Raw genomic sequence first — 72,089 nt, 5'->3', positions numbered from 1 at the left:
TTGTTCCAGTCATTATAGTCAAGCACAATGAATACTGGTTTTTGTTAACCTTCCAATATCTAAAAAAAAAAATTTTTTAACCAAAAAGGAAAAACACACGTCTACTTCTGTATCATCGTCATCCTAATCCAGTCTACTTTTTCAGAGGTAAAGCCAGACTGATCCACTAAACGTTAACACAAAATCTGTGATCATTTGGGCCTAGTCTTACAAAACCTAAACTAGGTGATAAATATAAATTTATCTCACTTCGTGAAAGTTTTATTTCCAAAAGTTAAATGAAATTTAAATTTCATTTAAATTCGTGAAAGATTTATTTCCAAAAGTCCTGTGTCGAACAGATTCTATTTTAAATGCTCTACCTGAGGTATACTATCTAGGGTAAACAGTCACACCTAAAAACTGTATTTTCATATATAGGTTTCTTTTTCTTTCATTACATGTATTTTTCTTTTTTCAGATCTCAATTATTGCAACCACTAAAAAGAAATGATAATTATATGACATAATAGAGGTGCTAATTATCACTATAATGGCAATCATAATATAATGTATAAATGTATCAAATCATGTTGTACCCCTTAAATCTACACAATGTCATATGTCAAATATATTTCAATTTTTTAAAAATATAGGTTTCTTGAAAGCAAACTAGAGGTATGTCCATAGAAGGTGGAAACTGACCTTCCGGCCTCCTCACTCTGAAGCTTGTGTTAGAGACACCTGCCCAGACAGCGACTGATGTAGAGCAGCCAATGTGCCAAAATGCTCACCCCTTTCTACTTCCTGTCCTCCATCCAGTGTCTATCCTTTCGGCCTAAGAACCACTTCCCATGAAACTGCTTTGTTGCCCAAGCTCTAGCACTAAACCACCACAGGGTCCCCTGGCTGGGTAAGTCTCACAAGACTTTCCCCTTTTATGTTTAAAGCTTGTGATCAAATGAAGGTGGACCCTAAACCATCAGACCTTCACTTCCAGAGTATTTGAGTGTTAACTGAGCTTCCCTTTCAAAGATAGAGTCATTGTAATAACCCCACTACACTACAGAGATCTACTTGGCACTCAGGCACTCAGAAATTTAATAAATACTGCTTTTGTCCTGTGATTTTATTTCAACAACACTCCCCAAACCAAGGCTCGTTCTCTCATTCTCAGCTGACGAAAGCCCTGTGTCTCCACCATTTACAAAACTCAGATTTTAAGATTCCATATGAGTAACTCAGGCTGTGATCCCTGCTCTCATCTCTAAGAACACTTGCTGTTTACAGAGGGTGAGCTGCTTTTGTGTGATTCAAAGCATTACTAATTAAAACCTGTTACCTTCCTAAGGGCAGATATATTCTCCTCTAGAGCAGCATTTGTCTGTCCCATTAGCATTAATGGGAGTAACACAAGTGCATTGAGAGGAGAATGGTCCCCTTGGGTCTTTGAACTTAAGTCTACTTCAAAACTGAAACTGATATATACAATGGTATCATTGATGCCATTAAAAATCATTATACTTTACTGCAACTTTTATAAAAGTAATTGTAAGCTTCATGAAATATATTTGGCTCCTGGGAGTTGTGCATTATTAGGCCGAGACTGGACATGATAAAGTGAATTACACTATAATACTTGAAAAATATTTTGGCCAGGGGAATTTATGAGATCCAGTCAAGCTTGTGCAGAGCTCTGTGTTCATAAAGACAATTAACTTGGGTAGATTTTTAAAGCATATGCAATTCCATGCTAAAATTTAGGAACGGATCTGGCGAAAGGATGCAACTCAATGTAACCCACTATCTTTATAATGATATGTCTTAATGGGCTGCTATAAAATACCATCACCTTGTGTCTCTGTAATAACCTTCATTTGCATAGTCCTAAGTATTTTACAGGCATTATATAGCTGATGTTCCAATTATTTTTGAGGGAGAAGGAGGAGGGCAATTTTTTTCCAGACTGTGAAACTGAGGCCTAGGGAAGCAATGTAATGATCAGGGTGAAGGATGGCTAAAAAGGAAAGATTTCTGAGTGCCTACTTAAAACGCCAATCTAAAGAATTCAACTGTTGGAGAGTCAGGGCAATGATGCCCTGAATTTCCAACCTGAAGGTCCTTCTCTGCAAAATTAGCCTTTCAGGGAGGCAGCTGAGTGTGACCTCATCAGCCATACGACCATGAGCAAGTGTAAAGGTTTCCTCATATGTTAAGCAGAGATTACAAAGTACCTACCTCATGTGGTTGTTTTGAAGATATATATATATATCCCTTTGAATAGTACCTGGCACACAGTAAGCACTCAATAAATGTTAGTTACTACTACTAACCTTGAAGCCCGGCAGGGCTGTGTCAACCATGAGGAGATAGTGCACGGTGAAAGCTGACTGGCAAAAAGAGAGAACTACTTCCCTTACTTCTAATCTCCCCAAAAGCCAGTTCCATATACTCTCCTGCATCATCAAAGGCCTATGGGGACTTTGGGCTCTCTAAAAACACAGGTTTCCTGGGAAGGAAATATACCATTCTGAGTGTCTGGCATGCATGCCACGATCTGCATAACTTCATCAGGTCCTTTCCTGAGACAGGAGGGAGAAGCTGTTCCCTGCACGCTCCAACAGTGGACCAAAAGCCAAGGTTGCTGCTGAGGTCCTAGCCTACAGCCAGCCCTGACCTTAGGGCTGTACCCACTGCCTTATGTCTAATTAACTGATTCTTTTATTAGTAAGCTGTGTCTGCAATTTCTGAATCTGCCTTGTGTCGCCTGAACCAGAACTCCAGGAGGCTGAAGTCTTCTCAGTAAAGGAACATTTGGCCACAGCTCTGAATGCGACGCAGGCGAGGATACCAGTGCTGCTGGAAACACCGCCTTCCATCTCATCTCTCTGTGTGCTTGGCTGCGTGGCTGGTCATGGGACAGGAAGGAAGGTACCCAGGGAGGTGGCTCCCTCTCTATTAAATCCCCTTTAAGCCCAACAAGTGGGTTTCTCTCCTCCGTGTTCCCTCAGCATCCTACAGAGCTCCCTCTAAACACTTCTCACATTTTACTGAAATTATCTATGGTTTTCTCCACTGGACCATAAACTTCTAAAGCAGAGAAACCATATTTTATTTACCTTTGTACTAGCACAGCATCAATATTAGTGGACACTCACATATTTAGTAAATACAAAACTTCTGGGCAAAGGAGTTTGCCAAATCACTTCTTAGAACCGTGAGCGTTAAAAGCATTCTCGAAGTTCTTAATGCAGGGTCAAACACTCTTAAGTCTATTCCTCAGTGTTCTTGGAGCTGATGTGATTTGTTTCAAAGTTGCCTTCAGATTTCTTGGCTTTCGAGCAATTACATAAATGCTAAATTGGACATTTTTTCTTATTTTTAAATGTCAGCAGTAAGCAAAACTCACATTTGCTTTTTAAATGCAATGAAAGTAAAATTAGACCACCAGATCAATTTTGCAGATTATTTTTATATCTTTGGGACTGAAGCAAACTAACAAAAGCTGAGGTCCCCAGAAAGCTTGAGAAGTGTTCAAAACCACTGTCTTAGTAAGTTTTTCCTTTGATATCTATTTAGCATCTCAATAAACCTTATCAACCCTCTTTCATTCCACTGGCAATTTTCTGACCTCCAAGTTGAAGACTTGAGCCCTGAATTCTGCTCATGGGTGAGTAATCACAGCAAGCCCCTAGCAGAACCTATCCCCGAACTACAAATATATCATCTTCAGCATTGTAAATCAAAGCCTCAAAGAGCATCATTTAGCCTGCAGCTAAAATTGCTTGTTTATCAGATGGTGCCTGGTTTAGCGGGGAGCAGTCCCTTGTAAATCTCTGGGACCTTTTACAGCATATACTTAAGCAAGCACATCGGCTCCTGGGAGGCTTTCTGGGAGCTTTAATGACTGTGCGCTGCTAAAAGATCCAGGTCTTGCTTTAGTTAAAGTGGCTACGGGTACAGTTTGGCTCCAGTTTGTAAACTCACAAAGATAAGGCGTCTGCTTTCTCCAAAGTGAGGGCAAGCATTTGTTTCTTAAGGAATCTTTATATCCAAAGTGTTAATGTTCTTGTGGCTTTGGGTATTTTGACCTTCTGTCTGCTAACTTTTGATTTACTGAAGGAGAGACTTCTTTCTCTAGGCTTTATAGCCATTCTGGAAAGACAATGAAATGTATCTGACTCTCCAAAATTACACCAGGAAAAAAAAAAGGACTTTGGATTAATACTATACACATCACGCATGATGGTATTTCACTCTCCCCCTCATACCCCACCCCTGCCAAATCCAACACTACAACCTCTCTTTAGTTACATTTAAGAATAAATTTGTGCCCACGCTTCTTCAACAGGGCAATTAGCGTGTCTGCTGCAGACCCTGCTGGCCACTTACTCACCTCAGCACTTTGTTTCTCTGAAAGAGAACTGTTTATAGATTCTACCCATGCAGCTAAAGGGAGCAAAGGGAAATTGTCCACCAAATTCCCATTGGTTTAAAAACCTAGCTACTTGCTAGAGTCATGAATAGCTTATTGACTGAATATACCACCAAGGACCCAGGCAGCCCACCAACTACTTTCCTGATGGAGGTTGGGAAAGACCTGATAAAATACACTAATTAAAGAAATCTTTACACAGTTCTTTCTTATATTCCGTCTCTTTGATACAAGTTAATTAAAGTACTCTTCAGAACCTTCACCCGGTATGGGAAAAGTTCCCTAGAGAACTGGAGGTGAGGCAAAGCATATTTAAGGGGTCTGTGTCTTGTTTTCAGGTGAGGATCAATTGTTTCCATGCTAATTTCACAGATACCATGGCCTGGGTTTTGAAAACCAGCTTTTGTTTCCTTAAAAAAAAAAAAAGTCCTGTCTTCATAAGCCAAAACTTAATGTTTTTGCCTTTGCTTCAATGAAACGTAGAGAGTTTTTTGTTCCTTGTTTTTCAGATTTTGGTTTGGAGGGGTTTTGCTGGTAGTTTTACTGTTCTCCACACAAGCACACTGCTGTGGGTAAGCTCTTCCCCTCCTGGCATCATTTCGATGAAGGGCATTCAGGCTGGGGACTCTTGAGGATAAGGATAGAATACTTGTCATAAAAGCTAAAAATATGTGCACCTGTTGCATCCTGCTGAAATCACAAGAAGCTGGCATAGCACTTGGGAAATAAAAGCTTAACTGACTCATATGCTTCCTGAAAATAGACTTTATACACTTATTCCTCCAAAACCAGGTCTAAGAGACAGTTTGTAATATTCAAGCAAGTTAGAAGACAGATGATGCTCGTGAGTCCTGAACGGTTTAAAAAAAAAAAAAAGCTCTGGGGAGGGGTACCTTTTCTCTTCCCATGTGTGCCTGGTGACCACATTTTTAGCTCCCTTCACTATGATGCTCAAATGGCAAGGCATATGATGGAAGAGCCTTCTTGGAATATGGGTAAAATTATAGAGTACTTATTTTATTCATTAATTCATGCAAAAATATTTATTGAGCACCTACTATGCATGGTGCTAGGCTCTGGGACACAATTCTCCTGTTCTCAGCGGAGCACACAGTCTAGTGAGGGAGGGCAGCCAGTAATAAAATAATAACAAAAAATTGTAAAATTGCAACATGGACAAGAGCTATGAAGGAGAGGTACAGAATACTATGCAAGTCTGAAAATCAGAGGACTTCTTCCTGGTTTGGAATGCAGGGACGCCCATGAGGAAGAACCACTGGGATCAGAAACGTAAGTCAGAGTTATCTAGACAAAGAAGGGAGGAAAGAACATTTTTAGCAGGGAGAGCAGCATGTGCAAAGGCCCTGTGGCTGGAGGGAACATAGAGCAGGCCAGGCTGACTGAAGAGGAGAGCCCAAAGACAATCCTGGTGCAGCCTGAGGTTCAACCTTGCCCCTCTTCTTGGTCCTTATTCATTTCGTAATAAGCGCAATAGGAATCATTGGAGGGTTCTAAGCAGGGGCTAACATAATCAAAGCTGCATTTTGAAAACAGCATAATGGCTGCAGGGTAGAAAAGAGATTGGGGGCAGCCAGGACCCATCTTTGTGGGGAGATGACTTAAGTAAGAGGGAGTTGCAGTAGTTCAGGTGAGAGATGATCAGAGCAAGGACAAAGGTGATGATGGTGGAAATTCAAGGGGAGGGAAATATTTGAGAAATATTTGAACAGTGAAATCAATGGGACTTGGTGACCGGACACTCAAGATGTAGCAGAGAGCTGTCAAGACTGAGTCCTAAGCTTCTGATGTGCCCAACTGAATGGATGGTGGTGTCTGTCATTCAGTGTCCTAGGGGAGATTGGAAAAGGAGCAGGCTTGGGGACAGGGAAGAGTTTGGGACATGATAGATTTCAAGTGGCTCTGAAACATTCAGAGATGTCAGGTAGGCAGTTGGATAAACAGGCCTGGGGCTCTCAGGGCCAGAGAGAGAGTCTGTAAGAGATCTATGTGGGGTTGGCCACTGAGCTATGTGTACTAGTTTCCTAGGGCTACCGTAACAAATTACCGTAAACTTGGTGCATAAAACAACAGAAATTTGTTCTCTCACAGTTTTTTGTTTTTTTTTTTTAATTTATTTATTTTATTTATTTATTTTTGGCTGCATTGGGTGTTCGTTGCTGCGCGTGGGCTTTCTCTAGTTGTGGTGAGCGGGGTCTACTGTTAGTTGTGGTGTGCGGGCTTCTCACTGCGGTGGCTTCTCTTGTTGCAGAGCACGGGCTCTAGGCGTGTGGGCTTCGGTAGTTGTGGATCGTGGGCTCTAGAGCGCAGGCTCAGCAGTTGTGGCGCACGGGCCCAGTTGCTCCGCGGCATGTGGGATCCTCCCGGGCCAGGGCTCAAACCCGCGTCCCCTGCATTGGCAGGTGGACTCCTAACCACTGCGCCACCAGGGAAGCCCCTCTCACAGTTTTTGAGGCTAGAAGTCCAAAATCAAGATGTCTGCGGGGCCATGCTCCCTTTGAAGGCTCTATTTAGCATCCTTCCTCGCCTTTTCCAGCCTCTGACAGCTTCCAGCAATCCTTGGCGTTCCTTGGCTTGTGGCCACAGTGCTCCAATCTCTGCCTCTGTCTTCACATTGCCTTCTCCTCTTCCGTGTGTCTTCTCATGTGTATGTGTGTATCTCTCTGTCTCTTATAGAACACTTGTCATTTTATTTAGGGACACTCTAGATAATCCAGGATGGTCTCGTCTCAAAATCCGTAATGTAATTACATACATGAAGGCCCTTTTTCCATATAAGGCCACATTCATGAGTTCCAGGGGATGAGGATATGAACGTATGTTTGGGAGCCACCATTCACCCACTCTGGCATGTACATGTTATACAGATAAGAACACCTGAGCAGACAATGGAGAGTGGGAAGAGAAAAGGGCCTAAGACTGTGCCTAGGGGAAATGCAATGTTTATTCAGTGTGCCATGTAGAATCCCATCACACAGCAACTAAACCCGCTGATTAAAAAGTTCCTTGGGAGTCTGAGATTATCATCAAATAGAAACCCCCAAAGTTTCCCAATTCATTCATCATTCTTACCCGTTACCCACCTTGCTTATATACACTCTTCTACAATCTCTTTTTTCAAATTCTTTTTCCCAGTATATTTAGCATTTAATTAGCACTCTCATTAATTGTTCTCTAAATGTTCTCCATGCACTAGTGTAAGTGTGTCCCTTGAGGGCAGGCCCGTGCATTCTATCTCCCTGGGATTTCCCCACAGCATTAAGTATAGTACTGGACACGTGACAAATATCCAATAGATAACTGTTGACTGATGAGGGCTGTTTTAGTTTTCCATTATTTGTTTTCCATTATTATTAGTTTTCTCTTATGAATTTTCTAGTATTTCTATTAAACCATACACTTAGTGGCTCAAAACAACACAAATTTATTACCTTACAGTTAATAGGTTAGATGTCCAACATGGGTCTCACTAAGCTAAATCAATGTGTTGGCACAGCTGCATCCCTTTCTGGAGGCTCCAGGGGACGATCCCTTCCCTTACCTTTTCCAGCTTCTAGAGACCTCCTACATTCCTTGGCTCGAGGCCCCCTTCCTCTATCTTCAAAGCCAGCCATGGCAAGACAATTCCTCAGACCACATCACTCTGATCTCCTCTTCTGCCGTCCACTTCCACTTTTGTGGAACCTTGTGATTACCTTAGATCTACCCAGATAATCCAGGATAAATTCTCTATTTTAAGACTAGCTGATCAGCAACCTTAACTCCATCTGCAACCTAAATTCCTTTTGCCACGTAAGGTAACATATTCACAAATTCTAGGGATCAGGATGTGGACATACTGATGGGGGTGGGGGTGTCATTATCTTGCCTGCCCTAAATTTATTCACACTTATTCATTAATGACACGGCTAAGATGTCTGTCCTCTGAAGAGAGACTCTCAGAAAACAGATTCTCCTTCCCCATTTCCATGAGCAAGAAGACTTCTAAACAAAAGAATGAAGAACTATGGTGTGATAATGACTAATTATTAAACAGCAGAGAAAAGATGAGTGCAAAACGCTGGCTCCTGGTCCAGAATAGTGGTGTCTACTGGGCCTCAGAGTCTTGAAAATCCTGCGACATTCAAGCTTCCTATTTACTCTATAAGTACCTGGTCAAATGCCTCGTAAATAGGGTGACTATGTAACTTATCATCTGAACTGGGACACCGTTAAGAGTAAAAGGGATACAGCAGGTGTAAACTGGGTGTGCGGTCACCCAAAAAGAGGTAGAGAGTGCAGCCAGATGAAGGAAACCCTTTTTACCTGGTGATTTGGGACCAGAAATGGTAAAGGCGATCCCACTGCCACATGAGACACTTGCTGTTTCTCCCTGGTCACTAGTTTGGGACCAACTCAAATACCTATGGAGCACTAGAGTCGCAGACAGCTCTGTTCTTAGAATGATCACCTTTGGCTCTCTTTGCCTTGCCCGCCAAAAACTTCACCACACTCCAAAATGCTACTTTGCATTCACTTAGACAGTGCTCTGTCTTGTCAGAGCACTTCCAGGCATTCCTTTGGGTCTTCACAATAGCTCCATGAGACAGGCCAGGAAGATGCAGCCTTGACCTGTTTGTTTTGCCAGAGAGGAAGCTAGCCTTCCCAAGGTCACGGAACTGCTTAAACCAGGAACACAAACCATCCCAAACCTGGGCCCAGCGCAGGGCTCTTTTTCCCACACTGCCAGACACTGGGTGGTTGTCGCCAGCCCATACTTGTAACCATATTAGTCAGAAGCCTGGAAGAACCAGCTAGCTTGTCACTGCCTTCTCAAGGGCCAACCTGAGACTTTCACCTGAGGTTTAAAGGAAAATGGTACAAATGCTGCAATTTAACTTTAACTTCAATTTAACTTCCAAATGGGCTAAAGAAACATTCAAATCATGTTATGTGCCCTCCAGCCATTCTGGAGACAGAGCTGTTCCGAGCTCGACTCTCTAGCAGGTGGCTGCTACAGCATCTCTGAATAAGGACAATGACACTTTTGATATATAAAATGTAATTTGCCCTCCATTCATTAACAAACACTTTTCCAGAGGGCAAGTCCCATAGCTCAGGCACATGGGAAAGGATCGGCTACCTGCCCGTGGATTATATAAATCTACACTGTCTCCTCTACCAGGAAGTGATAAGAATTGATAATTGTGAAGTGATACAAAATTAGTAGCACATTACAAATAAAGATAATACTTTTGCATCATATAGGTTAAAACTTAGGAGAAAAGACACAGGAAGAATTTTTGTTCTGCCCTTGGAGCAATCAAGCATAGGTTTTAAAAAGCAGGGAGCGGGCTTCCCTGGTGGCGCAGTGGTTGAGAGTCTGCCTGCTGATGCAGGGGACACGGGTTCGTGCCCCGGTCTGGGAAGATCCCACATGCCGTGGAGCGGCTGGGCCCGTGAGCCATGGCCGCTGAGCCTGCGCGTCCGGAGCCTGTGCTCCGCAACAGGAGAGGCCACAACGGTGAGAGGCCCCCGTACCGCAAAAAAAAAAAAAAAAAAAAAAAGCAGGGAGCATTTGTCCCCAGTAGTCAATTATTTCTAAAAAGCAATAAGGAAGGGTGGTTGAGGTGGGGAGCAGGCAGAACATTTAGGTTTCAGAATCAATAACTGAATTTTCAAGGGTTGTTTTACTAAAGTTTGGAGTTCACACTGGGAGGAACAGCTTATGGGAAGTAAGGATAACTGTGTGTTAGGAAGAACACAAAATTAGACCAAATTTCTTAGTGTCTGTTCACTGTCAATGTTTTCTTTCATTCATTCATTCGTTCGAGACATATTCATTGAATGCCTCTATGTTCCAGGCACCGGTCTACAACCTGGGCAACAAAACAGATAAAACACCTGGAGTGTTTGAAATGGGAGGAGTCCTGAAAATTTGCCCAGTTGTGGAAAATATGAAAACTTAATCCAAAATAAGAGAGTGAAGAAACTCCAGATTCTGGGAAGTTTGATAAGACCTTTTATTGAAGAAAGTATGTCCATAGGAGAGAGCAGAAGAATGACCAGAGCCCTGCATTCAAGGTCAGCTCTGTCACAATTCCCCGCGGCTTTTTCTATTAAAGACTCACAAGTCCCTATGGCTAGTTCTGTTCGTGGAAAACATTATTAAGAGAAGTGTTAACTTATATGATATGGGGGAGGGGAGGCTTTACTTAAAGATCCAAGTAAAACAGTAAGTTTGTGGCTAAAATGTGTGAGCATTAACACGTTTTGATGGTTTATATTTAGGGGTGCAGGATGCTGATAGAACTGTTACCTTAAGCTGGTTCATACTCAGTTCAAGCCCTCCACTAAAAGCTGGAGTTGACATCCTGCCCCACGACCCCGCATCCACACTCACCCCCTTCCGGTTTGGCCCCTGCTCCTCCACACCAGAGGACTGCTCATGTGCCATCTGACAAGCGCCTTTGAGCTCTGGTCTTACAGGTCTTCTCCCCTTTCCTGGCACACCCTACATTCCCACTGGATTCTAGTACTTTCCATGTGCTGTTTCACCTGAAACCCTCCTCCCCTCACCACCCTCCCATCAGAGCCCTTCCCCAACTCCCAGCATGCTTCAAGTCCTTCCTGTCCTTCCAAACCGGGACGAATCCCTTTGCCATAGGCTCCCTCCCTTGCCTGTGACAGTCTCCACTTGCTTCACTTGCTTTACTGGCTTTCCGTCCATCTTCCCACAAGACGAGAAGGTCTGTGAAGGTAAATGGCTCCCATAAGCCAGTGCCTGGTCCACAGCAGCCACACAAATATTCACGGAATGGATTTGAGCCTGTGATAGGTGCCCCTCCTCTGCACTCTCAGGAAACCCCGTACTTAGCCCTATTACCCCCCCCCCACACACACACACACCACTCGATTGTGCAGTTGGCTTTCTAGTCTTTCGCCTCCACTGAGCAGGGGGTGGGGGTAGGAGGGTGGGGGAGGGGTGTCTCTCATTTTTGTGTCTCCACTGCCAGCCTCAGTGGCAGACGTGGAATAGATTCTGAGAGTCCAACATCAATTCTTACAAATTAGAATTCATGCTGTGTCTCTCTCAAGCAATTATCAGTTGGTTTAACTACTGAGTTTTCTGTCAGATGAAGCAGGCCAAACATAAGGCACCTCTAAACTTTAGCCTTTCCATTCCAAAAGTTGGCGTCGTTTTCCTTAATGGCAAAGGACTCAAAGGACTGTGGTTAACAGAACCCTAATGACAAGGCAGCACAAGATTCATGTCACGTCATGTTTATTATGTTAACTGGGAGGCCCGCCACTGCTACTGTGTTTGATTCTTTACTCATCTGGGACTCTTATGAAAAGTAAATAAGCAACAAGAGGGACTTGCTGGACATCTACTCTGTATCCAGCATTATCTATATCCAGAAGAATAAACAGATGGTCTCTCCCAGCCAAGTATTAAGTTTGGAGACAGGGCTAACCCACAGTAATCTCTGAAGCATGTGAAACATCTGGACACCATATAAAGTCCTGGATATGAGGGAACAACCATCATTTAAGTCATTAGTATGGCTCTGTAATGTCTCTAGAGGGACAAGAAATCACCTCCCCTCTCCCTCTCAAAGAATCTCCTGACAGTGATTTTAAGCCAAGGGACTCCAGTTAATGCCGCCAATAGCTCAGTTCCAGAGAAACAGATGCAAAGCACTTTCCTCCCCCGACTAACTGCCAGAGAGTGAATTTGCTGACCTTTCCAATATGGACAGAACTTGTCTTTTAAAGTTAGCTTTCTCAAGAGGCTGTATTTTACTTGCTATTAAAAGTTAAAAATATACATTTTTAAAAGACAGTGATTTTGACAATATTAAGTGTTGGCAAGGATAGAGAGCAACCAGAACTCACACACATTGCTGGTGGGAATGTAAAATGGTATAACCACTTAGGAAAACATATAAAGTTAAATGTAACATAAAGCTAAACAAAAACAACCCAGCAATCCCACTGCTAAGCATTTAACTAAGAGAAAAGAAAATACAAAGACTTGTTCTTACCAGCTTTATTCATAATAGCTAAACTAGATGTATGGATAAATAAATTGTGGTTATGTACCACAGGTGAATGGATAAATAAATTGTGGTATGTATGTCCACACAACAGGATACTACTCAGCAATAAAAAGGGACAAATGACTGAAACATACAACAACATGGGTGAATTTTGAAAACATTATGATGCGAGAAAGAAGCACAAATTAATAATGATTAAATGGTTCTATTTATATAAAATTCTAGAAAAGGCAAAATTAATCCATAGTGGCAAAAAGCAAATCAGTGATTGCCTGGGGATGGGGCCGGGTGGTGACTGGGAAGTAGATAATGGAAATGGTTTTCTCTTAATTACAGTGGTGGTTACATGACTGTATACGTTTGTTAAAACTCATTTAACTGTACACTTAAGCTGGGTGCATTTTATTTTATATAAATTATGTCTCAATAAAGTTGATTGATTTTAAAGAGAAATTTTTAGCCACATTTTTAAAAGGTCTTTTAGTTTACAATTTACCTTGAGACCAGAGACAGTTTTTTTAACTGAACAACAAAGGCTGAAAACTCCCATTTACTACGGAAACTTTGTCTTAAATGCTTAACAATTCATTCTGCACTCATCAGCTTCAAAATAAAGCTTCCTTGGAAATCTAATGTTGAATAATTATCATGAATATGACCCAAATGTTTCATAAAGACTTCTCTAAACGGTTGTTATAAAGGGCGTTTCCATGTAGGACCACGAGTGAAGTGGGGTAATAGTGAAAGCAGTCTTACTGCATTCCTGCATATCTGAGGAGTGTTTGCATCTCCATGAGTGATTCCATTCAGGAATCCTTTTCTCTGGGAAATCTCCATGAAGAAGTCTATAAACTGTCTCATGGATATTTAATCAGCATGGATTCTGTATCTAGTTGATCAAGTCCACTTTAGGGAAATTCTGTCTTTAAATCACAAAACACCATGTTCCCAGAATGGTAGATGAAATTCTACCTAGTCATTTTTGTCAAGAAAGGCAGTATGCAGAAGACTGAAGAGCACAGGCTCTGAAACTGATTATCTAATCATTTCATCCCAGTCAAATCTGGGATCTTCCTCTTACTAACGATGTAACTATAGGCCACTCATTCAAGCTCTGTCTCAGTTTCCTCCTCTGTAAAATGGGCACATTAGTATACACCTGCCTTACAGGATTATTTGGGCGATCTCAGCAAGACACTACATGCCAGGCACTTAGCACAATGCTGGGCACAGGTTACATCCTCAGTAAGTGTTAGCTGCAATTATCAAGGGGCTGAGAGTACTTCCCAGCCCATTTAAGCTGCAGCAAAGAACAGGTGTGACATCATGGCTATTTAGCTGCAAAAGAAAATGGAGAGATAAAGATGCTACATGATTCATTATGAGTCATATTTATGAATGAACTAGACATTAAATCTCTGCACTTTTCCCTGTCATTCAAATATTCTAATTCGTATTTTAAAAATCTCTTAGAAATGAATAATAAATTAGCTTCATGCTCACACACACAATTTGAATGAAAAAAAACTCTGGGGCAATACCTGAACTTTAGACAATGAAATTAACTCCAGCAGTGACCTACTGCTTGACACCATGGTCTCCTCTCCTGAAACATTCCAACCTCTTCCCATTGAGAAAAAATGGGCCTTAAAAGTAAATATATTAATTTTGCATCAAGAATGTTAAATCTACTTAGAAATATGATTAACAATGACGAACCCTCTGAAATGTTAACAGGAGTTGCATTTTGATCATTTAAATGTGAAGGTTGACCAAGCTGGCTTCCTACCCATTTTATTAAGAGCCAAGTGGTAGTGAAATTGCCTCCTGAGGGTTCAGTTCATTTCGGTGCCTGATATCCACCAGGACTTCAGTCTTTAGAACCATTTTTAAGGTGGAAGCAAGTAAGGGAAACCAAAGAAATACTGTTTGATTCAAGGATTTCCCTAGAGAAAATGTTTGCCTGATCATTTAAGGAGAGGAAAAAAAATACCATTTTGCTACTTTTAAACAAATAATGAATGAGAAAGCGTGAAAATATCCTCTTTGGCTTCTTAGAACTTTTGCCTCTGGTTCTAGGAGCTCTTAGATACAAAAAGGAATTTATCTTAACATGCTTATTAAAGGTTTAAAATTACATAATTACAACAATGGAAGAACTTCCAGATCCAATGCAAAGTTCACATTAGGGAAAATCCAATTGGTGGCAGAAAGTAAATAGGTTTCTTTTCTGAAAACTAGTTTTAATATTAGTTATGAAACACTCTTTCTGGTTAAGCTATTTCCATTATTGCGGGAATTCAGTAAATATTTTTACATGAAAGTCTAAATTTTGGTTCACTTGAGGAAACTAAATTCTAGAAAAGGCTAAATGCCAAATGCCTATCTCTATAGAAAAGGCTAAATGCCAAATGCTTATCTCTCCACTCTTTCTGTATTCTAGCTCCGGGGAAAATGAGGGTCTCTCAGGTGATCTCTCACAGCCACATTTTGGCTCTGCAGTTTCCTCTTCTTGGAACTTGCTTCTGCCTCTCTTCATCTGGCTAATTCATATTCTTCCGGAAAGCCTTCCCAACCTACCGTGGCTCCTGCTTCTGAGGGACTGGCCCTCTTCCAGGGGGTCCCCATAGCACCCTGTCTCTCCCCAACCTAGAATTTTCTCCCCTCTTGTGTTAGACTATAAGCTCTCCAGAGGCTGAAGTCTGTGACCATCTTCTTTGCCATTATTTCCCTGCCACCTGCACAGTTTTCAACAAACACTTGATTAATTAGTTAATGAACGCCTCTTCCACTAACTTCAAACACGTTGGTCCTTTTGACAGACCCCTTCAGCTCTGATCTATATACTGACCTTAGACTTCAAGGCTTCCACTTGTACCCAACACCTCACCTGCTAGAGTTCCGTCAACTCCTCCAACCAGGTCAGACCGATTGTGAGTGTCCTTGTATCTCTGTAACCCCACTGTTCTCCCCATCACCTCTAGCCCTACTCAGTATTAAACCTGTTAACTGGTTTATCTCATAGATGTCTCCAAATTTGAACAGTGTTCTGTTCATGGCTTTTTTCTGGAAAGAGGTATAAAGAATCTAGAGCAGATTTTGTAGCTTCGAGTAGGCTGGTTGAGAGATTAATTCATTGTCTCACTCCTTGAGTTCCGGTCAACTAATTTATCTCACTGGTTCATCCAAATGGCTGGCTTATAAAGACAGCAGGTATTTGGGCACCCGGGGATGCAGGAGAAGGGATGTTGGCTTTCCCCAGAGCCACGGCTTTCTCTTCTAGTTACATAGTGGGGCCACTTCCCCAGGGCCTCTGTCAAAAGCACAGGAGTTGAACTATGTTTTTATGACATTAAATTCTATGAGAAAATATTATCCATGTTTTAAATAACTGACTTATAGATTTACTTCTGGAACACAGTCTCCTCATTTAGGCTGCTTGTATAGAAATAGAAATCGAATGGAGTGGAATGGAAAGGGACGGGACAGGACAGGACAGGATGGAGTAGGAAGTGACTCCAGTCTTTGCATCAGAAGTGTCCTGTTCATTTTCCTCAATGAGCAGCAGTACAAGAAGTAGATTTATAAACTGTGACCATTTTTAGAGAGAGCTAATATTTGAAGCACATTGCTAAATTCTCAGTGCCTGAGCACAACAGGCTCTTAATGAAAACTTTCTGATACCTAGAAGATTAATAGATACTATAAAAGGCAGCTTGAAGTCCCTTGGATAAAGGAGTAATTCCTATCTATAGTTCCTTCAGTTGGGAGCACTGCTGAAAGGAAGAGAGGAAACAAGTAATGTTTAAGTAAACAGAGCAAAGTTTTCAAGAAAGACGGCCCCAAAGTGTTCCGTCTGGAAGGGTCTCTTGAATGCTAGCCCATCTTGGCCTCTGCCATTGCCTCTTTCCTTCTCCTTCTGGACCCTCTCTGGATGGTCTTTTCTAGTCACCTGGCCTCCTCTGTACAAAAAAAACACGATAGCTTCATCATGGAGCTGTTCCTGCTCCCACAGGTATGGCTCTAGATGCCAACTGGACCTCTCCACTTGGATATTTTATAAGCACTTCATATTCCACTCCCATTCCACTCCCCCTTTCAGAAAGAATTCCTACCACCACTTCCCTGAACTCCCTAGTTTAGTTAGTAGCAGAGCCAGCAGCCCTTTGCCATCTTTCATCCCTACCTTTTCTGTTCATCCCATGGTCAATTTGCCACCATGTTCTGAGGACTCTACCTCCTACAAATCTCTTAAATCCCAAAGGGCTGTCTTCTGAGGCACCTAGCCATGTAGCAGCAGGACCTGGCTTCTCCAATCCCTGCAGAGGTCACTTCCCTCTGGTGTATTTAAGGGAAGGTGGTTAATTTCACATCTGCCTTTGAGTCAGTCACCGTGCTGCTTGTGTCAGCTACTGCTTGGCTCCTAACTTGGCTCCTGTGCCTACCTGGGACCTCAGCTCACTTTCTGCTGGTCACTGCCTGAATTTCCAGAACCTGTGCCTTTCGGGGACATGATACCTCCATGCTGACCCAGAGAGGCCTGACCACCCCCTCATTTTCCCATCCTAGGCACACACACCGTCCACCAGTTCATTCCCCAGAGCACGTCTCACACAGGCCAGTGTGTGTGACATAATTTTACTGCAGATTTTGGAATCACAGAAGGAGCCAACAGAGTTCAACACTGATCAGCAAACAACTTAAAAGTGTACCAGTCACCACTTGTCTGAGGTGCTCATTCCTGCTTCAGGGAATTTTTAACTCCTCGAAAGCCAACCAGCCCCATTCCTTTGGGCCCCTCTCCCCTTCCTTACACAGACCACGGCTGTTTTCTCCTTGTAACATGTCTTTCTTCTCTATTCCTTCAGCCTCTACCTGGGTTCAGGCTGTCATTTGTGTCACTACCTGGCTGGCCTCCCTGTCTCCCATCTCATCCAGCCTCCTCCCTTCGCCACCTCCCACTCCATCACCAAATTATCTTTCAGAGTCCAACTGTGTCACTCCCTTATCTAAGCCTTTAACAATTCCCTACCACTTGCAGAAACATCTTAGTGTGCATGGCAGCCAAGACCGTGATTTGGTTCTAGAAGCCCCTGACTCTGCTTTTAACTAAAGTACTGGCCATTCCCTGAACAAGTCACAGCCATACCTCCTTGAATTTGCACCCATCCTCTAGAACTCCAGCTCTACCTCCAAAACTCAGCTTAAACATCATCTTCCCTATAAAATCCTCCCCACGGGATGGAGCCTCATCAGGGTCATAAGTTCTGTATTCCTGCAAGACTGTTACTCACCTCTATTAGCCCCAAGCAAATGGCATAGACCAATTTATTTCTATTCCTTCCTGCCTTATTGATAATACACTTTACTCACAAGAAAGAGACTCTGTCTTTCCCCCTTTGGTCCTCAGTGTCTTGCACTGTGATTGTCACAAAATTAATAAATGTCTGTTGAACAAAAGATTAATTTGTGAATGAATGCCCAATATGGGGGAGTCTGAAGTCAGCAAGGAGAGTTATGACTGACCAATGTGAGTCCCTTCATCAGACTCTGTGCGGCTGGAGGATGGGAACAAGGAAGGCTTGTCTTGCTACATCTTGCACCCATTCCCAAATGGAAGACATCGAAGATGAACTGGACTCAGAATCCAAAGCCTAAAGGAGAGGTCTGCTGGGAGTACTTTGAATAAGGCTCACTAAAATTAACAGAATATGGAGGAGGAATTCCTAAACAGCCTTGTGCACAGCAGCGTCTTGATTCTTAAAAGCAGTGACTAAACGTGTTTGATTAGCGCTAAAAGAGAGATGCAGAATCTGTTTTTCCCCAAAATATTCACTCACAGTGGCTCTGAATGACCACCACGCCTCTCCTATCGCCACCATCGAGGGCAGCCTTCAGTGCTTTCAGGTGCAACCGCAGCTCGCCTGCGCACACGCACAGATTACCAACAAGCAGACAAAGACAGCATTTATTTTTAACTCTGGTTTGGGAAGGGTGGTGTGGACACTGGGGCTGTCGGAAGGCAGGAAGCAAGTTCCAGGGAACAAGCAAGTCAGAGCTGGCAGAGAAGGTGGAGGGATGATGGTGAAGAGCAGTAGATACTACTTTACTAGTTTGAAGCTATCCCAAATCACCAAATTCTCCTTTCTCTAGCATTTTCTGGCTTTGTCAAATCTCCCACAGTGAGAACACTACACTGTGAAGCGTAAGAGATCTATGAAGCACCCGGCACAAGGATGACAGGAATTTACAGCTCGAACGGCTGTCTCACAACAAAATGAACATTTATTTGTTTTCTTGTTATTTTGTTTTTTTGCCATATGTGGGCCTCTCACTGTTGTGGCCTCTCCCGTTGTGGAGCACAGGCTCTGGATGCGCAGGCTCAGCAGCCATGGCTCACGGGCCCAGCCGCTCCACGGCATGTGGGATCTTCCCGAACCGGGGCACGAACCCGTGTCCCCTGCATCGGCAGGTGGACTCTCAACCACTGCGCCACCAGGGAAGCCCCAAAATGAACATTTAAATGGAGCACCTGAGTCATAACAAAAGAACCACCATCTGTGCACATTTAGCAAAAAGAAGTTCGCCACAGAACGCTGATGTGGACTGATGCCTCGTCATGAGGCTTTCACAAGTGGACCTGAAGCCTGGTGTCATCAACTCTAACTGGAATTTCCAGAAATGCGGTTATTCCACAATGTTCCAAAGCCAGGCAGAGGCAGATGGGTGGTGCCAGGCTATGAATCCAGTGTAGAGGCTGTGCAGCCAGGGTTTGCCCGCCAACAGTACCACACTGGACGATAATCCTGTTGGCCAAGCCTCTTAATCTACCTCCAAATCAGGTGTTAAAATGCTCCAGTGATGATGGCACACTCCATCTAGGCCCATTACAGGAATTATAACAATGTTTGTTACTCATGTATAAACTATAGCAATATTTAAGTCAGCCGCCAAACGTTTATTGAGCACTTGCTTTATGCCAGAAAATGCACTAAATTCTTTTCTACGGTCAAACTCAATTCTCAGAGCAATGCTAGGTAATGGCTCCTATTTATTATGATCCCCATTTTACAGAATGAAAAACTAAGGTTTCAGCATGGCTACTTAACCAAGACCACAAGTGGAGGAGGAGGGATTTGTACTCCAGAGCTCACACACTTAGCCTCCACGACACTGGAGACAGAATCTAGAATTTGAACATGTATCCAGCTTTAGCCCCCAACCAATGTGCTGAGTATGTGTATGCACAGGGTGAGGCCTCAAGTACACAGCTCCTGCCCACAGGAACCGGGCACTACTGGGTACACTACGCAGTAGCAAGTTGGCTTGGAGGTCAGCAATGTTCTGTCACCATGTGAGCTTAACCCAAACGAAACTGTCTCTGGCTTACTGCGTTCCGGCCCCACGTTAAAAGCACAGTTGCTCACAAGAGAAACGTCATCCACAGGTTTCTGATTCATTTATACTTAACTCATCCCTGTCTTGGTCTGAATGCAATGTCATCCAAAATGACTTATAAAAGCTTTCCAAGAGCCTTTTAACTTGGTCTTTCTTCAAGTTGTGCCAAAGGTAAATGGAACTAAATCATTTTAAAATTTTAAACTTAGGAAGCAAGATATCCAAGGAAGCTAGAAATACAGCCAAAAAGACATTCTCGGCTCTGTAAGGGACGCTTCCAAAACTGCAAGTGTAAGAGTTCTCAGAAATTTAACCAACAAATGAGTCTTTACTATAATTTAAAATAAGAAAAAAAGAACATGTCTGAAATTCTTGATTTATAGCTCAGGTTAGAGCTTTTTTCTCTAAGCAAATATCCTGAATACTTCACCACCTAGAGGAGCAATGAATGATTAATGTTTGTATCAGGATTTTCACCTTCAAATCCAAAGTATTTTGAATATATGCACCATATATTGAAAGAGACAATGGAGAGGGGTATGACTACCATGGGAGGATAGAACTAGAAAATGAAGAGCGTGTGAAGGAAAAACTACCTCACTTTCTCACGACAGTCAGCTTCAGAAAACCCTCAATCACGGTAGGAACACAATTCACTATTTGATGCTTTATTTGCTGTATTCGTGTTTATCTGAAACTTTCTACTCAGGATATCAGCCCATCCAGGTTAACAGAAGATGCTGAGTAGCCTGAGAAAGCCACCATGATCCCAGAAGACTAAAGCAACTTAAAGCCTGTGGGCTTCATGGCTGCAGAAATCTTGTTAAGTTTCTCTCTGTGGATAACTGAAGCTAAAACATCCTTAACATGTCCTTCTGTGCAGAAAAATACAATTCTATGTGTTTGCAACATTAGAACAAGGGGCTCTCCAGAGATGAAGGCCTCCTGAGAGGGTTGGATTTTCTTTACCTAGGTGGTGATTACGGCAGGGGGAGAGGCCTCTCAGGGGTCATGACAGTCTTCCAAGCACATAATGTGCCATTAAATCATTGTTATCCACAGACAGGGAAAGAGCATAGATGCCATTAAGGATGCTAACACATTGTTGATTTCCACGTTTATTTGATTTTTTCCCAGAAATTTTAAAAGGCATGAAGTTATAGCCCATTAGAGTCTTTAAATGCAAAAAGCCAAACCACTCCTTATTACAGGCACCTCTGAAAAAGAACTCACCCCCCACATTCACCTTTCTTCTAAACTGGCTGGATATTTTAAATGGTCCCCAGCTCATCTTCTAGCATTAACTCCTCTCTGTTTGGCCTGACTTCCCTTTAGAATCATTATATAAGGAAAGCAGACTGATGCTAAATGCAAAGAATCAGTGGCCCCTTGAACAGCAAAGTAAAAATGGTACGGAAAAGTAAAGACTGATACTTTACTCCATACTCCAAAAAAGATTCCCTGGATTCCTTTTCCTTCAGATTCCTGGGGTTTTAAAAATACAATTTCTCACTCAAAGAACTGTTTTAAAATGTTAGGGAAAACTTCTAATTTCTAAATGGAAAATTCAGTACCATGTGGCAAGTCCTTTGGGGACATTCCTATGATGATCATTAAGTGAGAATCCACAGCCTGTAGCCAGATGGGTATGTAACTAAGGGGAAATTACTTTCTGTCTCTTGCATTGGTTATCTATTGCTACACAACAAACTATCACAAACTTAGCAGATTAGAGCAACACATGTTTATTAGCTCAGTTTCTGAGGATTAGGAACCCAGACTGGCTTTGCTGGGTCCTCTGCTCAGGGTCTCTCACACACTGCAATCAAGGGGCCAGCCAGGGCTCAAGTCTCATCTGAAGGTTCAACTGGGGAAGGCTTTGCTTCCAAGCTTCTTACATGGTTGTTGGCAGAATTTCATTTCTTGTTCTTCAAGGACTGTTAGATGGAGGGTCTCAGTTCCTAAGTAGCTCTTGGCAACTTAAAACCTATAGGCTTTGCAAGTGCAGGGATCCTTCTGAGACTCTCTTGGTGCGTGGCAATGGTTAGAGTCTCTGAAATGTCCTTCCGTGTGGAAAAATAATTGTTTTCCTTGACACATGGATCTCCCAACATAGCAACTTGCTTCAACAAAGCCAGCAACAAGGAGAATCTGCTAGCAAGACATAAGTCACTGTCTTATGAAGCATAATAACATCCCATCACCTTTGCCATATTCTGCTGATTAGAAGCACGTCTCTGGGCCATCCCACACTCAAGGGGAGGCATTGCACAGCGCACAAATGCCAGGAGGCAGGGATCACTGGGGTCTATCATAGAATCTGTCCACCATATCTCTGTACCTCAATTTTCTCATCTGTCAAATGGGAATGACACTGACCCCTACTTTGCCAGACTGTTGGAAGAACTAAATGTGTTTATTCATATAAAGAGCTTCAAAAAGTACCTAACACATAATAAGTGTTCGATAAATGTTAGCTACTGTTCTCATTGGGGTTTTTGTTTTACTATTTTATTATTATGTGCTATAAGTCATGCTCATCTTGCTTCCTGTTGGTTTTATGCACACATCAGAATAAATAAGGTAGGCAATGTACCAAGGCATGGCAACCCAAGATGACTAGCATAAGTACCACCTAAACGAGAATCCAGCTGTCTCCACCACATGCCATTATCAATCTAACAACCCTGGAATGTCGATTTAAATGGAAAAAAATAGGCTTTCTGGTTAAGACAGGAGAGATCACTAATGTCTCATGACTTAAATCTGATCCACTCTCTGCTCTCTCAAAAACCAACCTCTGTAGTGGGTCCAACCTTTAGGGAACACCATCAACTTTCTATTTCCCAACATTACTCTGATCATAAATTTACTGAAAATAACTAGAATTACACGATCTATGGTCCCCAGCACTGTTTTTATCGACAGTGCATTTAGATCTGGTGTTGCTCTAGCCTCTGCATGGGGAAAAGAATGGTAAGTTTGGCGCCAGTGTGCCTCATTTTAAGAAAATCCACAGCACAAGAATCCAAACTTTAAATCTGAGAAACAAAGTGTTTACAAACAAAACAAACACATTTATTTCCGTTAGCAAAAGGATTCACCTCTAACCACTTATACGTTTAGAAATTAGGTCGATGAGGAAAAGAAGCCAAAAGGAAAAGAGTTAGGAGCTCATCCAAGTGATGATTAGATATTAAATAAAGAATCTCTAAAGACATAACATAAACCAAAGGGAGTCTTCTTTTGTTGATTGCTATGGTAAGTTTGTCCTACTTTGTTTCTCTTCATGAAACCCTGGAGGAAAACAAACCACATTCCAGACACTTTGAAATGCTGGCACTTTGCATATTGCCAGACACAAAGCAGGCACGCAGTTTATGTTTGTAGGATCACCAAATGATTGAACACCTAATTGACTGGTTGTCAGACTGATTTACTGAATCACTGAGTGATGTCTGAAAGGTCAAAGGTGCTGGTTTCAAATATTATCACTGTTTTTAAAAAGTGCTGGTTTCAAATACTATCATTGTTTTTAAAACAAACATATTTATTAGCTGATCAATAAAGACAGGTTTCAGCAACAGGTGCTGGAACAATTGATCATCTATCTCTATGCAAAGAAATGAACCTCAAGCTAAACCTTACACCTTATACACTAAACTCATATCATAGCTCCAAAGATAAAACATTAAACTATAACACAATTAAAGAAAACACAGGAGAAAATCTGCATGACTTGAGCTTAACTGAATTCTTAGACATGAAAACAAGAGCATGATCCATAAATGAAAAAATGGATAAATCAGACTTCAGTGAAATTGAAAACTTTTGCTCACTGAAAGTCACTGTTGAGAGAATGAAAAGACATGTGACAGACTGAGAGAAAATATTTGCAAATCACATATCTGATGAAGGACTTGGATTCAGAATATGTAAGGAACTCTCAAAAGTCAACAGTATGAAAACAAGCAAGCCAATTAAAAAGGGGGCAAAAGACTTGTGCAAACACTTCACCAAAGTCATAAGCACATGAAACAGTATTCAACATCATCAGCCATTAGGGATATGCAAATTAAAACCATGATGATATATCACTACACACCTACTAGATGGCTAAAATAAAAAGTGCTGACAATACCAAGTGCTAGTGAGGATACAGAGCAATTGGAACACTCATGCATTGCTGATGGAAATGCAAAATGGTAGAGCCACTCTTGAAAACAGAAAGTTTCTCATAAAGCTAAATACACACTTACCATATGGCCCAGCAATCCCACTTCTGACCATTTACCTCAGAAAAATGAACACTAACATTCATGTGAAAACCTGTACATAAATGTTGATAGCAGCTCTATTCATAATTACCAAAACCCAGAAACAAGTCAAATATCCTTCAACGGAGGAATGGTTAAACAAACTGTAGTACATCAAGACCGTGGACTACTCAGCCATTAAAAAACAAAAACAGGGCTTCCCTGGTGGCGCAGTGGTTGAGAGTCCGCCTGCCGATGAGGGGACACGGGTTCGTGCCCTGGTCCGGGAAGACCCCACATGCCGCGGAGCGGCTGGGCCCGTGAGCCATGGCCACTGAGCCTGCACGTCCGGAGCCTGTGCTCCGCAACGGGAGAGGCCACAACAGTGAGAGGCCCACATACCGCCAAAAAAAAAAAAAATAATAATAATAATAATAATAATAGGGCTTCCCTGGTGGCGCAGTGGTTGAGAGTCCGCCTGCCGATGCAGGGGACACGGATTCGTGCCCCGATCCGGGAAGATCCCACATGCCACAGAGTGGCTGGGCCCGTGAGCCATGGCCGCTGAGCCTGTGCGTCCGCAGCCTGTGCTCCGCAACGGGAGAGGCCACAACAGTGAGAGGCCCGCGTGCCACAAAAAAATAAATAAATAATAATAATAATAAAGAAGAGTCTACCTGGTTTTACACAGAAAAACTTTGTGGCCTGAGGTACCTCATGACAACTTCCTGTATAAATGATAGGTTTCTGGTCTTGAAAAGCGTAAGGCTAGCAGCCCCTGCCATAACCTCTCCCAGACACACTCTAAAATACATACGAAAATAGAGGAAAATTATAAAATTTACCAGACTGCTGAGGACAAGGACAAACAGCATCTAAGTCGGAATCTGAAAGTATCTTCCACAGGATCAAGGGAACTGGGGTGGGCAATGAAATTAGGGGTCCTTCTGTGCTAAGCACATCTCAAAACATTTAGATGGGAAGATCCTTCTTCCCAGCCCCACCATCTCCTGGTCACGTCTATGCAAACAGAAAAACCAAGCAGCCATCTCTTTTCTTTGTTGTTGAACTACTCCACAGCCAGAATGCTGCTCCCATCTCCTCCTTGCCAGTCAGTCCCTGCAACTCACAAAAAATAACTACTCAGCAGTGAGGCTGCCACCAGGACTGGTGCGTGTTATCAGGTCAGAGCAAGCTACATACACAGAGGCAGGAGCAGGAAGAACCTAGAAGTTCAACCTGAGGATTACGGTATTCCTTGTACTCTGTGCTTAGAGTGTCAGAGAATCAAGGAAAAAGATGAGGAGAGAAGCCCATCTTACTTTAGGAAGTCTGAATGAGATTAGCTGGTTTGTCTCTGGGAACTGTGCTCAAAGTGTATTTCTTGGATTTCAGATCCAAGAAAGGGGATCTGAGAGTGGATATGGCCAATAACCACCAGACGGATCCTGAGGCAATGGTTAAAGCTACCTGGTATATATCCTTGGCTCTACCACTTATTAGCTGTGTGACCTGGAGACATTTACCCTTTCTGTCCCTCAGACAGACAAAGGGAATAATAGTGCCTATCTCACGGTAAGGATTAATGAATTAATATATTAAAGCTTGTAACTGAATTTTCCTTCACTCTGTACTCTTTTTCCCCATGGTATCTATTTTTTTTATATCTACTCATATTTAAATTAGAAGAGATTAATTTAGAGGAGTGTATGGTAATAATTCCTAACATTTATATGGTACAGAACTACCAAGGCACCTCAAAATCAAATTACTGAAAATCAGTGATAAAGAGAAAATCTTAAAAGTGGACAGAGAGAGAAAGAGAGAGAGAATTCACACAGAGGAACAAAAATAAGAACTACAGCGTACTTCTTGTCAGAAACTACATAAGCCAGAACAGAACATCTTTAAAGTGATGGGGTGGAGGGGAACCCTGTCAACCTTGAATTCTATAACCAATAAAGATATCTTTCAAAAATTAAGGTGATATATAGACATTTTCAGACCAAGAAAGTTGGTATAACTTATTGCCATGAGATTTGTAAGGTCTAAAGAAATTTCTTTAACAAGAAACGTTTTTCAGGGAGAAAGAAAATTACACCAAATGGAAATTTGGACCTACAAAGGATTGAGGTATTTGAACATACCTCCATTTCAAATTTGAGGTATTTGAAAACTTGCTTAGAAGAGCAAATATGTGGATAAATATAAGACATTTTTCTAAGTTTTAATCTCCTTAAAAGGTAATTGACTATTTAAAACAAAAATAACAATGTATTGTGGGGTTTAAAATGTATATAGACATGTATAGGACAACAATACCACAAAGGACAGGAAAAAGGAAATGGAGTTACTGTTGTATAAAACTTACATTACATGTGAAGTGTTATAATATTATAAGAAAACAGACTGTGATAAGTTAAAGATGTAAATTATAAACCCTACAAAAATAAAATGAAAAGATACAGCTGATAAGTCAATCATGGCAATAAAACAAAATAATAAAAAGTGCTCAATTAATCCAAAAAAGGCAGGAAATGAGAAAAAAGAAAAAGGATAGAAAAAAGTAGAAAACAAAGAGCAAGATGGTAGCTTGAATCCAACCATATCAATAATTATATTAAATGTAAATGATCTATAAATACTCCAATTAAAAAGCAGAGTTTGTCAGATTGAATAAAAACTAGGTCCTAATTCTATGCTGTCTGAAGAAACTGATTTTAAATATAAAGACACAGATAAGACAAAAGCATAAGAATGGAATGCAAGAAAATATTAATACCAATATTAAATACCAAGCAAATACTAATCAAATGAGGAAATCCCAATATTAATATCAGACAAATAGACTTCATAACAAGGAATATTTGCAGAAAGATAGGGACACTTATCATACCCTTATAATGATGATAGGGTCAACATACCAAGTTAAGATAACAATCCTAAATGTATATTCGCCTAATAACAGAGATTTAAAATACATGAAGTAAAAAGTACTGAAGTGGAAGAAGGAATAGAAATATCCACAACTGTAGCACACAGTCAGTACTCAGTACATGGTAGCTATTATTATCATTATCGACATCATCATTTGATCAGTAACATTCCCAAAACATAAGATTCAAGACAGGAATGCTCATCACACCACTATTATTTAACAGTGTTCTGAAAATTCTATCCAAAATATTATGGGAAAAAACAAAAATAAGATGCCTTAACTATCGAGATAGAGGAGATAAAATTAGCATTATTTCTAGTTGAAGTGGTTATATGCTTAGAAACCAAAAAAACAAAACAAAACAAAAAAACTAAGAGGTATTAAAATAGTAGGATTCAATAAGGGAGATCACTTGAAATTAGTAGTTACATTTTAAGGACTTTCATGAATACTATCAACAACCAATTACAAAATATAAATGGGGCTTCCCTGGTGGCGCAGTGGTTGAGAGTCCGCCTGCCGATGCAGGGGACACGGCTTCGTGCCCCAATCCGGGAAGATCCCACATGCTGCGGAGCAGCTAGGCCCGTGAGCCATGGCCACTGAGCCTGCACGTCTGGAGCCTGCACATCCGGAGCCTGTGCTCCGCAGTGGGAGAGGCCACAACAGTGAGAGGCCCGTGTACCGCAAATAAATAAATAAATAAATAAATAAATAAATTAAATAAAATATAAATGAAAAGAAGATTCCACTCATAAAAACAATAGAAAATTTTAATTTCCCAGGAAAAAATACTAAAGCCCTCAAGGATAAAAATAAAAATCTTTGAGAACTGGTTTTTTTGTTTTTTTTTTTTAAGAAACCATGGCAGTCATTAGAGTGGTGAACCTACAAGTCTCCCTGCAAACCTGTTTCAAATCTGGACCCTGAATCCTTACAAAACCATGGAGTCTTATAACTCCCTCATCTCCCTGCAGAAAGTTCTCCAGAATGCCCTCCTAGAATTTGAAGAGAGATGCAGAACTCACTCATTAGTGTATCCAGCACCCAGAAAAGTTCCTGACACATAGTAAGCACTGAAATAATATATATTATTTGAAATAATATTCGATGGATGAAATAAATGAATAAATCATTCATTTATAAGCAACTTCCTAAACTCTCTTAGAACTACCCTCGCAAAAGTGATCTCTGACCCAAAAAAAGTTCCTCAGAATTGACTCATTCCATCCTGCAGTTGACTCAAGGGCACTTCTAGGATCAACCCAGGTCCCTCTTGACAGGAGATAAATGGAAATTGGGAGAGCTTTTATTTTCTTGTGGTGCAGAGAAGCATGTATTACACTGAGGTCTTGTCTTCTGAGACTCCGAAATGTCCTACACTTTATCAAGAGATTCATGGATTTTCATTGGCATGACCAGTCTTTGAGGTTTCACAGTTTTCCAAGGTCAACTAGGGAGATTCTGTATTTTAGCGTAAGAATAACCTGAATGTAGAGTCATGCTCCTAAACTGCTCCTAAAAGATCTTGAAACTTTCCCATGGGGTGGAGGCATGTTGCAACAACTTTCACCAGTTATTCAATCAAATATTTACTGAGGATTTATTTTGTTATTAGATGCTGGGAAGACAGCAGGAAATGTCCCTACTCTCTTGGGGCTTCCATTCAAGTACGGAAAAACAGACAATCAACAAACAAACAAATGAACCAAATACCTACAGCTGGTGAGTGATGTGTAATATGTAGACACTAATAGGGTCATGAAATCTAATTATTAATTTAGTTTATCAACATGTTTTCTTCCCTGACTGATCCTCAACTTTATCCCCATAACCAGTGCTTTTTTTCTCCTACTGCCTTTGTTTTCTAATTTCTGGGAAAGTTACTAAAAATTTTTATGACAGGACCCCACATTTGCAGCCAACTCAGACTATCATTTTCCTTCTTCGTAAGTGTCATTCAAAACTTCAAGAGGCATGCTGGAGCAGCTGCAATTTCTATTTCAACAAGAATATGTAGATAGCCTCTTGATATATGGGAGTACATGGGCTTTAAAATTAGGAGACCAGGGAAGAATGCTTCCAGCTCACCTGGTGCATTGCTCTTCACTTCTTCACTGTACTGTGAGGGTTGGTCAGCTGAATCACTCCGAATGAGAACACTTTTTTAACCTTGGAGAACACCCCACCAAGATTTCACACAACAACCTTTGACTAATATTGCCTTGAGATGTCAGATCTTTCTCTTATTATCACTGTAGAGCAATACTTATTCTATCTAAAGGGAATGACTATTAATAAAGTTTTCTTCTAAATCACACCAGGTGGCTCAGCTCTGGGCCCGGGTGGGGTCGGCCGCCCGAACTCCAAAGCATGGTCACCTTCAACCAAGAGCTGAGGGGTAGGGGTGACTACCCCCAGCCCCCTGTACCCCTCACCCTGCACCACAGTCATTGGGCCTCTGCCATGTGAGAAAACCTCTTTGAATCCCCACTGCCCAGTTTTAGCAAGAAACAGGCACTCAGTAAATCTCTACTGAACAAATGAACGTAAATTTCTGAAGGCAGGATTTGTGAGAAATTACTTCTCTCTTGTTTTCTCTGATGCGCTGCTATGGTCTCTAGAAACTGTACAGTTTACTGCTTAATCCTGCAGCCTATGGAATGAAAACCACATTCACAGAAAGAGAGATGAAATGAAAAGGCAGAGGGCTATGTACCAGAGGAAGGAACAAGATAAAACCCCAGAAAAACAATTAAATGAAGTGAATATAGGTAACCTTCCAGAAAAAGAATTCAGAATAATGATAGTGAAGATGATCCAGGACCTTTGAAAAAGAATGGAGGCAAAGATCGAGAAGATGCAAGAAATGTTTAACAAAGACCTAGAAGAATCAAAGAAGAAACACCTGAAAGAATTAAAAAACAAACAAACAGAAATAAACAATACAATAACTGAAATAAAAAATACACTAGAAAAATCAATAGCAGAAAAACTGCATCAGAAGAATGGATAATTGAACTGGAAGACAAAATAGTGGAATTCATTGCCACAGAACAGAATAAAGAAAAAAGAATGAGAAGAAATGAAGACAGCCTAAGGGACCCCTGGGACAACATTAAACACACCAACATTGGCATCATGGGGTCCCAGAAGGAGAAGAGAGAGAGAAAGGAACCGAGAATATATTTGAAGAGATTATACTTGAAAACTTCACTAAAACGGGAAAGGAAATAGCCATCCAAGTCCAGGAAGTGCAGAGAGTCCCAGGAAGGATAAACCCAAGGAGAAACACACTGAGACACACAGTAATCAAACTGACAAAAACTAAAGACAAAGAAAAATTATTAAAGGCAACAAGGGAAAAATGACAAATAGCATACAAGGGAGCTCCCATAAGGTTAACAGCTGATTTCTCAGCAGAAACTCTACCAGCCAGAAGGCAGTGGCACCATGTACTTAAAGTGATGAAAGGGAAGAACCTACAACAAAGATTACTTACCAGCAAGGATCTCATTCAGATTCAACAGAGAAATCAAAAGCTTTACAGACAAGCAAAAGCTAAGAGAATTCAGCACCACCAAACCAGCTCTACAACAAATGCTAGAGGAACTTCTCTGAGTGAGAAACACAGGAGAAGAAAAGGACTTACCAAAAAACCCCCAAAACAATTTAGAAAATGGTCATAGGAACATACATATCAATAATTACCTTAAATGTGAATGGATTAAATGCTCCAACCAAAAGACACAGGCTCACTGAATGGACAGAGAAACAAGACCCATATATATGCTGTCTCCAAGAAACCCACTTCAGACCTAGGGACACATACAGACTGAAAGTGAGGGGATGGAAAAAGATATTGCATGCAAATGGAAATCACAAGAAAGCTGGAGTAGCGATACTTGTATCAGATAAAATAGACCTTAAAATAAAGAATGTTACAAGAGTCAAGGAAGGACACTATGTAATGACCAAGGGATCAATCTAAGAAGAAGATATAACAATTATAAATATATATGCATCCAACATAGGAGCACCTCAATACATAAGGCAAATGCTAACAGCTCTAAAAGAGGAAATCGACAGTAATACAATAATAGTGGGGGACTTTAACACCTCACTTACACCAATGGACAGATCATCCAGACAAAAAATTAATAAGGAAACACAAGCTTTAAATGATACAATAGACCAGATAGATTTAATTGATATTTATAGGATTCCATCCAAAAACAGCAGATTACACTTTCTTCTCTAGTGCACACAGAACATTCTCCAGGATAGATCACATCTTCGGTCACAAATCAAGCCTTGGTAAACTTAAGAAAACTGAAATCATATCAAGCATCTTTTCCGACAACAATGCTATGAGATCAGAAATCAATTACAGCGAAAAAACGTAAAAAACACAAACACATGGGGGCTAAACAATACATAACTAAATAAACAAGGGATCACTAAAGAAATCAAAGAGGAAAGCAAAAACTACCTAGAGACAAATGACAATGAAAACACAATGATCCAAAACCTATGGGACGCAGCAAAAGCAGTTCTAAGAGGGAGGTTTATAGCAATACAATGTTACGCCAAGAAACAAGAAAAATCTCAAATAAACAATCTAAACTTACACCTAAAGGAACTACAGAAAGAAGAACAAACAAAACCCAAAGTTACTAAAAGGAAAGAAATCATAAAGTTCAGGGCAGAAATAAATAAAATAGAAACAAAGGAAACAACAGCAAAGACCAATAAAACTAAAAGCTCGTTCTTTGAGAAGAAAAAGAAAATTGATAAACCTTTAGCCAGACTCATCAAGAAAAAGAGGAGGAAGACTCAAATCAATAAAATTAGAAATGAAAAAGGAGAAGTGACAATGGACACTGCAAAGAGACTACTACAAGCAACTCTATGCCAATAAAACGGGCAACCTGGAAGAAATGGACAAGTTTTTAGAAAGGTATAAGCTTCCAAGACTGAACCAGGAAGAAATAGAAAATATGAACAGACCAATCACAAGTAATGACTTTGAAACTGTGATTTAAAATCTTCCAACAAACAAGTCCAGGACCAGATGCCTTCACAGGTAGATTCTATCAAACATTTAGAGAAGAGCTAACACCCACCCTTCTCAAACTCTTCCAAAATACTGCAGAGGAAGGGACACTCACAAACTCATTCTACGAGGCCACCATCACCCTGATACCAAAACCAGACAGAGATACTACAAAAAAAGAAAATTACAGACCAATATCACTGATGAATATAGATGCAAAAATCCTCAACAAAATACTAGCAAACAGAATCCAACAACACATTAAAAGGATCATACACCATGATCAAGTGAGATTTATCCCACAGACGCAAGGATTCATCAATATATGCAAATCAATCAATGTAATATGCCATATTAACAAATTGAAGACTATAAACCACATGATCATCTCAATAGATGCAGAAAAAGCTTTTGACAAAATTCAACACCCATTTATGATAAAAACTCTCCAGAAAGTGAACATAGAGGGAACCTACCTCAACATAATATAGGTCATATATGACAAACCCACAGCAAACATCATTCTCAATGGTGAAAAACTGAAAGCATTTCCTCTAAGACCAAGAACACGACAAGGATGTCCACTCACACCACTATTATTCAACATAGTTTTGGAAGTCCTAGCCATGGCAATCAGAGGAGAAAAAGACATAAAAGGAAAACAAATTGGAAAAGAAGAAGTAAAACTGTCACTGTGTGCAGATGACATGATACTATACATAGATAATCCTAAAGATGCCACCAGAAAACTACTAGAGCTGATCAATGAATCTGGTAAAGTTGCAGGATACAAAATTAATGCACAGAAATCTCTTGTATTCCTATACGCTAACAACAAAAGATCAGAAAGAGAAATTAAGGAAACAATCCCATTCACCATTGCAACAAAAAGAATAAAATACCTACGAATAAACCTACCTAAGGAGGTAAAAGACCTGTACTCAGAAAACTATAAGACACTGATGAAAGAAATCAAAGATGACACAAACATGGAGATATCCAAACATGACTATACTACCCAAAGCAATCTACAGATTCATTGCAATCCCTATCAAATTACCAATGACATTTTTTACAGAACTAGAACAAAAAAATCTTAAAATTTGTATGGAGACACAAATGACCCCGAATACCCAAAGCAATCTTGAGGGGAAAAAACAGAGCTGGAGGAATAAGACTCCCTGACTTCAGACTATACTGCAAAGCTACAGTAATCAAGACACTATGGTACTGGCACAAAAACGGAAATATAGATCAATGGAAGAAGATAGAAAGCCCAGAGACAAACCCATGCACTATGGTCAACTAATCTATGACAAAGAAGGCAAGGATATACAATGGAGAAATGACAGTCTCTTCAATAAGTGGTGCTGGGAAAACTGGACAGCTACATGTAAAAGAATGAAATTATAACACTCCCTAACACCATACACAAAAATAAACTCAAAATGGATTAAAGACCTATATGTAAGACCGGACACTATAAAACTTTTAGAGGAAAACACAGGAAGAACACACTTTGACATAAATCACAACAAGATCTTTTTTGACCCACCTCCTAGAGTAACGGAAATAAAAACAAAAATAAACAAATGGGACCTAATGAAACTTAAAAGCTTTTGCACAGCAAAGGAAACTATAAACAATATGAAAAGACAACCCTCAGAATGGGAGAAAGTATTTGCATACGAATCAGCGGACAAAGGATTAATCTTCAAAATATATAAACAGCTCATGCAGCTCAATATGAAAAAACCAACCCAATCAAAAAATGCGCAGAAGACCTAAATAGATATTTCTCCAAAGAAGACATACAGATGGCCAAGAGGCACATGAAAAGGTGCTCAACATCACTAATTATTAGAGAAATGCAAATCAAAAGTACAATGTGGTATCACCCCACACAGGTTAGAATGGCCATCATCAGAAAATCTACAAACAACAAATGCTGGAGAGGGTGTGGAGAAAAGGGAACCCTCTTGCACTGCTGGTAGGCATGTAAGTTGATACAGCCACTATGGAGAACAGTATGGAGGTTCCTTAAAAAACTAAAAATAGAATTACCATATGACCCAGCAATCCCACTACTGGGCATATACCCAAAGAAAACCATAATTCAAAAAGACACATGCACCCCAATGTTCATTGAAGCACTATTTAGAATAGCCAGGTCATGGAAGCAACCTAAGTGTCCATTGACAGGTGAATGGATAAAGAAGATGTGGTACATATATACAGTGGAATATTACTCAGCCATAAAAGGGAACGAAATTGGGTCATTTGTAGAGACATGGATGGACCCAGAGACTGTCATACAGAGTGAAGTCAGAAAGAGAAAAACAAATATCATATATTAACACATATATGTGGAATCTAGAAAAATGGTACAGAAGAACCAGTTTGCAAGGCAGAAATAGAGACACAGATGTAGAGAACAAACCTATGGACACCAAGGGGGGAAAGTGGGGAGGGGCGTGGTGGTGGTGGGATGAATTGGGAGATTGGGATTGACATGTATACACTGATGTGTATAAAATGGATGACTAATAAGAACCTGCTGTATAAAAAAAATAAAATAAAATAAAATAAATCACACCAGAAGATGCTATCTTATTTAACCAAATACTGTTGATTAAAAGATGGAAATGAATGCTATTATTTCTTCAGCACCAGTCTTCCATCTCCATAAATTAATGCTCTTTTCCCTGTGCTTCATTGATGGGTGGTGATTATGCAAATATTTTTCCTGCAAGAAATTAGACGAAGTAGTCTCACCAATTCTTACAACAACTTATTATAAATAATGGCAAATTATAATTCGATTTAAAATATTGTCCTCAGCCTAGGTCACCTAAGTTCAAATGTTTTAACCTCTAAATCAACTCTATGAAATCAAATTATATTTGTAAGTACATGATTTTTCTAAAGAAATGAAGCCATTTTGGCATTTCCTTTATTAAGAAAGTGATTTTTGGCCAGTCTAGAATTGTATCATTTCAACAGTCATCTTCTTTCTACTACCAGTTCTACTGCCTTCAAGATATAGTCATTTCATCCTGACATCATAAATGAAAATAAACATAAATTTAATTCATTAATTCACATAGTCTGCCTAGTTCACAATAAGGGTGTAAGTATATTAACAGCTTAAAAATCAGATCTCAGCACTGTGAATCTATTTTTTAAAACATCGATGAAAACCAAATGACTCAAAGTAGTTCACAATTAAACCAAAAACTTGCTCCTGCCCTTCTCACAAAGGGGGCATTTAAAAATGCAAATTGGCCAAGACTTTAATTGATCCAAAAGCATTTCTGATTAGCAGTCTTAATAATGTGCTAGCACCAGTTCGTCCCAATTCCCAGGATTTTGCACATGTCAGCATGACTCAAGAGAAAGACTAAACCATGGTCCCAGCAGCCTGATGCAAAAAGCTAGACGGTAAACGGAGTGCCTCCTGGCCCCAGGCCATTCCATCTCACTTGACCCCACTCTACCCAGAGCCGGAAACCCGCTCGGTTGTGCTCGGCAGTGAGGGAATGAAGTGCATCGATTGCTCGCGATTATTAGCTGGAGTGGAATGAGCCTCCTCCTTATTATGCAGATTAGCGGAGCTCCACGTCCCAACATATTGTGCAGATGCGGGCCAGCAGCTGCTCCTACAGATGGCAAGTACACAACTCCATTAGGATGGATCTATTGTCTGCACCCGGCTTGCGGAGAAGCGGACTCGGCAACAAGGAACCGTTACACGGCGAGATGTAAAGACGCACACTCGCACTTAAAAATCTGCACCCAGGAGACTCTTTACACAGCAGGGCCGACAGCACTCAAATTAGAAATCTACCCTAAATAAGGACTTTCGTATGTCACAATTAAGCTTGTGTATTTTTTAAAGCAGATTAACCATTAAAATTGAGTAGCATAATTCTAATTTTGCAATGCCACACTATTAAATATTCAGATTAAAAACAAATCCTAAGAGATTCATTCAGAAATTTGCACGACGTTCAGCTCTTCTGGGACCTTCTGTTTTGCTAGTTCCCTTTCAAAGAACCTTTTAAAGAGCCAAGTTTATTTTCCATAATATCAAAATGTGACACAGAACTGAGTTTCCCCTATTAAAATGTCTGTTTTAGGATAGCTTGTCCTTTCAGGGTTATCGTTTATTCTAAACATCAAAGCAGTTAATGCAAGTTAATCTGGAGTGAAAGTATGTGGATGCAAACCTTTTCTGAATAGATATTATTTAAATCATTAGTAACTAAATAACACTGTTGCATAATTTTGGATGTTGTGTAAAATAATTTGATTACTAATTGAAGCTATTAAGCTGAGTAAAGGATTGGTTTTTATTCCTGTTTTTGTTTTTAGCTAATGTTTGCCTAGATCTTCCTCTAAAGTTTAACCTAAGGAACTAGAACTTTCTGAAGAATGGGAGGGAACTGCCAAAATGTGACAAGTATAATTTTAAACGTCTTATCAAAATAAAGGTACTCCATTAACTACAGTCTTTAAAAGCTTAAAATATTCAAGTTTAAAGGTGTATGCACAATGGAAAGAAAAGTGGCAACCTACGCAATTACTCAGTTTAATAAATGTGGACAGCCAAATAAAATAATTTAAGTTTATGTCCAGAAGAAAACTGTTATAGAGTTAAAACAGCAGGAAGGAAAGAGAAAAAAATGTAAATGGATTGTTCCAGAGCCACGTTTACCAAACTTTTTTGTCTGCCATACACAGAGATATACTGCAACTCAGTACACACATGGGCATCTATGTATGACAAGTCTTACAAAACTTAACCCTCACTTCACATGATACATTCTAATGTTTTCTATTTTATTAAATTCATATTTTCTAATGCTGGTTATGACATTAAGTGTATTTCATGGTGAATTTTATGACCTGCAGTTTGAAAAAATACTACTGTAGAATGTGACCAAGCAGGTAATGTTAAAAAAAAGAAGAAGAGGAAGAGGATGAAGAGGAGAAGAAGAAGAAGAATAAATACATTGTGTCAATACCAACATCAGCACGAAATGTGAGAAGTAACCTACTCCAAATTGCCAGACCCAGACAGAACTGGCACTTTGTAGGGGAGACTGGGGGCGGGGGCAGGGGAAGACACCAGGCTGGAGAAGGAAGCTGAGCCCATGGCATAAGGGGTCTCAATGTCATGCCAGAGATGAGCCTGAACTTTAACACATCATGAAGAGTTTTAGGCAGAAAGGAGACCAGACAGATTGGACTCAAATTTTCTGTATTATCTAAATAGAGCCCACTTAATTATTTATTACAAAACCTTTAAAATGTATTTGTTGTCCTCTCTGGCAATGGACAGCCTTTGCTGTCAGTCCTCTCCTGTCTGGGCTTTGGTAGGACATCATCAAACCTAAGAGCACTTGACAAATCTGGCTGTCATTTCTGCATCTTCAATCCCAGGCTCAGTACCATCCTCCTTCGCCTACCAAAGACAACGGGTGTTGTTTGACTTCCCTTCCCCTCAAACTGAGGCTGCTTGAATGCAGGCCATTGACTAAAATTTTGACCATTAATTAAGGCAGGTTAAAGATTCTCCCCCAACCACAGTTTCAGGAATTCACAAATGAATTTTAATTGTGTTAACAGAACATTTGCTACTGATTTTGCTATTCATAGCAGCTTTTACTGTTGACGTCTCCAAATTCTCCTTGGTGCCTCTGCTCAAACTTTTTGTGTCACTCAGCACGCTTCTCACTCCCCATTTCCATTTGTTAAACTCCCTCCCCAACCATGACACTGAATCACATTCATTCTTGTTCTATAGTTGGATGTGAACATATCAGTCTCCCCCATGGATTGCAACCCTTGAGGGAAGGAACCAAGAGTAATTTATCTTTGATCCTACTCACTTCCAAGATAGTAGATAAGACAGTAAATGAGAATAAATGAAATAGCATATGTGAAATCCCTGTGTATAATGCAAATTACTGTGAAAGTGATAGTTCTTATTAGATGATTTCTCCCTCCCTCCCTCCCTCCCTCCCTCTCTCTCTCTCTCTCTCTCACACACACACACACACACACACACACACACAAACACACACACACACACAGAAAAAGAATTCATTATTTTTCCCATGGAGTTGTTTATAGTGTTCACCCCACAAGAGCACTGGGGGTCTTCCCTCCCTAACTCCCTAGATCATTCTCTTCCCCAACAATCTCTTGCTCTTTTTTTACCCTCTGTCTTCATCCCAGGGTCTTGGCCAACAGTCTGCCCATTCAGAGCAGAGGCTCTTACCAAATACAACCTACATGTTTACATTTGGCCCATGGATTGCCTTCATGATTTTGTGTTTATGTGAGTGTGTGAGTGTGTGTGTAATTAGTCAACAGAATAAAAATCAGGGGAAGGCACGTAAAAATTCAGTTTGGGGTTTCTCTTGAAACATGGAATCGGAGCCACCCTTTGCCTGAGGTACACCCTCCCCATTGTCTCCTTGGTACTCAGCCAATCACATGTCACTTATCAATACACTTATGCTGCTGTTTTTCTTACTCTAGAGGTATATTTCATTGATTTCACATCTCTACCAAGAGTGGGAAAAAGAAAACCAGACAAAGAAGGCTGCATGAACTTCCTGACAGCAGACCTGCTGCACTCATTTATGTTACTCACTGGGACATGTGACTTTTACATCTCTGATATAGCGCATCTATATCTGTGCATCTGATCAAGGAAGCAGGACCACTACAAGTGACATGAAGTACAGGGTTTGTTATGCAATTGAAGGAACTGGGAAAGAAGTTACAGAAATCTGGTGGTGGACCTGAAACCAACTGCCATAGGTCAGCAGGGCCAACAGTCAGGAAGAAAAGCTGGACACAGAGGAGGAAAGAAAAAAGACAAACTGGAACCTGTGGAGACAAACTAGAACCTCCATCCTATCTCTCATCACCTCTAACCTCAATGAAGCTGGTACCCTTCACTGCTAGTCCCACGACTCAGACAGCTGAAGGAAGAGATCTCATAGGAGCTGTGAACTCAGTCTTAATGCCAATCAGGAGAGCCAGCAGATAGCTCTGCAATAAGTCATGAGCTGCAAGGGAGCCTAGCAACCAACACTGACTTTCAGAGCATAACAACTGCTGCTTCCCTTTTGCCTCCCAAATCTCAGGTAAATTTCTTTGGTGGCCAACCCTGACCCAGAACCATACGGCGAAGGGGATTCTGGGAAATGTAGTTCTACCTTAGCTAAGTGACACAGTACAAAACCATTATAGCACTCACCGGTACAGCTTGGGCATGTCAATTACAAGAGCATGCGCAATGAGTAAGTTTTTATTGTACTTCATCTGAAGAAATAAATCTAACCAAATCATAGAAGAGAAAACAAAGATAGCTTAGAGAATGTAAGGATATATCGTAACAATTAAGTTTCACCCCCATGACCCAACACGGCACCTTGCCATAGTAAATGGTTAATGTGTTTTAGTTAATTACATAAGATACTCCTGGTTACCTAATTAAAAGCCAAATTAAAGATAAGATTCATATTAGGGAGAAGAATAGCAATATCATGAAACATCTTTTGGTCTTATTAATGTTTTGTTGTTCAAGAAAGAGGCTCTTCTTTTGACAAAGTAAATAATGGTGTTTGTGTATCAAATATATGTCTAGACCACAAGTTTTCTATTTTAAACATAAAAATGACCTTTCTATAACACATCCTGATCAATAAATACATCTTTAATGAAGCAAATCACTAGCATTAAGAATAGAGATATAAACAAAAAGACAATTAAATGTATTTTGGACGTTCACCATTATGAAGTACTTCATCTGTAACAGATACGCATCTATTTTACAAATCTCTTGCAAAAAGATTTGTAAAAAATAGAAAATGAAAAAAAGAAAGATTACCCAAATTAACCAGGAAAATTAGATCTTCATTCCTTCAAATAACCAAAAAGCTGTAAGAAGTCAAATATACTTTTCTTGATAAGCAATACTGAAAAATAAGTCAAACATAAAACTAAATCAGCTTACATAATGCCATCTAGGAATTTATCTAGATTGGATAAAATAGATTTCTTCAGCCATCCTCACAGTTTTATCAGATCTAACCTCTGTAATAAATTCCCTTTTCCATATCACTCACAGTGAGTCAGATTCCCTGATCAAACCCTCACTGATACCTCACAGATGCTTGGTACCAAGGGTCTCAAAGTCAAATGCATCAGAGGACAAACAGAATTCTCCCGTTTACTGGATTAATGCAGCTAACAGTAAGAGTCATCCCCAAGCTAGCTACTGATAGGAGATTTCAGGAATAAACTTAATTTTAATCAGTGTAACCGGATGACATGTTCCTAATTTACCTGAGTACACGTTTTCTTTTAGCAAAGGTTAATCAGAAATTCTCTAATATTTTGATGGGTATTAGAAATTAAAATGGCACATTGTATTAGTACGATAGCTCATAAATACTCGAGGTTTTTAAAGAATCACACCCTTTTATGCATCTTTCCAAGATAAATATTATACCCCCTAGTCCTTGAGCTCTACCAATCCTAGAACAGATTTCAAAATGAAACCTGTATTTCTTGAACCCTATTTACTCCAAGTGTTTAAATCCCAGAAAACACCCTCTCTCGATCCAGAAGCTGCTGAGAAGGAAGCTCATGTTTTCCCCAGAACCCTGAGGGATTCCATCATCCCCTTTTATAGCACATTATGTCAGCAAGTTCATTGTGGTTCAAAGCCACAGAGCAGTCATGAAGTTTAAAATACTCATCCCTTTAGTTAAATTTGAAGAATAACAACCCATCAATGTAATCATGTCTAAACGTCATCTACTTTGAATCCCTAATTATTTATTAAAAGAGCCTGTCCACCAGAACAGTATACCTGTACACCCATGTTGACAATCTACTTCAGATTGCTTTAAAAGTCTGTTCTAGGCCCATTATAAAAGATTCCTAAGCATCATTAATTGACTTTTGAAACTCATTAACAAATATTTACACCCTGGAATAGATCCAATTTTAGAATAAGCTACAGCTGGAGAAGATCACAGTGCAAACAGAAAAACTCTCTGAATCTCTCAAACTTATGGGTCCTGGATGAGAAATTCAGAAGGACTGAATTCTTCAGCTTAGGAGACCAAAATGATAATAAGTCATTACAGAGCTATTAGTGCCAACTGATGATTATTTAAATGTTGTTAAGTGCACATTCCTGATGGATTTATTTCAAATTCAGTTTCATATTTAGGCAATAAGTGAGATTAAAACACATGTACACTACATGTAGAAATATGTATCTCTGTTTACAAAGTATAGATGAGCAACAATCCTGTGGCATCATTTGGGCATTTTTAGTGCTCACTAATGAACAGCTCACCAACTGCTGTGGCTTTATAGGCAGTAGAGACAAGGGACTTTGGGGTTCCAAATGTCAAATCCTTCTACCTAGCTATTCAGCAGTAACATCAGGCACATGAATGGAGATGTTCATTCAGAATTTTTGTGTGTGAAATAACAAGAAAAACTGAAAATCCTATTAAGATATTCTCTCCTACCCCTCCTTTCTACACACACACACACACACACACACACACACACACACACACACACACACACACACACACACACAATGCATGACCCTCAGGCAGTACGCCCTCCAAAACTGAATGCTGACATCAGGCATGACTTGGTGGCCACTTGAGGGAGGCAGGTGCTCAGCTTCTTTCATCTTTGCTCTGTGACAGTTTCTATGTCACATACGCCGTCATCAGCCTGACACATGTATGCCATCCCCCTTAATAACCTAGAGAGGTCTTGGGTCAGAGGTTCCCCTCAAATGACTGACAGCTAGGGAGGCACCATACCTGCAATAGAGCTGTCAGCTGGGTGAGAAGACAGGGCCCGCAGGGAATTCCTTTCTCTCCCAACAAGGAACCTTCACTCAGCATGACCTGCCTTGGAGAAAGCTTTGAACAAGGTCCTTTCTTTTCCACTTCAAATCCTGCCTTGAAACAAGCTTTCTCTGCCACTTGCAATTACTGTAAATCAATTTCCAAACAGAAATCACTATGCAAAATATGCATTTACCCAAGATAGGTAAAGAGATGACAAGTGACCCTGACTCCTGTCAGGTGGGATCTCCTCTTTCTTCTCCCACAAAACTCCAAGAAATTACAAGATGACTCAGACACACAGAATTATGAGACTGGAGATGACCTCAGGAGATTATCCAGCCCCGCCTTCAGGCATTGCCCACAACCTAAATGCCTCTTGCTCTTTCAGTATATTGAGCTGTTACTGCTGTTGTTTTAATAAAACCAAAATGCCAATGTAATCATTTTCAATGAGAAATACAATTAGCAAAGGAACCAGAGACTTCAATTCCAATCATCAACCCATTCTCTCTGTGTAACCCCCGTTTAACTCTTAATATTATGTACTTTGAGATATGTTGCAATCTGGTGTCCATCGTTCCTTATCAGAAAATCTCTCTATTATATAGTATGTTAGACTTGGAAAGCCCTGTGAATTATCTGTTCTTTCTTTCTCCCAGCCCCCTGCTCAGGCGACTCATCTAAATTCCTCATTTCCAGATGAAATTATTAAGTGGTATGTGGACTGGCGTGGGCCCCTACAGAGATCATGCGTGAGGCTAGGATAAAGCTCTGCCTTGATTGAGACATCTTGAATCTCATCATTCTAAAAGGAACAGCAATCTGCTACCAGAAGAGAAGGACAATCTACAGAAGCAAAGATCACAAACCATCATGGCGGAAGAACCTTTCTACACAAGCAGATTAAAGATTGATGGGCACTGCAGGAAGGTTCCATAGAAATAGCCAGCTTTGTCACAGTGAAGCTGACTGGCTGCCATGGTGGTGAGAGTCAATGGGCAAGAGGACTTGCTGAAAATAAACAGTGGGAAATCTTTCCTCAGTGTCTGCCTGGAGCTGGTGTAGAGAAGGGAAGAGATACAGATAAGCCTTGTTATGCTATGTGAAAAAAGCCAGGCACACAATGCCACATATTGTCTGATTCCATTTATAGGAAATATTCAGAATAGGCAAATTCATAGGGATAGAGAGCAGGTTAGTAGTTGCCAGGGGGTCGGAGCAGGAGGAGGGGGAGTGACTGCTCACTGGGTAAGGGGTTTCCTTTGGGGATGATCAAAATGTTCTGGAACTAGATAGTGGTGATGGCTGTACAACATTATGAATGTACTAAATGTCACTAACGGTAAATTTTATGTTATATGTGGGGTTTTTTTGTTTTTTTGCGGTACACGGGCCTCTCACTGCTGTGGCCGCTCCCATTGCGGAGCACAGGCTCCGGACGCGCAGGCTCAGCAGCCATGGCTCACGGGCCCAGCCGCTCCGCGGCACGTGGGATCTTCCGGGACCGGGGCACGAAGCCGTGTCCCCTGCATCGGCAGGCGGACTCTCAACCACTGCGCCACCAGGGAAGCCCTGTTATATGTGTTTTAATGCACCTTTTTGAAAGAGGCTATGCCTATGGCCTTTAGGAGAAGGAAAATTTCCTCCAGTGACTGTGGTCCTCCCATGAAGCCAGAACTGGGGAGCAGATGACAGACCAGAAGGGAGAAGAGAAACCCCCAAGAGCGAGAGGGAGGGTAAGGCAGATATTCCCTCTTCCAGGATCACACCAGGCAGAAGGGTCTTCATATGTACTTGTTGTAACCAGCACTTTCTCACATATGCTCCAAGACCTGGACTAGAACCTAGCTCATCCTTCTAGCTATGTGACTCTTGACAAGACATATCACCAAACATTCCTGGAGTGCCCAGCACACCCGGGATGGTGTCACAAGCCCTATATGCTTCATCTCCTTCCATGCCCATGGCCTATGAGGCAATGGCTGGTAGCTCCCCTAATGGACAGATGAGGAACCTGAGATTTAAAAGGGTTTTTATTAAGTTGCCCCAAATCATACAGGCAGTAAGAACACAGTTAACGATTCTTAGGCTTTACTTTCCCAATTTCTAAAATGGGGAGAGTAATAACTGCTTTGCAAGATTATCACAAGGATTAAAGATGAATCATGGAATGTCACTAACACCAGGAATTAGGCAAAGTGTGTCATACATGTTTTCTCAGATACCTACAAACAGATATGGAGTAGGTATCATGGGCCCCATCTTACTGATGAGAAAACGGAAGCCCAGGACCATGTAGCTGGTGAGTGGCTGATCTGGGATTTAAACACAGGCCTGCAGGACTGCAAAACCATGGCTCTTGACTAATATGTTACTGATATGTTACTTCCCATGAGGAGGACTCCTAGCCCCTCATTACCAGTCATGGCTATGTTAGGCATGGATAGAAATGTGCTCAATAAATGTCAATATCTACCCAAGGACTAATATTTGCCAAAGAGAAAAAAATAGAATAAAGCAGTCTAGGACTAGCCCTAGGCAGAACAGAAAGCAGGAAATTCTTCTGGAATAGTAGGTTCTACACATTCCAGCACATCACCAAAAGCAGACACTGATGCATCAGGCCCGTAGGTGCCAATCAGAGTTAGGGCCTTCTCCCTCGTAGACAGACACTCTGACACCCACTTAGGTCTAAGACTTCAGCTTTCCAGACCTCTTAAGGATATTTTTCCAGGTGGTCCTGGCTCCAGCAAGGTAGAGAGAGAACTTGCATTCATAGGCCATGGTGGCGCTCTTGGTAAAACGAAAGCACTAAAGGCATAATTGGCCACAGGTGGAATTGGGCTCTTAAAAACTGCAAAGATCAACCTTAGTAACAAATACATAAAAGAAACCTCAAAGACTCAATTTACTAGTCTCTTATCCAGCTCTGAATAATAGAAATTTCAGGATTTCTCACCATATTCACTGTTCAGTCAACACACCAACAACAACTTATCTGCAAACACTGCTATGAGAAAAACATTTGTGATTACATGTCACCTTAAGAGGCTGGAATTAATTATTAGCTTTACTTAACTGAAAGTTATATAACTCTACAGGTATTTGGATGCTGACAGATGACTGATGGATGTACTAACACATCTCATGGATTCTAAGATGCACATTCTTTTTTGCACATTTTAACGTCTCTGAAATCTACATCCAGATGTGTTCTACTATCACTATCAGCTAGGCTGCAGTCCCGGCAGGGCTGTCATGTTCTGCTCAGCTGAGAACATTAAAAGCATCAGCACCAAAACTTGCAGAATGAATGTTATTGACATGGAAGAAAATCCCAGAGTTAAGAGTGGAACACTTTTTAAAGAAATGCTGTATCACGAATGCGCTTGACGACCCAGAAGAAAGTATTAGAAAGCACTGTGTCATAATTTACTTGGCAGCATTTTTTTCTTTCTTTGTGACAGATAAAATACGCATACTTCTTATAATCAGTAACATCTTAGATTTGATGGAATATGGTCTAAGGAGAAAATATACCACAATGCAGTGAGTTTATAGGAATAAAAGAACCAAACCCCTAATAATTAAAAGAAAATAAATCTAATTTCCTTTCACTCTAGGAATATTAAAGTTTAAAATATCACAGCAACATTTATGTATAATATACACTCTATCTGAAAAAGGTCATATCTGAAAAAGATACTATGACGTGAACCATTTTGCTGTTGCTTCTTAAACTTCGTTTAAAACATAGTATCTAGTATATTTTCAATACAAAGGAATTGAAGAAATTCTTAAAATCCTCAAAAAAAGGAAAATAATTTATATTACAAAGTGTTAAGCACTTAAACTTACATTAAATAGAAACTTGCTAATAAGCCTTAGTTTCTTCATTTGTAAAACGGGTATTTAACTAAGCAGCTACTTCATGGGGTTGTTATGAGAATTAAGTGGCTGACACATAGAAAATGTTTAGTAAAGAGATCCACATGGTAGGAGATAAATAATTGTGAACATACTATTCTGATCATGATATTTGTGATTCTTTTACATCCTGGCCCAGGATTCAACAAATATTTTTGTTAAGTAAAAGGGTAAAAAGTGAAAAACTAAAGTGTTGTATTTCCATCATTTTAGAAGATTCTATTCCCAGAAATGAATTATTTGAAATGTTATTTTTAAGCTTACATAATAGTTTCCTCACAGACGCAAAACCAGATGATTTTCTAAGTATTTCTGCAGGAATGAGGATGAAAAAGTAAGTCCATTTTCTCTGACACTTTGGTACTAAAAAGGATTAATGGCTCAGCGCAATCAGGGAAAAGATGCGGCCTGAAGAGATTTTCTTAGTATTGGGGTAGGGGGTAAGAAGAGGAGGAGGGAGAAAACTTCAGTTGGTTATAATCCACAATTCAATTTCAACCTTCGAAGAGGTAGATTCTGTGCCCTTACACACACACACACAGACACACACACACACACTTTTTTTTTTTTTTTTTAAGATCTTGAAAATCCTTAGTCAAATGGGTCTTAAATGTCAGTCCTCTGGTGGGGAAGGAAAAGGGCACCACACACAGATCCTTGCCCGTTTTGGTTCAAGCAAGGTGTATAAGAGAAGAGCTCAAAATAAAACGGGGGATAATGAATTATAATGCAATCTTCTCAAAAAACAAAACAGAACAAAACTCTGTGCTTGACATTAAAATGTGAAACATCTCGAGGTGGTTGTAGATTTTAGAATTTTATAACCAAGTTTTTAAAAATCCTAAAAATAAAGTATATTTGATAACATGCTATTTCATAAACGTCATATATTTATACAGTGGGAGCACACATATTCCACATTTACATTTCAAGTGTGCATTTAAAAAATACCTACCAGACACTAAATCACAGATAGAAACCCACAGCCTCCTAGGCAGGCAGCAAGGTCAGGCGAAGGGCGCTGGGAGGGAAGTCGGGAGACCTGTGTCTCCTTCCAGCCATGCCCCGAACCAGCTGGGTGACCATAATGAGTCCCTTGCCCTTTCTGGATTTCCATTTCTCAATTTGGACTTAAGAATCTCTAAGTACTTTCCAATTCTTCGACTACCATGTGGATTTTGCCCATGGTGACCTAAATGTCAATAACAAGTGTAGGGAATAGGATTTACAATTCCTATCATTGCATTGTCTTAACTGCTACTGCATCTCACTTCTTTTTATGTTTCAGAACAAACTGTCAGCCTTTCATCATTGCACGAGCCCAAACACACACACTTCAAGGAAAGGATAACAAAGAATCATGCTGTGAGAATTATATACAGCGTTTTGTGTGACGTGTTGGACAGCCATATTTCGGTGCTAATTATGAAACAGCAAACAGAAGGCTGCGTCCCTCCCTGAGTGTTCTGGGCCCGCATCGCACTTCCCTCTAAGGTCAGTGTGGCTTCCATGCAAACCCCTTCTCCTCTACCCTCTGCTGGCCAGAGGACAGTGACCCCCTTAAGCTCAAGAGCACAACTCCAAAGAAAAGGTGCGATTTAATTCTTCGCCTGAAAACACAGCCCATTTGGAAGGACACCAGTCACTAGGGTATTGTTAGTGCCTTGAAATGGCCAAGAGGGATTGCTGACTCCGCGAATCTCACTCCAAAGGCAGGAATTCTATTTGAATTACTAACATAACAGATGTTTGCTCGGATCCACCATGCAGTCTGCATACACAGTTATGCTAATTTGGCAGCACTCCTCTTCCAGTTAGCTCCGAGCCATTAGAGCACGCAGCTAGTAGGTCCTTCTGTCTAACTAATAATTGCCTATTATTGATATTAATTAACATTTTTTGCACCTTTCCTCGGTTTTGACCTAGTATCTGTTGGTAGTCTAATCACCGTGGCCTATTAAAAGTCAAAATACAGGGGCCTATAGTAGTCACGAGCCATTTATCAAATGGCAAACAAGGCCAATTAAACAGGCAGCCAGACAGTTGTCTTGATTTGCCGCTGACTGTTTCTTGATCACCATTATAAATTGCTAATAGGGCAGAAAGCGCTAAGCGGGGAGCATCTGTGGGGGGCTGGTTATTGCTCACTCCCTGCCTGGTGACAGGTGAGAGAGAGGCTAGTGATGGTCTTATTGATGTGAACTGCCCATCAGTTGGTAGTTATTGTTAAAGTTCATGATGCTACAGCTGATCCCGTCCTGCTGAGAGTCAATCAAATTAATTAGAGCTAGAAATTCTTCTTTATTATTTTAGAGCACAGGTACAGAAAGAAGTCCTGTAATTTGGATCCAAAGGCAATGAAGAAAAAAATCTCCATGTAGTACAGTGTGGAAAAAAAAATCAGATATTGCTTCTTCCATTATTTATAATAAGGGCTGTGGCTAAAGGTTTTTATAGGCACAGATCAAGAGATCATAATAGAAGCATATTGACAGATTTTTTTCTGCAATACTCCAAGGAACTGGCTGTAGCAGGAAAATATATCAAAACCTTATCATCAGAGCTGAGATCTTCTGTGAAAAATCAATAAAGAGTTATACATGGTTTGAGTTTAAACAGTTCTCTGTAGTCATTTAAACATAGTGCATCTGTACAGCTTTTTACCTCTGGAGACCAAGGTAACCTAGCAACCAGAGCGCTTAAACCGATTAACTACAAATGAAGTACTGTACGCCTATCAAAGCAATTGTTCATCGTTGCCTTTGTTGCAGAGACTAAGCTAATTGAACATGATACAGTATGAAGATAATTAACACCCATGAGTTTGTTAATTGCCTGTTAGCATTACAACACAGTCTCTTGGTTTCTTTTTAACTGTCTCCTTTGTAACCTCTTACTTCCCTTAAAATGGTGCAGGACCTGTTTAACTGGCAATGATATATTGGAGTTTATTAACCCTTTTTTAATTAAAAAAAAAAAAGCTCTGTCTTAACGAAGCATATTGCATGCGCTTGTTAAATGCAAGCTCTCACTTTGTCTATTTTCCCAAGACTAGGAATTTGCTTTACAGATACTGTACAAACTATGTTTATTTTTTGCGCTAATTTATTTCAAGCAATTTAGCCATTACAAATGCTCTCCAAAAAAATGGCATTAGTGGTTCCCTTTATTACTCAGCTGCTCTGCTTTGGAGAGTGAGCGATAAATGTCTTTGAGGGTTGGAATATTAATTGAAGGCAGCATCTGGTCAGCAGCTGACCGGCTCCGGTTGTCCTGCTCCAACCGAGCAAGCAAGAAAGAAGCTTTGCTGGTTCTATTTGCCAGGCTCTCGGTTTCCTCGCGGCCGTGGACTAAGAACCCCCATTTTGTCTCTGCTGGATCACCACGCGGATGCCAGAAAATCAATTGGGCAGGAAAATCTGTTAATCTAAAGTGATTTCAATCTAATGAATCATTTAAAATAAAAATTTCAATCATTACCTTTTTGCAAAAGCACTTTTTTCCCTCAAGTCTATGTGCACATGTCATGACAATACCTCGAAATGACCTATCACAAGAGTAACTCAAAGTCAATAGAATTGTCTAGCAAGGAACAATTTGGTTTTTGAAGAAAAAAAAAATAGGGCAGCTGATTACAAGCTTAAGAGGAAATGGAAACCCCCGATGCTATGTGACCAGAAACAATTAACACACTCAGGCCCAAGATACACATCCGACACTCAAGATGGACTTTTCTCCCCTTGAGAAGGAACACCTTGGCTGTGTCACAATTGTTTAATTCGGATTTTCCTGGATGATCTTCTGTGTTTTTCATTACTGTGTCGTTGTTAATAACCGCTGGTAAGTCGGTCCCAGGAGGGCCACTTCTAGTGCCCAATTACAAGTTCTATCATCAATCATAAGTGTTATTTGTTCAACGAAATGAATTGCTAATTAATAACTGATGAGCATTATGGCCTTGAAGACTATAACACTATTAATTATGGTTGGCATGAAAGGGGTCTACCTGGCACATTTTCACCACAATTAGCCTCAGAAGCTTGCAGGGAATATGTCTATGAAGATAACTACAGAAAAGCCTGGCTTTCCTCCCTCTCCTGCGTAAGGACTGACAAACACGGCACTGTCTCTGGTAAGGATTCCACCAAACCAACTCCAGCATCCCAACAATGGTCTTCTATGCACCATGACTTGTATGAGAAACTTGACGTGGCAAACAGAAAAAAAACCCCATAGAGGCTGAAGGCACAGAACATGTCCCCACGCGCCCCCCCCCCCAGGCTCCTGCTGAAAATGCTACAGAGGGTAGTGCAGCCACAGCGTGGTAACTGGAATGTGGCTGCTGGCTTATTTTTAGACTTGGTTGTTGCCCAGTTCGTGTTCTGAGTGCTGGGTGCAGGCACACAGCAGCTTAATCACTTTAGCAGGCAGCTGCTGGGCCGGGGCTGCTCACATTTACTCGCAGTCGGGAGGGAATACATCATCGTTCACCTTGACGACCTTCTGATCAGAGACTTAAAGAGGAGAAGCTAAGAAATTCCCTCTTGCCCACCGCTGGGGAAGGAAAAAACAGTCGCTTTGAAGAATAAACATACAAAAAGCATAATAATGCCGTGAAACTCTGTGAAAGCAGAACAAACCTACTCCCCCCATGCTCTGTGAATCTATCTCATTTTTTGCACCCAGAGCCCGAGGGTGCGAACAAACGGGAGAGCGATAAAGCATTGCGAAGACTTTCAAAAGTGATATGACTAGTAGAAAAGAGCAACTTTTATTTTTCTCCTGACTGGGTGTACAGCCTCCAGAAGGTAAAGAGCTCGTTAAATAGTTACCTGGATAATGATGTAGTTTGGACCATCATTTCAGATCTAGTGCTACATGGATTCTGGAGAAGAAGCTATCTGCACGGATCAAATTAACTGGAGAATTGGAAAAGTGTCCTCTTTGTGCTGGGTAATCAGAACAGCAACTCTTTCTTATTACTGCAGTTAAAAATTTGTGGGTTCAAAGTATGCAAATATCTTCCCTCACCATTCTGCCAAACTGCCCAGAACGCACTCCCTTTTCGTAGGCAGTTACACGTGTCCTGAGACAGAAAAAAGGAGAAGAAGAAAACAGATGCACCTACCTCCAGATGGCACAATGATTGGTGTACGTTATCTTTAGCTTTACAAAATCAAGAGTTAGGAAGGTTGGTAAAGTGAAGGAATGTTTGCAAAACAGCCTGATTAGGCAAAACATTCCTCCTCCTTGGACCACGTTTCTCTGTCTATAGAGGTACAGTCACGGGAGTGCGCACGGTCGAGAAGGGCTTGCTGGCAGGCAGTCAGGCTGGTAAAGTGTTTGGGGTGGCAAATATGACCATGTCTACAATGGCCGGGACAGAGGAGCATGGAGAGGCCAGTAGGTTGACAGTGATTCGTGGAAATGGCAGTGAAAACCTTCACAAGGATGGGAGAGAACAAGGAGGTGGGGAGAGTTCAGTGAGGGTGAGAAAGAAAGAATGGAGGGTGTAGGCAAGGAACCTTGAATCTAAATCTGGCTCCACCACTGTCTACATTCAGGAGCTTGAACGAATCATTTAATCTAGCTGAGCCTCAGCTTCCACATTTGTAAAACTGGAGTACTGATACTTATCCTGCTTATCTTATAGATAGGGAGGATCCAATGAATAATGTGTTTGTGGCTTTAGTTTTGAAAGCACTTTGAAAAGTATAGACAGTTATCTAGAGATGTAAGATTTCTAATAATTATATTTGTTTGCTCCTTGCCCATTTCAACCCAGTTACATCAAACAAACGGGCCAGGCAGGCTCCAAAGGCCATGGAAGGGAGCACATCCACCAGACCCTAAATTTCAGAACTAAAGAGTGAGTGGACACTGAGAAGCCACTGAAGCCTGTGTGAGGAGGAATTTTGTTTTCTTATATTAAAAATCAGGCAAAGAGACCTGAGCCACGAATAGCCATTGCTAGTGAGCATACCTGAGGCTACTCCTATAGCGAACTCAAACTTGAATGTGCATCATAATCATGGGGGGAAACGAACAATGCTGAAAGTCTGCATAGGTCTGGAGTGGGCCCTCAAACCTGCATTTTTATGGAGGAGCTCAGGTACCTCTGAGGCAGGTGTGTCCGCAACTACCAGGTGAGAGACGCAGCTGTCACTCCTGCGAGCAGAGTTCACCCCATCACCCACTGTCACCACTTCCCCAGGGTGGTTGTGACCATACTTGAAGCAGGCGATGTCTTCCCGAGAGTCAAGGGAATCGAGAAGGAGCCTTAGCCTTAGTTTTCAGTAAGACCAGGCTTGATTCAGACATTTTTTCTCCCAGACAACACTGGAAACAGCACTTTAAAAATATTCTTCACGGCACTTATCAGGGAAATAGAGACAGACCGTGCTCCTGAAACCCCTGGGGAAGAGGAATTAAAGAACCTAAACCAACTTTACAAATACGTAGAGATACGCACTCCTATTCCTCCAGTAGGAAAACAGTCCTGTCTCCTTACTCCTCTAAACACTTGAGATTAACTTTCTGTACGTCACCTCTCATTTCTCTCAAAAAAAAATGGACGATGGACGAAGGATGCGTGGTAACATCAGAAATGTTCCTTTTTGAAATGTGACCATTTAGGGTTGTCAACCTCAAGGTCATTCTTAATATGTTATGGATTCTCAGCTCCACCCAGCTCACTCTGGAGGCGTGCTCTTGGCTGAGGGAAGGCCTCCCAAATCAAACACACGTTAACATCAAGTCTATTCCTTCACAATCAGCAACTGTAACCTTCTTACACTATAAACTTCTTCAAAACTAGCCCTTGAATCCAAACAATGCCCCTTGGAGGGAGAACACCCAGAAGGACAACTGCGTACGCGACCTAGAGTCAACATGGAAGGCTCCACACACCCAGAGTGCACTTCTCTCCTGGTGGCCTCACAGCAAGGGAGGTAGGGAGCCACTCCAGGAACAGGTTTCGATTCAGGCAGCCTGGAACAAGGCACTGATGAGCCACTGCTTCCTTGTGATGGATCCTTTTCTTGTTGTTTGCTTAATAAAAACCCTAGACTGTTTGTAAGGGGGAAATACTGCTTTCTCATTAAATAAAACCTTTCACTTGATATTTTATACACTGGTATTCCTCCAAACTGTGTTCCATGGAATATGAGCTGTTAAGAGATGTTTAAAACAAGGCTATTCTAAGGACACGAGTGTGGAAAATAGTGTAGGACTTCCCAAGGTTTTCATAACGTTGATACGCTTTGCAGCTCTCCAAGAGAGCGTGCACAAACCAGCACTTCCCAAATCTATTTGGTCACAGAACTTGTTGAGGACACCTGATCAGGGAAAATATCTAATTCAGTGAACCACAACTGTGGAAACTCTGCCTTATAGGAAATATGCATGAATTGTCTCACGCAATCTTTCTGCAGTCCCGCTGAAACAGAAATTATCACCATTATTATTTTACTGAAGTGAAACTTTCACCTCCAGCGGCCTGGATATGAAAGCTCAGTGAATCCCAAGCAAGTTAAGCAAAAATAAATCCTCCTTCAGACACACTATGGTGAAACTATAAAACATCAAACACAAAAAGAAGATCTGAAAAGCAGGCAGACAGAAGAGACAGATTACCTTCAAATGAGTGACAGCTAAATTTGCAAGAGCCACAATGGAAGTCAGGAAATAGTAGAATAATATCACCAATGAGCTGCAAGAAAATAACTGTCAACCTGGAATTCCATACTCATTAAAATTATCTTTCAGAACAAAGCAAAATGAAGACTTTCACTCAACGGGCTCTGTCTAAAGGAATTTAAAGGACGTAATTCATGCAGAAGGAAATTGATCCCAGACACAAAAAGAAATTATTAGCAAATAAAATGGAAAATACGTAAGTCTAAACGAACACTGGCCCATGGGATTCCCTGGGAACTGACTGTGAATCTGAGATTTGCACACAGGAAGATTATGAGAGAGTTATCTAGGAGGCAACGTCTGCTGGGGAGTAAAAGAAGTGAAATTGGCAGAGAAAGAAGTTGAATTGTGATGTAGTCACAACAAAACATTATCTGATCCCACAGAGAGCTCTGGAGCTGGGATGGCCACCAGTGTAGTCTCACCTTTCAGGAAGGGGACCTTTATCCTGCCACATACACACAATAACCAGGCTTGGATATGAGCTGCCACCAGGGAGGGGACATGACTTTGGGCCAGGTCATTCTCTTCTGCTGAGAACAGTTCCCAGTGAGGGACTCAGTTGGGAGTCATAAGCCACCAACTCTCCCAGCATCTGGCAGAAGGAGTGTCTTAGTCCTGAAGGGGAACTGAGGCAGCGCACACATTGCCCACTACAACACTCAAAACAAAAATGGTAGAAATAAAATACATGATAAAATAGCATATAAATCAAGAAAGATGATGGTAGTTAAAATATTCTAAGGTCCTAGTATTGTTTAGGACAAGAATAAAGTTCTTGATTAACTTTAGACTTTGCTAAGACTGAATTTTTTTTTTAAGAAACAGCTATTTACTGATTACAAGAGATGCACTAAAACATAAGGCTTTGAAAGAGTAAAAGCAAAAAAGATGAACAAAGGTATACAAGGCAAATAGGCCAACCAACAACAAAAAGCTTGGGTACCTCTATTCATATCAGAGAAAACAGGTTTGAAGGCAAATAGAAATGTTAGAGATAAAGGATGCACTACAAAATGATAAGTGTAGTTCACCAGGGAGGTATAATGACTCTAAACTTGAACACACTCACAAGCCTCAAAATGTATGAAGCCAAGATTGTCAGAACCACAAAGAAGTACAACCAGATACATAAACCATAAATCAAGCACAAAAGGTCAGTCAGGATATGAAAGATGTGAAACTAAAGGCTCCTGGAGGTGTGACTGGTGACAGAAGTGGAATTTAAGACCCGTGTATCTTCTCTACTCCAGAGCACTTCCCACTGTCTCCTCCAGATAAGATAGTGGAAACTGAAAGAATCAAGGGACAGGAAGATATACAACAACTGATATCAGACTCTGATTGTAGAATGTATCTTTTTGGTGGGAAGGACATTTTCCTATTTCTCTCACTGAAATCTAACATTAAGAGTGTTGAAAGTTACACTACTACCTACAAGAGCAAAAATGGTATGGTTTTTCAGACACCAATCAAGTGACTAACACATCCGTTGTTCCTGATTCGTTGTTCTTCTTCACTGTTAGGTGTAGATGGCAGAAAAAACATATATATTTCTTTGCTGCTCAGGACCAGTGACCATATTGATCTTCACAAAGAAAACTTCTGCTTAATCTAAATTGTCTGGGAAAAGTGACTTAATCATAACACAAAGTCTTATCTGAAAATAGGTGTGATGCCTCCTTCCTCAGCCCCTCTTCCGATTTTCAAGCTACATTGTACCTTGGGAATAAGACAGATCTGCTATGAAGTTAGATAAGCTATAATCAATATCACCAGAAAATTGCAAAAGCCTTTGCCCAGAATATAAGGATTTTGCCTCTTTTCTTCTCAGTAGAAGTCATGGATAATGTCACTTAGAGAAAAATGTTCCAGTGCAGTGACCATTTTTCTGCTTTAACAGGCTTCATCTTCTAGTAAATATACACCAAGCCAAGCCTGGCAAATGAAATGCTTATCAGGGGATGATCCCTCCCAGCCAAAGTTCCCATGAGGACAGACAGCTGAGCCCCAGAAATATCCTTCCTGGGAGATCCAGCTGGAGGTACCAGGCAGTCGGCCCAGAGAACACAAGTCAGCCTGGGCCCTGTGGCCCAACCGGCAGCCCAGCAGCCGAGCCTTGGTTGGGAGGCTGGTGTGCAAGAATTGCCCCTAACTCTCTGGGATTTTTGCCTATGTGGGGTCATTGATTACTCTGGAAATACTATGTTCTCCCACTCCTTAGGGAAAATAAAAAACCCAAAACATATACTAACAGACACACTAACTTTTGCTCACCAATCCAGAAGGTCTGGCCCCAGTTAAACACCACTGCTCCAGCCTTAGCTTCTCTTAGAACTTCTACACAAACAGTGCACTTTGTAGAGAGAAAGCAAGTGCTTGAGAGCATGGGTTCTGAGGTCAGGCTTTCAGTTTGAACTCTGGCCTCACAGCTGACCTTAGGCAAGCACCTTAACCTGACTGTCCCAGTTTCCTTGTCTGTAACATAGGGAAAATAATAGTACCTGTTTCAAAAGGATGTTGTTAGGATTGAGTGAGCTCACTCGTGCAAAGGGTTTAGGTGAATTCCTGGCACAAATCAACATTTGTGATTGTCACTGTTCATTTCATTGCTAGTCCCTTTTGAAGGTCTCTTGGTATCTTTTCTCAACCAGACCAGCCCTTGGTCTAGGCTGGACTCTCTCTTCATTCAGGAGACATCTGGCTCTGAATGACATCTTACCTTCATTTTCTACCTGGCCATTTTTGCTTGTGCAACAACTCATTCTGGGCAGATGCAGAGCTAGTATAACCCCTTACTTTACCAAATTTAGGAAAACTCTCAAGGTCTTCTTTAACTAATTTAGTCTTTTCCTGGGGTTTGGGGTTCCTGTATGAAATTGGTGTTTTCACCTTACCCCACCCAAACTCAGTGTCTGTGGGAGTTACAGTGTGTCGCTCTGGGTCCCTGACTCACTGCTTCTTAATCTGCTCCATCTCCTTTCTCCCATGCGGGGCTGGTTGTCTTATCAGCTGGTCTCCTCAGAGCTCATCGGCCTGCATTTCCCTCTTTCCTAGACAAAACCCCATCTGTGTCACTGGACAGATCCAACAGGCATCCGTAAGCCAGGGCTGTAGGCCCCAGACCCGGAGAACATAATGTGGCATTTTAGCCCCTTGACAACTGGCACCAGCCCACTCTGGCTGAGTCAGGAAGGAAATAAATGTTGACCTTAGAATGCCCCTACCTCCCCACTGATCCCTGCCCTTCATCTCAGGCCTTCATCCAAATCTACCCTGGGTGTTGCTGTGGTCGCTCCTCCTCAGGAACAAACTCAGGAAAACTGAGAAGTTGCCTCTCCTGATGGCTTAGCATTTTAGAGAAAAATTTAGAGAAAAGAGCCAAAGACAAGAATAGCCTGACGGAGGCTGTTGAGACTTCAGGCTCTCTCTGGGGTGGGATGAGGCGGGGGAGACACCTCCCACAGCCGCCGCACTACCTGGCTGCCCACCCCACCCTCCACCAGGCCATCTCTGGCCACAGACCCACACATTTCTAGGCACACGGTTGATTCTAAACACGTATCTGTTGAATTAATTAGCCTTTATTGTAAATAATGTAAAAATATCCAAATAATGGTTCAGTTATGCCCTAGGCACAGTTGAGCCATACCTAGATGCAAAGCCTTTGTATAAGGATGAAGAGAACTAATTGGTGTGGGAGGCCCTATCCTGTACCAGATGGTTCACTTGTGTTACTTCACTTCCTCTTTCCTACAATTCTGTATGGACTGTACTACCATTATTATTCTGAGTTCACGGCAGACAGAGACTCTCCAGGAGCTTAAATAACTTAGAAAGGCATGATGGAGTAAAAACGTAATTATTTTCCAACGCCTATTTTAGCTTCAAACCTTTTTCCAATAAATTGGTGATTATCAAACAGATGACAGAATTCTTCCCAAAGAGGGATTGGGGGCCCATAGCCACCCCAACTGTTCAGCCTTCAGCCCTCATCTACCTCCCCCTGCAGAACCTCTCACCCTGAAAAACACATCCGGAATCACAGCTGCCTTGGAATCCCAGCTCTATCGCCCACAAGCCACGAGGACGTAACATGTCCTCGTCTCTGCTTTCTGTTTGTCCACCTGCAACAGGACAGGGCGTTGTGATGACTGCCTGACCTGAGGTGGGCTCAGCAAATGGCAGCCATGTGACCTGCTCATGTTCACACAATGAGCAAGCAGTAAAGGCCAGATTGAGCCCCAGGCCCACGATGTCAGAGTCCACTGGCAGCTCCAGCTAGAACATAGAGAAAGGGCTCAGGGCCCAAAGGCAAGCCAGTTTAGGAACAAATCTGGAATGCTAACAAGAAAGAACAAACACTGGCAAAGCATAAATTTGGCAAAGGAGAGCACTGGCCCCAGCCAACACTTACACAGACTGTTGAAATTCCCCAGCATTGAACTCAACTGTCTACAGGGGAATCAGTTCAGTGTAGACAAGGCTGATGGGAAAACAAATGTGGCAAACACATCTGACTGGTGAAGCAATGTTTAACCTGCCTTGAAAGACTGTATAAAAAATATATGATGTCTGAAATTTCACTTGTTTTGGAATTTTTAAATCAGTTTACAGATGTAATATAAATTTAAATATTTTGTAATAAATGTTAAAACACTTATGAGACAAACGTATTAGAAGCTTCGAGTCAGTCTGTCAGTCATTTTTCTATCAATGCCTCATCATCAACTCTAAGTTTAATTTTAAAAATAAGAAAATTACACCTTTCCACCCACTACAGCAGCTAACCGTTCACGTTCAGCCACTAAGAGCAGACCGGGTGGCAGATCTGTGGTGTCCCTTTATCCACGTTCCACTCTATCGGAGCAAGCACTCACCATCCTTTCCACCCCGGCCTCTGCCACCGCAGAGAGATCGGTGGGACCCGAAATGCCCTGTTAGTTGCCACTGCCAAAGCGGGCAGAGCAGCTGGGTCAGACTGACACCGGCTGGGGGAGCCAGTGCTGATTCAGGGGTGGCATAAGGCTCCCCAGTTTGGGCTCAGTGACAGGGAAGGTGATAAAGAGGCACACCTGCAGGTTATTACTCTGAACTGCAAAACTTGAACAGCAAGATGAGAAGGAAACCAAGATAGGCCAGTTCTTAAGCAAGGAAACTGAGTCTAGCAACAGGCTTCCCTGTGAAGATTCCTCAAGACTTATTAACCATCTCTGAATCCACACTACTTCTTAAGGTACAATTTCATACGGTTTCATCATAAGAAATAACATTGTCCTAATTTCTCTTTTTCTTTACTAGGAAAAACTATCAAATGGTGGCTCATTTCTTCATTTGAATGGGGCCATGAATGAGGTTTCAGAACAGGCATAACATGAGACTCAGATTAATGTATAAGAAGGTAACTGGTTTAGATAATGCTATCTTTCAAACTATGCACAGAACCTCTCAAGATATATTCAAATAACTGGGGTCCCTTTTCCTTCCCCCCAAAATGCACTTTGGTCATTGTGGTAGACAAAATAGTGGTCTATCACTACCAAAAGAGACCTTTGTCTTATTCCCTAGAACCTGTAAATATATCCTTTACATAGCAAAAAGGACTTTGCAGGGGTGACTGAGTTGAGAACTTTGAGATGGGGAAACTGTCCTGGACTATCCAGGAAGGAGGAAGGGTCCAGGAGGCTAGGAATGCAGGGGCCTCTGGGAGCTGAAATGGATTCTTCCCTAGAGCTTTCATAAGCAACACTGCCCTGCCAACACCTTGATTTCAGCCCAAGGAAACCTCTTTCAGACTTCAGACCTCTCGAATTTGTGAAATTTTAAGCCACTTAATTAGTGATAATTTGTTACAGCAGCAATAGAAAACTAATACATTCATGTATTACCTTCCTTCCCATCCTACACCCCATCTCTCCTCCATATATACACTGTAGCCTGCTCTGGCTGAAGCATCAATTCTTCCAGGAAGTCTTCCTTCCTGACCCACACTCCACCCCCTAAAAGAGGTGAGGTGCCTCTCTCAGTTCTGACCTCCCCTCAGAACATCTGTCACACTGTATTATAATTGACTGTTAATTTGTTCACCTCCCCCACCAGACACAGAACTTCTGTAGGGTATCCCCTGCTCTCGGCACAGGGTCTGGCACAGCACAGACCCTCAAAAAAATATTTCTTAAATGAATAACTTCTATTTCAAAGGTTTTGAGCTGTTCATCTTCTCCTGAAAACAAACTGTACCCATTTTCACCTGAGATAGTGAACATCTATGGAACAAATGAACAAGGGGAAAAAAAGTGCTATTGAATCACAGTACTTTCATCCATGAACTGTATCAGAGAAAAGTAATATTGTGCTAACCAGCCCACTGGCCATTTTAGGCTCCCCTTTTTTCCCCAAAACCAGATTATCAGCTTTCCTCTAGGCAGTCCTCTCTACAACATTTCGACCACTGCTACTGGGTTTAATACAGATTTGCCGAATGTTAACTTCGCTCAAATAACTTTGTTTTAGGTTATTCTGTATACAGCAATAGTGCCAGGAAAGGCAATCTGTATCATTTAAGGAACTTGAAATTTTTATCTATATTCATAAAAGAAAAAAGTTACAAAAGCGATGCAGCTATTTTTCTGAAGGAAGTGGGGAAAATTCCTCATTGAGGGATATAAAATTCTGAAGGGAACAGAAGCAAGATTTTACAAGACTATTTGAGATAATGTCAAGTACAAGAACAAAAGAACATAAACTAAGGCTCAGAAAGGGTCAGACCCTCAAGGAATTTAAGCAGAATTTCTTTAGACATAGAGAAGGAAGTTTACAGAGGAAAAAGCAGAGGGTTGAAATGGGGGAAAGGCTGTTGTAAATATAGTTGAAGCTGTTAGACCAAAATTGTTCCCTGAGTTATACTCAAATCATAGATCATGGCTTCTAATTCCTCAGAACAGAGCAACTTGAGTTGAATAATGGGCTCTCTCTGGGTTGTGTCATTTTTATCTTCTTCTTAACTTCCTTTAAATCAGTCCTTTAATTTAGCCACTTGGCAGGGCCTTAGGATACGTAATCCAGGTAACCCTGCTCTCCAAGGTTACCAGACAGAGCCTTGGTCTCACAGACGAGAAAACCAAGACGTGGAGATTAAACTGTTTGCTATAGGATGGGTAGTGAGTCCCTGAGGGGGAAGACTAGAATTCAGAGCTATTAGACACAAAGGTGCTGCTTATTGAATTAAACCCTGGGTTTGTGATCTTCTTTTCCATCTCAGAAATGAGGCTGTCATGATGAAATTCCCATAGACTCCAGGGACCACTGTTATTATTTACCTACTGCATGCAAAACCCTTTATTACAAAAGATGTCAATTATTGTCTGTGCCATTTACTTGATAACACAGTCTTGTTAAATGAGTGGTATGGTCAATAGTATGATTTATTCAAAGGGGAAAGAAATCATTCCCGGAAGGAAGTGGACTTGAGCTAGCAGCAGGAGGATGGGAAGCAGTGGAAGTTGGCTAGGTACAGAGAACGAAAGGAGAGTGGAAGAGGGTCCTGAGATGCACAGTGGGGTTGGGACACCACGTGTCCTCAGCAGAGGTCTTATGTAAGAGAGATGTCAACAACCTCCTGGTACAGGGCAGGTCAGGACTGGAAGCTGGCTCAGGGGATAGTTAGTGCCAGACCAGACCAGGTCCAAGTGATCAGTTCTTTGAAGGGGCTGCTCAGATCAACAAACCCCACTTAGGGCAAGTGAGTGTCAGAGAAAGTCATGGTAACATGTCAGTAATATGGATGGAGGTCGTTGAAGTCAGAACAAGCAATCAGCTGGTTTTTCCCGTCCTTCTACTCTGTGAAATGAAGAGACTGGTACTAATATTTTTAATACACATTGAAAACAAAAATGAAATAATGTGTTGTTCTATTAAATTTGCACAAAATGTTTTTAAATGTTTAATGTTTACTGTAAGAGTGCTATAAAACAGACATTGTTATATTCACTGATGGGGACATAAATTGGACAAACTTTCTGCAAACAACTGTAATTAATTCACTTACTTAACAATTATTGATGAGGCATGTCCATGCTCACCAGGCACACGCCTTTAAAACATCTCATCTTTTTTTCACCCTCCTTTTCCCCAGAGCTCTCTTGGTGCCCACTGGCTTCCCAGAGCATCTCATCACAATATACCCTCAAGAACAACAGTAAATATTTTCCCATATAACCTGAACCCTAACCACAAGTCAAATATTTCATCTGATACTCACCTAGAAAGAGTGATCTAGTCCAACTCTGAAGCAAAACTGTGTTGTCTAATTACATACTATACAAAATGTAGTGGAATTTGTGGGCACTTTGATGGTGATTTTGACCATGCTGAATATTCCCCTGAATCATTGATGTTAGACTCTGACCTTGTCCCTAAGATACTCCTCTGACTCAAGCTCAACCACCTGATGCAGAAAAGCTAAGGTTCGCAATCTATTCATGTGTTTCCTATGCAGAGATATTTGCATTGTAAAAGAGGACATTCAGAGAAGCAATAGTTTATCCATAAGGAATAACTGTTGTAGGTGTGATACTTATTGGGGAGAGGCCTTTTAGCCAGCCTCCTACTGGTACAATAGGCCTTGAATTCCATCTCCTTTGGTTTTATTAAAAGAACTGCACTGGTCCAAAAAAGTGGTTCAGTCTTGGATGCCCTTATATACATTGCAAATGCTTTGGGAACACTGTTATCAGTGCATTTCTCAATGAATCAAATCAACACTTACTGAGCATCTAATAGAAAACTAGCTATATAAGAACTTTCATATATATTATCTCATTTAATCCTCACAATCACTTTTGTGAGGTAGGTTTTATAGTTATTTTTATAAATGAGGAAAGTGAGGCTCAAATAACATTGAGTTGTATGGTTAGTAAAGCAAAGATCTGAACTCAAGTCTGACTGACCACTGAGCTGATTGCAATGGGACAGTGCTTCTAAATGACCTGCCTATAGACATATGATACCACTTACATACAACCTTTTGATTGGGGCAGGAAAGTTTCCAAGTTCCTTGTATCATCCTTGTAGTATAGATCGCCTAAGAACTCCCTACATCTCTGAGTCACTTAGCAATTTGAAAAGCACTTTTAGCTATATTATCTCAATTGACTATCAAAACTTCATGAGGCTGCAGGGCAAATATTATCACTCTCAGTTTTATAAATAAACTGATGACCAGAGAGGGTTAGAACAGACTAAGGTCACAGTGTTGGGAAAAGGTAGACATTTTGTAGCTGGGAATGGTGGGAAATTGACTCTGGAACACCCTGCAACACCACATGATCCAGGCTTAGACTTTCCATCAATGTCACAAAGCAGCTACCTGTAGAAGAGCCGTCAGCACGGGGTCTACCTACAGCTGCAAAAACAGGAGGCCAAGGTCTGACTTGAGGAGCCTATGTATTTCTCCTTAGGAAACTATTTCTGGCTCATGCTGAACAGATTAGAACATTCCAAACTCATACCAGGACTTAAATCAGAATCCAAAATCTTTCTTTGCAATTTCCATAATATTTTTCTCCTTTCTAAAATTGCTCACTTAAAGATCTGCCCATTCCTACCCGTTTCTCGGTTAGTTTCCAAAGCACAAAAATTACATCAGGCAAAAATTTATGTGTTTGTTCTCCAAACTACAACAAGCTTGCCTCCCTACCCAGTTTCAGATTCCTCCAGTATATCTGTGCTTGTAAAGGCTTTATTCATGGGTAAGGAGAGATTAGATAGCATTTGGCTAGAGATCCAAGAACATAACAAATTTCAACTTACCCAAGGGGACCCCAAGACAGAAAACACACAAGGTGAAATAGCAAGAGTGAAACAAGATACCCCTTTCTTATTAGCCAGATGTGAATATCTTAGATGAATCCTATTTCCCATACACTGGGGTGGACCACAGGGAAATCCCACTGACCCTTATTCTATATTTATGTTCCAGGAGTAATAGCGACAACCTTGGATTTCATCCCTGAAAATTTTCCCTCTGTTGACCTGCCAACACATACCAAACCGTATCTTCAGAGGCCACAAAAACTGACATTCAACATATAAGGGGAACAAAATGGGGTTAACACAGAGCTACCACGATGCTCGGTCCAGGCCTCTCTACCCTGCCTGCCGCTTCAGACAATGTACAACTTAACAAAGCTACCAACAGAGTCAGCAGAGAGCAGAGAAAACTTTTACCACAAGATAGGAATGAGCATCTATAATGGCAGATTCCCCTAATGAAATGGAAGGTCTTACGGGTTAAATGCGTGAGTGAGGCCCACAAACCCTCCAGCACCTCGGGGCTGGATATGCCAGTCCAAGATTTAAACAGATAGAAAGCACCTCTTCTGTCCTTGAGAGGACAGATAAACATAATAAAAAGGAATGTGATGCCCCGCTTTTTAAATTTCTCTTTTCAGTCACTTGTCGGCCATCTATTTCCTAAATGTTACAGGGACTTAATGCTACAATAATTCAATATGCAGGAAGATGCAGTCAGCCCTGAATACCCAAGATCCAATCATTGAAGCATATACCACTGAGATTTTTAGTTACTGGTTTGAATGTTCTTTTGTGGCCACTCTTCTAGGGAGAAGAGTTGAAACTTTTCCAACCCCTATCTCGTTAATTCCATGCATTAAAGATTGAAATGCATCCAAATTTCTTTTCCAAAGAAACATGTTATACCAAGGATGATTAGTACATTAAAATCTGGAAGCACACAAGCTGGAGCCTGAGATACTTAAATGATCCTTTTTAAAAAGTATGCACTAACGTTTTCCCTGTTGCCCTTATATCTCATGGAATCACAATGCTAGAAAGCAGACCCAGGGAACTGAGTGTATTTCTTAGCTTACTTTGAACAGGACTCATTTTGAATGACTCTTGTTGGAATCTCAGACTTACAGAAGGCACCCTGAAGTCACAAACAGGTTGCTCACAAGTGTGTTTTCCTTGATCTGCACAAGGGTTTTACATTTTAAAAAATGTGTTGCCAACATTCAAAGATCAGGACATTTCTCAGAAGAAAAGTGGGATCCTTGGCTTTCCTTTTAAAACCAGAAGCTCTAGCCGTGCTGTGCAGTGTTCCCACGTGGCCAAAATCAGCCAAAGTGGGAGGAGGGCTGCTCCCCGCAGACAGGCAGGGGACTCCAGCCCCGCCCCACCGCCTGCCCCCACCACCCAGCCCTACCCCTCCCAGCCCTTGAAGGCATTTTAGTTTGTGACCCCTGCTCCCAAGCAATGGTTCTCAAACCTGAGGGTTTTATCAGAATCACCTGGAGAGGACCCTTCACCCTCCCCCGCTACCTTCATCCCAAATACATATAGAGAACCACTGCCTCAAATAGCATCCAGTCCATCAGTGAAACAGAAAAAATGTGTTACTTCTATTTACCTAAAGATATGTTTATGTTCTACTCTTACCACTGAGGCAAAAACAGATTCTACTACGAAGTGTGTCTGACAATCAAAACCTTCCATCAATCTGCCTAATACATTCAAACAACCAACCAATACAGACAAGGGGGGAAAAAAATCTTTCAAGATACTTCATTTTACCCTGATAAAACTGGTAAAATGTCTTAGTCAAAATAGTCAAAGTGGTTAACTATCATCCGGGATCATGTTTGACTCTTGGAGTTTTATCCCATGCCTTGCAACATGGTTGGGAAAACCTTTAAAAAGTGGGGTCGGGGGTGGGAAGCGGGTTCCTAGCCAAAGCAATCAGTTCTATGAATCCATTTACAAGAGCTGAGATCCTCATGTCTTAAAACAACCACCTTTGCAACAAATTGAGAAACAGTCCAAGTCCCCAAGCCCAGTGCAGACTAATGCTGCCCCGGGTGTGGACCACAGACCGGCAACACCAGCATCACCTGAGAGCTTGTTTGAAATGGAAACTCTCAAGTCCCATCCCAGACCTATCGAATCAGACACTCTTGGGGCAAGACCCAATGAGCTGTATTTTAACAAGCCCTCCAGGTGATCCTGATGTGTGCTAACATTTGAGAATCATGGGTAAGAGTCTTCTAGAGAGCCGAAAACATCCAGATTCCTGGGCCCCACTCCCAAGTGCATTTCTAGCAAATTCCAATGCAAAACTGCTGCTATGAGTAGCGCTGCTCTAGACTCGTGGGTCTCAGCCCTGACTGCACAGTAGAATCATCTGAAAAGAAGAAAAAGGGAGAAAGAGATAATTTCCCAGGCCCCACTCCAGACCGCCTGAAGCAGGAATCTCTAGGGATAAGGTCAAGACCCTGGTCTTTTTTAAAAGCCCACCAGGTAATTCTAATATGCAGTCAAGTTGAGAGCCCCTGCTCTCAACCCAGCTGATCTCCACAGCCAATTTTAGCTCCCCTATCACATCGATGTACTCACGTGTCCTCTCTCTGGAAATGTTCTGAGACTACTTGTGTCTCAAGAGATAGCCATGACCAATGATCTCAGCTGTAGGAGTAAGCATTTCAAAGAGCAGCCTCTCATCAGTTTGGTAGAAACTGTCCCCAGCAGTCATTTTCTGACCCATGCTTGGGTTCGTATTTGAAGATGGTGTTATTTGGGGATAACTGCTAAGGGACAATGTCAGCAAATTGTTCCTGCCAGTAGGTGGAACCCAGAGCCGTGAAAGTCAGACATCCTCCAAATAACACATTCCATGGCAAAAACTAAATGTTTTGGCTGAGGACAAGACACACAGATGTTCTAATATTCTCAATACCAATGCAGTTTCCTTCCAAGCAGCTTCAACAACTCCAAGAGATTTGTTTAACCCATTAACTAAAGTCAGGGAAGGTATCAATATGGCGGCAGGGGTCAGAGGACAGTGTACGCAGCCTTAAAACCTCCTTGAGGCTCGGGTTAAGGCAGGAGCTGCTGGAGGAGATGATCCCTGACTGTACAAGACCACTTTAGGGACTTTACAAAAGCTATGATGAGTAGAAATGTAGGTAGATGCCAATGACTGCCTAAAACGTTTCTTAAAAGATTTCTAAGGAAAATTCCATAGGCCCAGTGGATCAAAGTATCCTCAGACTTGAGTTTTTCCTGAAGAAGTGTGTACTAGTGACAGCTCATCAAACAAGGGGAAGGATTAAGATGGAAACAAAATGCATGTTCATGTGTAATAACCGGGTAAAAAGACACTGTAGGAGAAAATATTGATAAACAAATATTTTCCTAGAGAAAGTGGTATGTATATTTTAGCTTCATAAAAATACACTTGAAGGGAGGGGGAACTTTTTTTTTTTTTCCATTTTGGCTTTATTAGAACAAGAAGAGACTTTGTATCTCTCATCAAAAGACACCCAGGCCCTTTTGTCATGTCTGAGAAACTATTGATTCCTCTATTAAATTGTGCTACATGGAAAAATCTTGACAAGAGCAATATCATTTATTAGACTAACAAATATGTTAGTTGAACCAGCTTTGGAGACTTCGAAAATCCATTATACAACTGCAGCTCTTTTTCAGAGACCAGGATGTATTACAGAGACCAACTCTCAGGACACAGTATGACTAATTTACTTGCACATTCCAAGAGACCATTGTTTCTTAGAAAGAGCAGAAGAATTATAACCTTCAACTTTGGGGGAAATCACCGACAGCTGATGTATCTATACTGACTATGTCAACAAGCTGGTTCTAAATTACCTAATATTTCCATTCTCAGCATTTTCTGACACTAAAAGTTTTATAATGGGAAAAAACAAGAGGAGAAACTACAAAGCATATAACTGACAGGTAATCTAAGCTACTTTTTGAGGAAAATAAGCAATTAATATGTGTAGTTTCATCAAACCTCCACCTGCCCGTTCATACCTCATCTAAACCACTCCTCGCCCTGTTTCTGTTCCTTCTCTTCTGTGGAAGATGAGACTGTGGGGCCTTTATAAGACTTCAAATAATACACTCTACTCCTGGCCATATGCATTGTCCTCCATGGCAAGCAAGATATGCCAAACTCAGAGAATCATAGCTCTAGAAGATGCTTCAAAGTTCACCTTCTCCAACCACTTCCCTTTGCAGGAATGAGACCCAGAAGGAAAGAGACTCAATAAGACACAATAAATCGACGGCATAGCCAGGCAATCTGGCCCCCAGGACATGTGCTTCCCATCTGTTTGCCACACAGCCTCCCTTCGTCTATTACAAATATAGTAAAAAAAAAAAAAATCAGGTTCTATCTCAACTTACTTCACTGAGGCCAACCTGGAACACTCACCTGGAGACCTTCTTGATACTAACAAGAAACTAAACTGATCACTCCTTAGGATCAAGGTAAGTGGTCAGTGCCTAGATCCTGTGCAGAGAATCAAATGCACATCCTTCCGAATGCACCCCCAGCTCCACTGAACCGTGTGCTGAGATTGGTGGGGTCTTTGAGGGTGCTGACTCCTGAAGGGAGAAGGGGAAGTTTCTGGGGCTGCCTAGTATCTCCCAAGTACAAGATGGCTGACTTGACTTTCTGCCAGTCCTTTCCAGGCTCTGGAAGAAGTGCTCAGGACAACAGGAGGATTCTGTGATAAGTCCCCAGTGAACCCAGAAGGAGGAGGCAAATTCCGTTGCCTTCACCTATATCCAGACAAGAAGCTCAGAGCCGAGCAGACCCGGCAGTCATAGCAGCATCCTCGGTCAGCATCTGCTCTGCGTGGCGCAGGAGGACACAGGACAGCAGCTGGAGCGAGGCGGGCAAAGAGGGCAGAGGAGGCAGGGAGGGGGATGAGGAAATAAGAGAATGTAAGTGAAAAAGAAGGGAGAACAGATGAGGAAAAGGGTTGAGTTCTGAAAAGGAATTGGGGAGGAGCCTTCTAATGCTCACCCAGATCCTGTTCTCCTTGCCTTCCGGGACCTTCTGAGCCCATGGAGGGATGACCCTTCCCAGCCTGTGGGTGGGTCCAAGTGACCAGTCCACTCCAGAGTGGGTGGATGTGACATGGGGTGGGGTGTTTCATTCCAGCATGAGCCCCTCGGGGGCTCCATACCCAGCCTAGGGGAGAGCGGCCACCCTTGCTGCTGTGGGCAGCGCCCAGGACAGAAGAAGCCTGGAATGCTGAACCAACACATGGAAGACATTTGTCCTGGAGTGACACCCAGATTTACAGAAATAAACTTGGCGGAATCGAGCCACTGAAAATTAGAGGTGGTTTATTTCTGCAGTATAACCTAGCCTATCCTCATTAAATTATAGATCAAGAGCAGGAAGCAGAAGAAATAAGAGAGAAAGAAGAGAAGCAAAGGGCAGAGGGGAAGAGAGTGGGAGAAAAAGGAAAGAGGGAATGTGGGGGCCAAATGCAATGGCCTCTCGTGTAAATTGCCTTCATCCCTGTTCGACGAGCTCTAGGAGCACAGGAAGGACACAGGCAAATGTGCCCAGGAACAACCCCCAAGGGAGAAGTCACTGCTCATGGGTGCCACGTTTACCACCATGATGTGTTTGTGGTCATCTCCTTGCTGAGTCATGCTTCATGTAATGCACATGTGTTTGTTTATTAAACATCATATTACTAAATGCTGGACATTGTAATAAGCAAGAGGGATATGGAAGAGACCAAGACAGACATGGTCCCTGGCCCCATGGAGCTTGTAAACTATTATTTCCTTCCCTTTAAACTCTGCAGGGAACTCCATGCCAATATTCCACCTGGAAGAGAGACAAGAATGATTGCAAACTTCAGCCACCAGGCAGTGATGAGTTTGAGGAAAGAGCTCCAGAGGATGCACTGGCTGGTTCTTCCAGGAGCCTGCTGTGGTGGGACCATGGTACGGAACCTGGAAGCTCTGAGGGTTTCTTCATCTCTGACATAATGAAGGTGGACCTAATGCCACTTTCAACTCTAATAATAGTGGTAATAATAACAGCACCGATAATAGCAGCTAACATTTATTGAATATGTACTACATGCCAGGCACAAAGCTTGGATTCTTGCATTTAATCTTCACATCAACCCCGTAAAGTAGGCACTGCCATACCCGTTTTGCAGATGACTAAACTGAGGCTCAAAAAGGTGAAAAAACTTGCCCAAGATCACAGAACTCGTAAGTGGTGGAGCTGTAATCTGGAGGGAATTCCTACTGAGTTCTGAGCACACACCCTTAACCACTCTGCCAAAAACTACTACCATAAAGTGTATCTATTACTGTGGTTAAAGGAAAATTAAACACTGAGACAAAGCAGATGTGTTCTTTTACACTCTCTTGAGATGCTAATACTCCACCCACCCCTACCCCAGAAAACAGTCCTAGAGAGATAAAGCGCCTACTGGAAACGAAGTTTAACCATCGTTTTCCATCTCTTCTGAGAAATGAAGGGCTTTTGTTCTGGCTGTATATGGTTCTTGCTCTGTGTTGATCTGGTCTGTGTTGATTTAGTCCACAGAAAGGATAATATGATTCTTCCCTCTAGACATCATCCCATCTTTCTCGGCTCCTGTGACTCTTGGGACAACCTCCTGTCCCTCCTTGCCCACACCTGACCAGCTAGGTCATTGGCCATCCCTGCACCACACCCATTTGTAGCCTGGGTCCCTGCACTCTTCAGGGCCAGACATATTTTCACCCGAAACACCTCTGCCCATCACTCTATTTCAGCCAGTGCTGGTTACTTGTGTAACCTGTCTGTCCTAAAAACGAATAAGAACGTAAACCAACAAACAATTTCAGACATTCTTCTAGAGGCTTGTAATGGAACTGCAGGCTAGCTAGGTATTCAGTGAATCTTGGGATCTGACTTTTTAATTAAAAAATGGTTTCAAAAAGCACTTGAGTAGAAATTCTAAGTAACTGCCTGCCAACTCCAACTACTGTGACTAAGAACCCAACAACAAGGAGAATTGTATGCAGAGGAAACAAGACTTTGACTGCAGCCTTAGAGGGGAAAGACACTTTAAAACATGTAGCCTGGAGGGTGGGCTGCATGTGGTACAGTACAGCTGGTCAACTTTATCCTAACCAAGAGAGCCCTTTCTGTTGGAGGGTGCATACACAGCCTCAGGCCCATTCTGTTTGCCTGCACATTGTATGTGGTGCAATGTCTAAAAAAAAAAAAAGGGTTAATCTGCTATCAGTATTTTTTAAACAGGAGGTTTCACACAGAATCCAGATTTCAGACTAGTCTTGACATCAGAAGATCTGGCAAAACTCTGAGCCTACATCCCCCCAGGGCTAAAATGGGACAGGGCCTGAGCTCTCTGATTCACCACAGTCCCCACCATTCCCTGATGGCTCACACCCTGGCCTGTTTGTCTGTTTAAGTTATCTCCCTGGATCCTGCAAGGCCCTTGAGTCAGCACACTGATTCCTCATCGCTCGCTGACTGGGGAGCAAAGGAGATTATGGACAGGTTGTACCTGGGTGTACATGTACCCCATGTCCTTTTAAACCCCTGATCCGGTCACTCATGTCTCCTATAACTTGCTCTCCACTGAGCATTGCTACATTGGCCCTAACAGAATAAGGCTCACCCAAAACATGGGTCTGAGCCTAGCGTCCCATTCCCAAATGATATTGCTGGTTATCTACATGGGGCCCTCACTTCTGAGTTCTACATGCAAATCTATAGGGACGTAAAGCAAATTAGTGGTTAGCAAATTACTGGGGCTGGGATCAAGAATGGGGATTAACTGCAAGTGGACATGGGGGAGTCTTTCAGGAAGGATGAATATGTTCTAAAACTGGATATTGGTGATGGCTGCACTACCCTGTAAATGCACTAAAAATCATTGAATAGTATATTAAAAACAGGTGAATTTTATGGTATATTCATTATACCTCAATAAAGCTATTTCTTTAAAAAAGAATCATTATGGCTGCTTCATGGAGAATAAACTAGAGGGGGACAGGGGTGAAATCAGGGGTCCCACTTTAAAGGCTTATATAATTGTCCAGGAGAAAGTCGACAGGGACTTGGACCACGATGGTAGCAGTGGAGGTGGGCGGGGCATGGTCAGACACTGGATGTGTCTGCAAGCAGAGCAGAAAGAATTGGCCAGTGTGAGAGGAAGAAAAAGCAAGGTGACACCAAGGTGTTTCTTGGGAGAATGGAGCTGTCGTTTACCGAATTGGGGGAGACTGTGGGAGAAGAAGGTAAGGGAGGGTGTGGGAAACATAAGGAGTTCTGTTTAGACACGTCAAGCTCTAGATACCTGCTAAGCAAGGAAGCTGAGAAACTGAGTAGGATGGAATATATAAGCTCAGGGGAGAAGGTGCTCGAGTGAAATTAGAATAACCAGTGGAATTCCTTTGAACCAAGCTACTGAACCAAGGTTTAACAAAATGCCTCAGCATTTTTACTATGCAAGCTGCTGGCGAGATGCAATGGGCAAAACTGCATGTCTGCCGTGTGCGTGCACCCCCACCCACATATACAAACATATATATGTATATATAATATATGCACATATTTA

Source organism: Grampus griseus, assembly GCF_964374135.1.
Source record: "Grampus griseus genome assembly, chromosome: 7".
NCBI classification, from domain to species: domain Eukaryota; kingdom Metazoa; phylum Chordata; class Mammalia; order Artiodactyla; family Delphinidae; genus Grampus; species Grampus griseus.
This window is presented reverse-complemented; position numbering follows the sequence as displayed.